General features: G+C 60.2%; 7 protein-coding genes across 12 annotated transcripts; 4 read left to right on the top strand and 3 right to left on the bottom strand.

Annotated features, from left to right (window-relative positions):
* Positions 1 to 21,043: 21,043 nt before the first annotated feature.
* Positions 21,044 to 36,768, bottom strand: RBM5 (RNA binding motif protein 5). Its single transcript, XM_076346221.1, has 24 exons — positions 36,617 to 36,768; positions 36,012 to 36,474; positions 35,469 to 35,624; positions 33,386 to 33,455; positions 32,831 to 32,904; positions 30,400 to 30,483; positions 29,627 to 29,687; positions 29,427 to 29,492; positions 29,117 to 29,277; positions 27,845 to 27,942; positions 27,298 to 27,385; positions 27,008 to 27,085; positions 26,850 to 26,922; positions 26,249 to 26,334; positions 25,830 to 25,908; positions 25,471 to 25,562; positions 24,754 to 24,918; positions 24,134 to 24,280; positions 23,982 to 24,053; positions 23,358 to 23,537; positions 23,076 to 23,150; positions 22,491 to 22,588; positions 22,283 to 22,412; positions 21,044 to 21,703 (listed from the first exon to the last, which is right to left on the bottom strand). Exons 1-24 carry the CDS (start codon positions 36,631 to 36,633, stop codon positions 21,578 to 21,580), a joined length of 2,739 nt encoding a protein of 912 aa, XP_076202336.1. The 5' UTR covers positions 36,634 to 36,768; the 3' UTR covers positions 21,044 to 21,577.
* A 1,702-nt stretch (positions 36,769 to 38,470) lies between these two features.
* PARP3 (poly(ADP-ribose) polymerase family member 3) lies at positions 38,471 to 43,077 on the top strand. Of its 4 annotated transcripts, none has more exons than XM_076346218.1 (11): positions 38,471 to 38,586; positions 39,142 to 39,336; positions 39,552 to 39,677; positions 40,141 to 40,332; positions 40,704 to 40,839; positions 41,093 to 41,319; positions 41,476 to 41,622; positions 41,773 to 41,850; positions 42,104 to 42,281; positions 42,474 to 42,620; positions 42,739 to 43,077. In XM_076346218.1, the coding sequence occupies exons 2-11, from the start codon at positions 39,154 to 39,156 to the stop codon at positions 42,906 to 42,908; spliced, it is 1,584 nt and encodes a 527-aa protein (XP_076202333.1). In that variant the 5' UTR covers positions 38,471 to 38,586; positions 39,142 to 39,153; the 3' UTR covers positions 42,909 to 43,077. The 4 variants fall into 4 exon arrangements, with proteins under 4 accessions (XP_076202333.1, XP_076202331.1, XP_076202332.1 ...); XM_076346216.1 differs by having other exon boundaries at positions 39,103 to 39,336; XM_076346217.1 differs by having other exon boundaries at positions 39,004 to 39,336.
* Positions 43,078 to 43,973: 896 nt separating this feature from the next.
* On the top strand, positions 43,974 to 45,958 carry LOC143163927 (putative G-protein coupled receptor). The gene is given in 3 exon segments (XM_076345857.1): positions 43,974 to 44,000; positions 44,327 to 44,422; positions 44,424 to 45,958. Coding segments are annotated over 2 exon segments (1,290 nt in total). The 5' UTR covers positions 43,974 to 44,000; positions 44,327 to 44,375; the 3' UTR covers positions 45,667 to 45,958.
* A 988-nt stretch (positions 45,959 to 46,946) lies between these two features.
* On the bottom strand, positions 46,947 to 53,435 carry PCBP4 (poly(rC) binding protein 4). Its single transcript, XM_076345855.1, has 13 exons — positions 53,286 to 53,435; positions 51,573 to 51,688; positions 51,216 to 51,239; positions 51,105 to 51,137; positions 50,719 to 50,835; positions 50,479 to 50,607; positions 50,110 to 50,238; positions 49,774 to 49,848; positions 49,559 to 49,603; positions 49,290 to 49,365; positions 48,846 to 48,898; positions 48,231 to 48,400; positions 46,947 to 47,888 (listed from the first exon to the last, which is right to left on the bottom strand). Exons 2-13 carry the CDS (start codon positions 51,666 to 51,668, stop codon positions 47,573 to 47,575), a joined length of 1,263 nt encoding a protein of 420 aa, XP_076201970.1. The 5' UTR covers positions 51,669 to 51,688; positions 53,286 to 53,435; the 3' UTR covers positions 46,947 to 47,572.
* A 1,230-nt stretch (positions 53,436 to 54,665) lies between these two features.
* On the bottom strand, positions 54,666 to 56,603 carry LOC143164090 (putative protein-lysine deacylase ABHD14B). Of its 2 annotated transcripts, none has more exons than XM_076346215.1 (4): positions 56,547 to 56,603; positions 55,769 to 55,978; positions 55,354 to 55,595; positions 54,666 to 55,009 (listed from the first exon to the last, which is right to left on the bottom strand). In XM_076346215.1, exons 2-4 carry the CDS (start codon positions 55,974 to 55,976, stop codon positions 54,827 to 54,829), a joined length of 633 nt encoding a protein of 210 aa, XP_076202330.1. In that variant the 5' UTR covers positions 55,977 to 55,978; positions 56,547 to 56,603; the 3' UTR covers positions 54,666 to 54,826. The 2 variants fall into 2 exon arrangements, with proteins under 2 accessions (XP_076202330.1, XP_076202329.1); XM_076346214.1 differs by lacking the exon at positions 56,547 to 56,603 and adding an exon at positions 56,310 to 56,438.
* A 325-nt stretch (positions 56,604 to 56,928) lies between these two features.
* ABHD14A (abhydrolase domain containing 14A) lies at positions 56,929 to 58,822 on the top strand. Its single transcript, XM_076346213.1, has 4 exons — positions 56,929 to 57,349; positions 57,497 to 57,612; positions 57,958 to 58,193; positions 58,443 to 58,822. Exons 1-4 carry the CDS (start codon positions 57,102 to 57,104, stop codon positions 58,623 to 58,625), a joined length of 783 nt encoding a protein of 260 aa, XP_076202328.1. The 5' UTR covers positions 56,929 to 57,101; the 3' UTR covers positions 58,626 to 58,822.
* A 284-nt stretch (positions 58,823 to 59,106) lies between these two features.
* ACY1 (aminoacylase 1) lies at positions 59,107 to 64,959 on the top strand. 2 transcript variants are annotated; one of them, XM_076346211.1, is made up of 15 exons: positions 59,107 to 59,156; positions 60,182 to 60,319; positions 60,958 to 61,022; positions 61,618 to 61,722; positions 61,839 to 61,933; positions 62,129 to 62,205; positions 62,472 to 62,561; positions 62,794 to 62,850; positions 62,960 to 63,033; positions 63,136 to 63,185; positions 63,381 to 63,525; positions 63,608 to 63,676; positions 63,771 to 63,850; positions 64,123 to 64,183; positions 64,324 to 64,959. In XM_076346211.1, exons 2-15 carry the CDS (start codon positions 60,211 to 60,213, stop codon positions 64,486 to 64,488), a joined length of 1,242 nt encoding a protein of 413 aa, XP_076202326.1. In that variant the 5' UTR covers positions 59,107 to 59,156; positions 60,182 to 60,210; the 3' UTR covers positions 64,489 to 64,959. The 2 variants fall into 2 exon arrangements, with proteins under 2 accessions (XP_076202326.1, XP_076202327.1); XM_076346212.1 differs by lacking the exon at positions 59,107 to 59,156 and adding an exon at positions 59,217 to 59,291.
* The last annotated feature ends 341 nt before the right edge of the window (positions 64,960 to 65,300 follow it).

Raw genomic sequence — 65,300 nt, 5'->3', positions numbered from 1 at the left:
TTCCTGGGATAAAAGAATTTCTAAGGAGAGGTTTTATTTTCCCCTCAGAGCCCCAGTCTCTCGTGGTCTGGTCCAAACACAAAGGCTGTCCTGAATTTCCCGTCTCACTTTCTCTCCTCGCAGCTGGCGAGTTGGGCGATGCTTTGGGGCACCCTCTCCCCTGCGCCGGCGCCTCAGCACACTGGGCTGCGGCAGTGCCAGGTCACCTGGCCTCCCCAGGCTCACAGCATCCCTGGGCCACCAGGCTCTGGCGCAGCCTCCCGGCCCCCGGTTGCAATTCTGGGGGTGGTGACACACATTTGGCAGCAAATTAAACTGGGGCAGCTGCAGCCGTAGGCTGCTCTCAGCCCCCCCCCCCCCCCCCCCCCCGCTACCTGCCTGGTGCTGAGGGGGCTGCAGGTGCTTCCTCGAGCTGTGGTGGGGTGACACCAGGCAGGAGAGGGGGTGCCCAGCCCTGCCCCAGGCCACCCTCCTCTGGGACCTGCATCCCGGAACGGGTGCAAGGGTCCCGGAGACCTGCATAGGAGCCAGGGCTGTGCAGCTGGGTCCCCCCCACCCCCTCCCTGTCCCCACGAACCCTGGCTCGCCCACATGGAAAGGGTCCTGGCCCCACCCGGTGTATCATTAACCCAGAACTGAGCCATTAACTGCCCGACTCTCCCAAGTCCCCGTCGTTATAAATCAGCCTTCCCTGTAACTTCCTTCTTCCCTGCTACAGTTTAAGCCTGTGGCTTCCTGTCCTAATTAACCAGTAAGGTTAATTGGTCCCCAGCCTCTTTACACCTCTGAGGCTCTCTGAGGTCACTGCATCCCCGTTCATGCACTGACCCTCGGACCCTTCCTCTTGCCACGAGCTCTCCCTAGAGCACCAGGGATGGGAAGCTCTGATGCAGCCCTGCTCACACCACTGCTGAGGGCAGCTGCCTGCCTGTCCCAGCTTCTGTGAACTGTGTTTTTCCTCCCTGACCCTTGCCTGCAGGCCTGGGGTGGGCACCCGCCACCCATCTGGTACCCTATCCCTGTCCCCATCCCCGTTCCTGTGCCCATCCCCATCCTTATCCCCATGCCCGCCCCCATTCTCATCCCTATCCTTGTCCCCATCTCTGTTCCCATCCCCATTCCCATCCCTATTCCTGCCCCCACCCCCATTCCTATCCCTATACCTGTTCCTGTCCCCATTCCCACCCCTATACCCATTCCCATCCCTTTTCCTGTCTCAATTCCCATCCCTATACCCATTCCCATCCCTTTTCCTGTCTCAATTCCCATTCCCATCCTACCCTTGTCCTTATTCCTGTTCCTGTCCCCATTCCCATCCCTATCCCCATCTCCATTCCTGTCCCCATTCCCCCCTTCCCTCCCCATCCCCTCTCCTCCCTGGCCCTGCTGAACGCTGGTGCCAGAGGCCCCAGGCTGCTCCCGGATGCCTTGGCGCAGCCGGTGCCAGCTTGGCACTCTGGCCATCTGTCCCCCACCCGCCTGCCGTCTCACGCCTCCTCCTCGGGGCCTGGGGTCCCCGTCTTGCCTGCCCCAGGCAGTAGATGCCAGTGGGTGCCAGGGTGGGTGTCTCCAGGGAGGACGAGGCAGTGGGTGGGTGTCCCCAGCAAGGAGGATGATGCCAGGAGGGAGCCGAGCGATGCTGGCAGCCAAGCGGTGGGGAGATGCCTGGATAGGGTTTGGTGGCCCCTCTGTGCCAGCCCAGGGACCGACCCGTTGCCACCCACCCCAGGGACTCCGCAGGGACCCTAGGACCTGCTCAGCCCTTTGGGTTGTACCCTGGTGCCAGAGCGTCCCCGGCACCCCGGGTTGGGGGCTTGGGTACTAGTAGTCCTCCGTGCCAGCTCCCCGCTGCCAGCCGGCCGGGAAGTGCTGCCTTCCCTGCCGGGCTGGCAGGCGTTGCCTTCGATGTCCTGCTGCTGGGGGAAGCATTCCTGCTTTTTATAACCCTGCTGATGCTCCCCAGCTGCCAGCCCCGTGCCAGCCAGCCTGCCCTGCCTGCCCAGCCCTGCCTGCCCACCCTGGGGCAGCCCAGGGGGCCGTGCCCGGGCAGGGCGGGGTGGGGGTGGGGGGGCAGGGGTCCGGGGGCTGCAGGGCCCGTCCGACCTGCACAGCTGCATAACTTGTCTCCAGCTATTAAACAAACTCGCTCCATCTCCCCCCCTCCTCTCGGTCCCCTTCCCGCCTGCCAGACGGCTGCTTAACCCTCTGCTGCCCTGCTCCTCGCCGGGCAACCTCTGGGAAGCGGCATCTGCCCCTCGCTGCGCCCGGGGACAGGGAGATTTGACTCACAGGAGTGACCATCCCGTACTGCCAGTGCCCCCCAACCCGGCTGGTCAGTGGGGGGTGGTCCTCCAAGTCCCCAGGGTGCCCGCAGCCTGGCACCGTCCTGCGGAGAGCCAGGCAGGAGCGGGCAGCTGGCAGCAATGGCCGAGCCAGGGCTTCGCTGGGACATGGTGGCCAGTGGCGGGCACTCGCACTGCGGGCAGGGCTGGGCAGGGCTGGGAGACGCTGCGGCTGGGGGCTGGGAAGGGGGGCACGGGGCTGGCAGGGCAGGGGGATGCAAGGTAGAGGGTTGCAGGGCAGGGGAATGCAGGGATGGGGGGGATGCAGGGACTGGGGGGATGCAGGGCAGGGGGATGCAGGGCAAGGGGATGCAGGCAGGGGGATGCAGGGCAGGGGGATGCAGGACTGGGGGATGCAGGGCAGGGGGATGCAGGACTGGGGGATGCAGGACTGGGGGATGCAGGGACTGGGGGAGGGAGGAACTGCAGCGCAGGGCAGGGGGATGCAAGGGCTGGAGGGGAGGCAGAGGGGTGCGGGGTGAGGGGCTGGGCCTCCTCTGACCCATCCCAGCACCCTGCTCTTCCCACCCCCCTGTGGGAAGTGGTGCTGGGGGGGGCCCCAGCCCCTGGGAGAGATCCAGCTGCAGGTGTTCACTGCAGATGGGTAAAGGAGGCAGGTGGGAGCCGTGGCCATGGGATTTCCCCCAGGGCGGCTACTCCCTTTCCTCGCTGCTGAGAACAGCACACCTTGGTGCATGGAGGCAGCAGTGCCACAGCCGTGCACTTCCAGCCCAGCTCAGCCTGGCACTGCCGTGGGAGCAGCCTCCAACCCCCAGTCCCCCCAAGCTGCCCGCACGCCGCAGCTCTCAGAGATGTCAGCTTCATACGCAACCCCGAGCAGCACCCAGCCCATGAACCGCTGCAGGGGATGCGAGGAAGGAGCAGGATTTGCCCCTCCAGGCTGAATCTAGCCCTCCGGAAGGGCTGACCTGGCGATGCCACGCTCTGCTGCCACTGTCCTAGGACACTGTGGAGAGGACAGATCCTGCCCGGCCCCCCCAGGACCTCCCCGATTGCCCTCTGCCTCCCATGCTCCCTCCCACAGATGTTTGGGATATCTGGGCCCTTGCTGCTCTGGCCCCGGTGACAAATGCTTGCCTGAGCAGGGTTTATTATTGTAAGAGCCTGGAGGTGTCTCTGGCCAACTTTCCGCCTGGGGCCAAGCCAGCAGCTGCAGGGCACCCTTCGGCACAGCCACCCCAGGGACGAGCTGTCCCCACCCTGGGCACCCTCTGCGTGCCAAGGGGTTGGGGACCGATGCTGACTGGCATCGGTCAGCACCCTGTGGCAGCAGTGGGTGGGCGCCAGGAGCCCAGGGCAAGTCCCCAGTCCCAGGCGGGGGATGAAGCCGGGCACTCCCATCCTTCAGCCAGCAGCACCGGGCGAGGGGATGGGGGGGTGGAGTTTGTCGAGCGCCCCCCCGACCCCCCACCCCCCCCCCCACCCCCACCCCCCCCCCGGCTTCTTCCCTGCTCCGCTCCCTGCCTGGGCTGTTGTGGGCTGGAGCGCAGCGGGCTCGGTGATCGATGGCCGAGGCGCGGGCTTGCCAAGCCCTGCGTGTTTGGAAGGCGCCGTGTTTGTCTTGGCAGGAGCGGGGATGTCATCTCCTCTGCCTTGCACCGTGACGAGCTGGGAAAGCCAACGGGGGGTTGTGCCGGAGCGGGTGCCCGAGTGGGTCCCCTGGCAGCAGCAGCAGCAGAGGGGTCTGCCCCAGATGGGCAGAGTGAGGTCCTGGTGAGGTGAGAGGACAAGCAGAGGGACCCAGTGGGTGCAGCGAGGGTGACGTGGGGATAAGCAGAGCCTGTTGTCCCCTGGCAGAGCAAGTCTGGCCGCCCAGATGTGCCCTGCACCCGGAGATGCCATCAGGCAGAGCTGCCCCCAGCCCAGCCCCTGTGCCGGCGCTGCCCCAGGGGTCACCGAGCCCTGTGCTTTGCAGGTGGGGAAACTGAGGCAGGAGGGCAGCACCACCTGGCAGCAGGTGCCATGCGGCAGAGGGCTGGGGGGCCGGGAGCAAGACGGGCACTGGACAAAGCGGAGTCTCTTGGGCAGAGGACAGCCCGGCTGCAGCATTTCCAGGAAGGGGATGCGGCGAGGACATGAAAGGTGGCGCCGGATCGATGCCCAGCCCAGCACCGACAGTGAAGGCGTTTGAAGAGTGGCTCTTGCCGATGATGGCAAGGCTCTCAGCCGATCGATAGCCGCCTGCAAAGGTAGGGGCAGATCCTGCTGGGGGGTCCCCAGGCAAAGCGGGAGCTTGTGAAGGAGGGCAGAGGGGTGCCCTGGTAATGTCTGCAGCATGATGTGCTGGAGGGCATGGGGCTGGGGAGAGGTCGAGCCTCTTGAAACGGGAATTACCGAAGTCAGCACTGCCCCTGGGACTGGGGTGTTTCACTCCCCAGCTGCACCCCAGGAGGCTTGGGATGACAGTCACAGCGCACAAAGCCCTGGGGCTGTGGGCAGGGGATGTCCGGTGCTGCCCACACCAAGCCCGATCATGGGGACCGATCCTGCTCTGCCCCCGTGCCGGTTTCTGAGCCGGGGGGGACGAGCAGGACGTCCGCTCCCAGCTGTGGTTTGGATGGCAGCGCCGAGGTCATCCGTCCTTGCAGATCTCTGTGCTCCGGGAAAGGAGCCATCACCCACCCTTCCGGGGGGGGCAGCCCCATTTCATCCATCTCTTCCCCCTGGCCCCACAAGCACATCCCCAGGCTCTGCAGCAGCAGGAGCATCACGGTGCGCCCGACCGGGATCAAGCATCCCCAGTGCCCTCCGGCCCACATGGACGTGGGGGACCATGGCATGGTGTGGAACTGCATCTGTGTCACCCCACACGTTGCCATGGAAATGGGCAGGAGCTGCACTAATGGAAACCAGACCTGCGATGATGGCCCTGGCTCCCAGTGAGGTGAGTCCTGGCCCCCCACTTTGCCACGGGGTGCTCTGGGCAACCTGTGTAGCTCCCTGTGCCCGGGGGACTGGTGGAGAGTGATGCCAGGGCACAGGGATGTGCATGGAGCGGCAGGGATGTGTCACAGTGTGCAGTTGTGCCACAGGGCTTGGCCACGTCCTCTCTGACACATCTCCATGCATGCCAAATTTAGGTGATTTTTGGAGCAATACAAGATCCTTTCCAAGCTCCGGAGGAAAGCTGGGGACGTGGCTGGGACCGCCTGCCCCATGGCTGGTCCCTGCCCCATGGCAGTGCTGCACTTGCCACACAGGAGGTGGCAACGAGGACCATCGCAGGTCACTGCACTGGGAGCCAAGCCCCTCGGACAGGAAAGGCATCATCTTCAGGGAAAGGGCAGCACTGGTTGAGGTGCAGAGCCTCTGGCCTCCCCTTCGCTGCTGCCTGGAGCTATTTTCCAGCCCCCAAAATGCAGGGAGATGCTCGATGTCATCTGCGGGAGAGGGAGAATCGGATAACTCAACAGTTTTAAGATAACCTCCCAATTTTCTGGGGCTACCAAGGGCTTTCAAGAGCCTGGGAAGGCAACGTGGGCAGAGGGTGGGAGCCAGCAGCTCTGCAGCACGGCCCCAATGTGCCGGCAGGCCACGTAAGTGGGTCAGTGGTACAGCCATGGGCATCAGCGGGCACGGAGGAGCTGGAGAGGACAGGGCGGTGGCAGCCGGAATGGCTCAAGGGCTGGAAGAAACTGGGACACCTCCATGCACGTGTGTCTTCCCAGGGAAGTTGGCCCGGGAGCTGGATCAGTGTGCAGGGAGAAAATAGCACCAGGAAACTGGAGAGGATTTTTGGCTGTGGGACTTGGCGATTGCTCAGCTCCAAGACCCCTCACTGGGATGCATCCAGGGATGGCTGCCTTCATCCTGGCAAGGACGGAAGGATGCTGGCCACAGCCCCGTGCCCAGCACGGCCCAGCCACCCCCAGCATCCCTCTGGGGTGGAGAAAGGACGTTCATCCCAGCATGAATCCGGAGCCCAGATTGGGTCTGCGGTGGGAATACTGGTGGAAGGGTTCTCCATGGAGACTGGGGGAACTGGGAGAGCCCCCTCCTGACCCTGCGGTCGTGCTGCCCTTGGATCCCCCCCTCCCTCCTCCCAGAAGCACAACCTGCCTCTCCCCTTCCTGGCAAAAATCTGTCGAAATGATGCTCCTGCTCCCAGGTCGCCGTGGCAACCGGCAGGCGCGACAAGGGGGGGTGCAGGATCCGACCCCCATCACTCCCCCCACTCCGGATCACTTCCCGGCACCTCCGCAGCCCCATGGCCCCAGGGCTGGCTCCTTGCTGGGGGGCTGCCCCCTCCCCGAGGCCGGGCTCCAGCCGAGGGGTAAGTGAGGCTCAGGCAGCCGATGCCGGCACGTGCCTCGCCGGGAAGCTGCCTCCCTGCCTTGCCCTTCACCACCGTCCCTCCCCGGCTGCTGCCTGAACTTCAAAGCCACCAAAGGCCACATGGCCTGGAGCATCTTCTCCGCATCCCTTCCAGGGTGGAGAAGATGCTTTGAAAGCCCCTGTCCCTCCTCCCCTCCTCCGCAGGGTAATTTCCATTTTTTTCAAAACCCCACAAAAAGGAGCCTTTTTCTTCTTTGTTTCTCTTCTCTCTTTTTTTTTTTTTTCCCCTTGTCTTTGTCAGCTAAAAATATGCAACCCACCAGGGAGGGCTGGCGGGGGGAGCTGCTGCCGCGCCAAAGGTTAGCGCCAGTCCCGGGCTGGAAAAACCACCAGAGGGGGATGCAGATGCTCCCCACTGCCTTTCAGGGGGGTGTCCTGCCCCAGGAGACCTCCCTTTGCCCGGGCTGGGGGTCAGGGCTTTGCCTGCACCGTGCTGAGGTCGTGTGTGGGGCTGAGAGAGGCAGCGAGGTCTGGAGACAGAGCCCACTCGGGACGTGGCGTGACACCCAGCGGAGGGGCCTGATCTGGATCCATCTGTCCTGGTTGTTTCCCAGGGGGTCGGGAGATGCCCAGGGATGCCCAGCAGCCAGGGGCAGGATCTCCAGGCACCCTGGGGAGGGGACGACCCCGTAGGGCAGGGATCAAAGTGGCCGAGGCTGGGGGCAGGCAGGCAGGCAGGCAGGCAGGCAGGCAGCCCCAGGCTGGAGCGTGGGAGGGAGGTGGGCGGCCACGGTGGAGGAAGGATGTGATTTACCTAATATCCCGCTCCGCCACAGAACGGATGGAGGAGAAAAACAACCCGGGGGCTTGTCATCTTGGGGAGACGCTGTCAGGGGCCGAGAGGCACCAAGCGGTGCCAAAGCAAGCGGGGAAATTAAATTGGGATGAATCACCAGGAGCAGGCAACTGTCACCTGAGCCACAAACCTGCTGCAAACCAAGAGAAAACATGTTTCCTGGCTCCCAGGTTGCAATTTTAAGCCTTGGCCAGCTTTTCAGGAAGGGCACGGGCCTCAAAACTGGCTTATTATTTTTTTTCACCCAACCAAGGATGGGAACGTTGCAGCACAATGTCTCGGCGCAGGGGTAATGACCAGCCACGGGCTTCCCAGCAGAGACGGTGACCCAGCAGCGGGATGCAGGAGCCAGGACTCCCGGGCAGGACTGATCCTTGGGCATCCCGCAGGGCTGAGAGCAGGTGCTGGGTGGGAGGAGGCAGGCGGGAGACAGCCTGGGATGCTGCAGCGTCGACGGGATGGCGTGTCGAGAGCGGGGGAAACCCATGGCAGAGTCAAACCTGGTTGGGAGGTGGAAGGCAAATAGTAGGAACAAATTCCTCACGTAGCCCCAGGGCAGCTGTGGGTCAGGGCATTTACTGGCGCCCTGGGATGGAGGTGACGAGCAGCGGGGAGGTGACGGCGCTGCTGATGACATGCAGCTATTTCACTCCTTCCAGGCTAAAGCAGGCAGACGCCAACGCAGGGGGCGCTGGGCAGCACTGCTTAAACTGGGGGGGCTGGCCACGTCCCCATGGTGGCCTGCATGGCTAGGAGGCTGGGAGGGATGGGGACAACTCATCCAGGTGATGTGTTGGCCACCTGAGTCATCTGAGCTGCCGTGGCTGTGTCACCGAGCCCTTCTCCTCCTCAGGGGGCTGAGCACTCCCGCGCCAGGTGCTGGTGCCAGCGCTGTGAAGCCAGGCTGGCTGCCCCTTGCCGGGTGCTGGCTGCCCCTTGCCGGGTGCTGGCTGCCCCCAGCCCCGCAGGGCAGCCCAAGGCACGGGGGTGGGATCTGCGGAGTGAGGGATTAGCCAGGAGGGGGAGGCGGCACCGGGGCGCACATGGCAGGCGCTGACGGAGGGGAAAGGGCTGCCAGAGCAGGACGGGGGTGAGTCCCAGGTGGCTGGGCTAGAAATTCCTCAGCCTGCCCCGGAGCTCGGGTTTACTCCCACAGTGATGGAGATGGCCCCAGCAGGCAGGATAGGAGCTTGGGACATGTCTGTCCTCAGGAAAGCATCCTGGCGCTCAGCTGGAGGAGGCAGTAGGGTATGTTCCGGCCAGGGGGCTGGCTGGACAGACCTCCCCAACTCCCACGGCCCCATCTCCCAGGCATCCACCTCTCCTCCCCAGCAGAGAATTCTGGGAAGAGAGGCATTTGGCAGAGGGTAAACTGAGGCACGGTGGGGCTGCCTCTCCCCGTTGCAGGGGGGTTCAGCCAAGGTGGGGACTCAGCAGCTCTGCGATTCCCAGCCACAGCTCATCCCGGGAAGCTCACCCAAGGGCTGGTGGGACCATGGGGTTCCCTCCTCTGCTGCCTGACGGGCAGGGAGCTCCTGGCAGGGCGCTGCCTGCACTTGGCGTTTGGAGAGCCTGCACCGCCTCCGTTGGATGGGGATCTGCCCACGGGAGCAAGGACGTCCCAGCTCCCGCCTGCGCACCCCGGGCAGGTGGCGTCGGGTGTCCGCAGCTGCGAGCCGCCTTTCATCTCCTTCCAGGCAGGGACTCGCTTTCCGTCACCTGCTGCCCTCCAGGCCGGAGGCCAAGAGAGCTGCAGGCAGGGCTGATGTGTGGGACGTGGCTGCTCTGCCCGCATGTCCTCTGGCTGGAGTGGGGGTGGCGAGACGCCCGAGATGGGCCGTGGGTGCCGAAGCAGGATCCCACCCCACGCATCCCACCCCACACACCCCACGCACCCCACTCCCAGCTCCTCGGCTCAGGGTGGGCTTAGCTGGGATGGAGTCTGGCAAAGCCCCGGTCCAGAGACGGGGGCTCCATGCACCTTCCCTGCAAAACTTTCCATTGCCTTTATCTCCTGCAATTAGTGGGAAGAGCAGGAGCTGGGGTGCAGGCGGGGGGTGTGTGTGTGGGCTGGCAGGGAGGGGGTGTTGCTGGGACACGTGTGGTCAGCAGCAAGTGCGTGTCCAGGCACGCGTGTAGCGTGTGTCAGCACACGTGTGTGTGCTCAGGAGCATGTGCATCTGTGTGCATCTATAGGCGCATATATATACATATATATAAAAATGCATTTCTGAGCCGGTGTTGCACGCCTGTGAGACTGCAGCATCCCTTTGCTGCAGCGTTTCTCAGCGTGTGCAGCCTAATGAGCCGGCACAGCAGAGTTAATTGAGGGGACAGACAAGCAGAGCTTGTCATTAAGGAAAGCGCTGTGGCAGGTACCGGTGACAAGATGCTGCCTGTCCCCCCGGGGCTGATGGCAGCCCCCGCAGGGGACAGTGACAGCCTGAGTCCCTGGGGAAGACGGCTGAAGACGAGCGTTCCACATGCTGCAACCTTTGCCCAGGGCCGGCTTCATTAGCAAAAGCAGCCAGGGAGCGGGAATTGCTGCCGCCTGCATGGAGGAATAAACCTGCCAGCCCCGGCAGGATGGGGCTGGCAGGGGGATGCCAAGCCCTGGACCTGGTGGCTTGCCTACAGCCCCGCCTGCACCCTCCACCCGCAACGTGTCCCTGCTGGTGCATACTTGCACAGCGTGATGATGCCCTGCCCGCCAAAGCTGCCCCCTCAGCTCCCACCATTAGGTTCCAGAGTGAACACACAGCAGAGGGGACAGAACAGCCAGCTCCCAGCGGTGTGGTAAGCCTGTGCCAACAGCCCACGAGGACAGGGAGCCTTGCTCAGGGCTGTCAGATTCTCACTAGAGAGGCTCACAGAGCTGGAAAGGAGCCTTCACTGCCTCCATAGCCAGGAGCTCCCACTCCGCCTCCCTCTTCTGCTCTGTTCCTGGCCATGCCTCTCCCTGGGGGGCCGTGTCCCCACAAGATATGTCTGCAGGCTCCCCTCAGGAAACCGGCCATTGGTACCGGACATCATCTCGAGGGCTGGGAATGCATTGTTCTGCCCCTTCCAGTAAGCGTTCACTCTGAAACCTAATGGTGGGGCAAGGGCCTGTCCTGAAGGGAGGAAGGCATCCTGCTGGAGCAGAGTCCCCCCCTCTGCCTCCTCCATGACTGCAGCCCCCCCCCCAGCCCTGCACCCCCTGCCCTGGCCACCAGCACTGCAGGCAGAATGAAACCCTCCTGGAGCGTGTGTCTTCCCAGCTGGATTCGCGGGAGACGAGCTCATTCAGTGGCTGCTGTCAGGGGGGACCAGAGTGTTTATGAGTTGATAACCTTATCACAGACACTTCCCTAATTAAGCTCATTAGTTCTTTATGATAAACAACATTTGGGCTGGGGCCAGGGACCTCGGCAGGGCCATGTGCTCTCCAGCAGCCGTGCAGCCTGTGGGGCGGTGCAGACAGGAGAACAGGCAGCCCTGTGTTTGCACCCGGCTCTCCCTCCCCTTCCCAAAAGGGACCTTCAACCCTGTGGCTTCCCTGACCCTCCAAACCCTAATATTAGTCTTGCGTTTCTCCTCTGGATTGGAGGTGGGGTGGGCAGGAGGGGGGTTGGATTGCACAAGGCTGCCAATGCTTTGCTGGTGCTATGGGAATCTCTTCCTCCTCCCACGGGGAAGGCCACAGGGCAGCGCGAGAGGACCTGCTAAGTGTCTCTTGAGGGCCTGGAGATGAAGGGATGGTGGAGAACAGCAGCTCTGTACTCTGCATGGGGAGAAATGAGGGGACTGCAGCTCAACCTGCTGTTGAGTGGGTGGCCCTCAGGGTTTACATAGGGCTTGCCACCCACCCCAGGATGGTTTCTTCGCCCATCATCTGGCTGGTAGTCGGGGATATCCATACATCCACCCATGCACCCACCCACCGACTCACCCAGGTATCCACCCCACCATCCAACCTTGTCTTCACCCCTCTTTCTGCCCACCTATCTGCTCTCCCCAAGCTCGGGGTGCTCATGATCTGCCCCTCCTGATGCTCATTAGGTACCAGCCCACATCTCCGGGGCCAGGCCTGCTAACAGGGTGCAGTGAGGGCACCCGCTCGCTCCCCCTCCTCGCAGCCCAAGCCAGCCCCGGCGCTTCTTATCTCTGAGATCCCACCTTGCTGGCGGAAAAGCAAGGCAGGACGCCGCATCTCTGGGGAACAGCAAGCCGAGCGATAACGAAATCACAGTGGCGAGGAGAAATTACCTTGCCTGAATTTTAAAAACTTCTCGCTGAGGTTGCCGTGGTAACTGAAAGGTGCATCACGTTGCTCTGACAACCCTGAAACAGCCGGGTTTTTGCCTGGCGGGCTCTGAAGCAGCCCGGTTTTGGGGAGGGGGAGCCCGGTGCTGTGGGGAGCAGGTGGCCCATGGGATGCTCAGCCCTAAGCACCCCCCGAGATGGAGGTGTCCCCCTCCCCACAGCTGCCAGCTGCACCACCACCCCACCCCACCACCATTTCCAACCTCTCCCTCTCCATCTCTCCTGGGAAGTGCTGGAGGAAGACGACCAAGAGGCTCCAAGCCCAACTGTGCGGTTCCCTAAGAAGGTGACAGGGAGGTGGGACGGGCTCCAGGTTGGTCCACCCTGCTGTGGGCATCCCTGGCACCGCATGGGAGTTGCTGGGAGCCCCAGCCTGGGCACCCTCCCTGCATCCTGCTCGGGGGGGGGGGGGTTGTGCAACCAGCACGGCTTTGGGCTCCAAGCCCCCAGGCGAACTGCAGCAGCATTGTCCCAGCCCGCGTAAATCACTCTGCCACGGAAATAGCCCCAGCGGGGTCGAAAAATAGCAGGTGACTCACGCAGAGCAAAGGGTCCAAAATAGCCCCTCCGGAGCGCTCCTAAAATTAGTCTCCCTCCCGGGAGGTCCTGGCCACTGTGTCCTTGCCAGGGCACAGCCGCAGCATTGAGCCTGCCTGGCTGCTGCCACCGCGGCTGCTTCCCTCCAGGGAAGCGGGGTTGGGGGTGCGGGTCCCCCCTCGCTGCTGCCACCCCTCCGGGATCTCCCAAAACCCCACCCTCTGGTGTGGCTGAGCTGTGGATCTCCAAGTCTCTAGGCAGATCTGGGCAGCTCCTGCGACCAAAGGCTGCTCTTTGCAGGATGCCCCACGCAACGCTCGCAGCCCCAAGTGAGACCCGGGCACCATAAAACACAGCCTAGGAACCCACGAGCTAGTGGGGTGCCGAGGTGCCCCCGGACCTCAGACCCAGGTGGGGTGCCCCTCATCCTGCTCCCTTTGCCTGGATTTCGGCGGGGGGATGGCGAGGCGGTGGATCAGGTGTTTTCCAGCGATAGCAAGTCCCCCAGGGACACAGGTTTTCCGATACCAGCTTGCCTGTCTCGCCGTTCCCCCGCGGCAGGGCAGCACCAGCTTGCCTGCTCCCACCCGCTGCTGGTGCTGGCAGGTGTGCGGGTCTGGGAGGGGGAACATGGGGGGACCCCAGGAGCAGCATCCGCTCCGCTGACATTGCTGGGAGCGCTCCCCGTGCCGGGCCATCCCTCCTGCACAGGAGAGCAGTACCCAGTTAATTAGAGGAAGGGATGAATAATTCCTTTTTATAATGCAATGTCGCGCGGCAGATGCCGTCTGCCTCGTCTCGGCGCGCCGCGCGCGGGAGCCCGCGTTATTCTGCTCTCAGCAGAGTTATTTATACACTGGGACATTTTTCAAAGCGCCGCTTTGATGGTCTTCCACCAGCTCGGAAAAAAAAGTAGTCCATCCCAAAATAACCCGAGTGAAAGTCACAGCTCTTCATTACGCACATCTTCAACTGGGGGGCTCAGAGAACAAAAACCCGTCACATTCCTCCCATCAAATTCGCCCTTTTCAAGTGCATTTCAAATAGGTTCAAACCGCCACCGCGGTGGCTAGATGAGTGCTAATGATGCTGCGGGCGCATCCCACCCTGATTCAGGCCAGGGAGAGGGATGGAGGTGGGGGCGGGAGGGTTTAAGCAGCCTCCAGAACCCACAGATGTTTTGGGGTGCCCAGGACAGGGTCGACCCTGTGGGGACCACGGTGGGATATGCTGGGGGAAATGCGGTCCTTCTCTTGCCCAGCTTTTCCTGCTGCAGGAAGCAGTTTCTCCCCCAAAACCAGGCTTTGGAGGAGGGGAATGAGCACCAGATAATTTTTTCCAAGGAATTAGAGCAAAAAAATCCCAGCCCCCATTTCCCCACTGCACCCGCACGCACGCACCCCTCGGGTCTGGTTGCTGTTAAAGGGAAAAAAAAAGGGGGGAAAAAAAAGAGATATTTGTAGGTGGTGACAAATTCCTGCGAAAACGTTTCTGACATGAAGTCGTCTCCCATCCAAGTTCCCTCCTCCTGGCAGAGATGGCGAGCGGCTCCCCCTGCTCCCATGCCTGGCAAAGGGCCCAAGCTGCTCACCCCCCCTTTGCCCGCTGGGGGCTGCGGGGCTGGAGCCAGCGGGTGTCCCCCAGAGCAGCATGGGGGGCTCGGAGTTCCCCCCATTGCCCGGGCTCCGGTGTGCACCGTGCTGCCTCCACAGCCAGCCCGGTTCTTCAGCCCCCTGAGCTGGAAGACAGGGACGGTGAGCAGGATGAACCCCCCATAATCCAAGAAGAAGCAGTCAATGACCTGCTACGCCACCTGGACGCTCACAAGTCTATGGGGCCGGATGGGATCCACCCGAGAGTGCTGAGGGAGCTGGCGGAGGAGCTCGCCAAGCCGCTCTCCATCATTTATCAGCAGTCCTGGTTAACGGGGGAGGTCCCGGACGACTGGAGGCTTGCCAATGTGACGCCCATCCACAAGAAGGGCCGGAAGGAGGATCCGGGGAACTACAGGCCTGTCAGCCTGACCTCGGTGCCGGGGAAGATTATGGAGCGGTTCATCTTGAGGGCGCTCACAAGGCATGAGCGGGACAACCAGGGGATCAGGCCCAGCCAGAACGGGTTCATGAAAGGCAGGTCCTGCCTGACCAACCTGATCTCCTTCTATGACCAGGTGACCCGCCTAGTGGATGAGGGAAAGGCTGTGGAGGTGGTCTACCTGGACTTCAGTAAGGCCTTTGACACCGTCTCCCACAGCATTCTCCTAGAGAAGCTGGCAGCTCACGGCTTAGACAGGTGGACTCTGCGCTGGGTCAAGAACTGGCTGGACGGCCGGGCCCAGAGAGTTGTGGTGAATGGAGTTACATCCAGTTGGCAGCCGGTCACGAGCGGTGTTCCCCAGGGCTCAGTTTTGGGGCCGGTCTTGTTCAATATCTTTATCGATGATCTGGATGAGGGGATTGAGTGCACCCTCAGTCAGTTTGCAGACGACACCAAGCTGGGTGGGAGTGTTGATCTGCTCGAGGGTAGGAAGGCTCTGCAGAGGGACCTGGACAGGCTGGATCGATGGGCCCAGGCCAACTGTAGGAGGTTCAACAAGGCCAAGTGCCGGGTCCTGCACTTCGGCCACAACAACCCCATGCAGCGCTACAGGCTTGGGGAAGAGGGGCTGGAAAGCTGCCCGGTGGAAAAGGACCTGGGGGTGTTGGTCGACAGCCGGCTGAACATGAGCCAGCAGTGTGCCCAGGCGGCCAAGAAGGCCAATGGCATCCTGGCCTGTATCAGAAATAGTGTGGCCAGCAGGAGTAGGGAAGTGATCGTGCCCCTGTACTCGGCCCTGGTGAGGCCGCACCTCGAATACTGTGTTCAGTTTTGGGCCCCTCACTACAAGAAGGACGTTGAGGTGCTGGAGCGTGTCCAGAGAAGGGCAACGAGGCTGGTGAGGGGTCTGGAGAACAAGTCTGATGAGGAGCGGCTGAGGGAACTGGGGTTGTTTAGCCTGGAGAAAAGGAGGCTGAGGGGAGACCTCAACGCTCTCTACAACTACCTGAAAGGAGGTTGTAGCGAGGTGGGTGTCGGTCTCTTCTCCCAAGTAACAAGCGATAGGACGAGAGGAAATGGCCTCAAGTTGCGCCAGGGGAGGTTTAGATTGGACATGAGGAAAAATTTCTTTCCTGAAAGAGTGGTGAAACATTGGAACAGGCTGCCCAGGGAAGTGGTTGAGTCCCCATCCCTGGAGGTATTTAAAAGATGTGTAGATGCGGCGCTTAGGGACATGGTTTAGTGGGCATGGTGGTGTTGGGTTGACGGTTGGACTCGATGATCTTAGAGGTCTTTTCCAACCTTAATGATTCTATGATTCTATGAAACCCTCTCCCCTTCGCTGGGTGAGGGGTCCCGGGTGTTTTGGTGGGGGCTGCTTGGTGACACCACCCCCTTCCGTGGGATGCCCTGAGCCGGACCAGGCACCACCTGCACCCACCACCACCTGCTGCCAGCGCCACAGGACCCCCGGCACCACACGGCATCCCATGGCAGCTTGCCACCCGCTGTCAATCATGCCCTGCCTGTCAACCACACACCCCGATTCCCCTCACCAGCCCCTGCAAGAAGAGGAATAAGGGGCGTGGGGACCCCTTGGAGCACAAGGTGTGCACTGCACCCTGGGAAAGAGGGAAACTGAAGCAGCCCGAGACACATGCCAACCTCCCCAGGCGTAAAATGCCCTTGGGGGCTTGGCTCGCCCTCTGGTTCCCCGGAGCCCTGCCTGTATCAAGTCCGGTGCTGGCTTGCCCAGCTGCCCACAGCCCGCTGGCCCCACCAGCCAGCCCCCTTGCCCTCTCTCCCAGGGGCTCGGCTCCACCGCGTGCGGCTCTGCGCGGCAGCCATCACCAGACAGCATGCTGTGGCTCCAGGGCTGCCGGCGCTGCCTGGCAGGTGATCGACAGCTCGCTGCCAGCGGCAGGAAATATTCTCCACTGGGAAAACCACTTCTTTACCCTCCAAATCCTCCTGTTTCAGCATTTCTGCAAGGCTGGAGCATCTCCCCTGGGAGAGCCTGGCACTGGAAGATGCCCAAGTGCCTAGGACGGGGTGAGCTGCCCGTGCCTGGTGCTCAGCACAGCAGAGCCCCAGAGGCCGGCACGCAGCCTGGCACCCAGCCGGCTGCCTGGCAGGGGGATAACTGTGCTGGGTGCGTCTGCAGGTCCCAGGCCCCGGGATCCCAGCCCCCATCTGCTTTTGGTTTCTTCCAACAGCACCAGAGCCCCCCGCTCCGCCCCCCGGGACTGCAAATTGGGTCCACGTTGCTGCAGATGGTGAGTCAATTAAAACCATCTTTTTTTCCGCCCCAGCAGGGAAACCCGGACCATGCGGTTCCCCAGCCAGAAACGGGTTCTCGGTCAAAACAGTACCTGGGTGGAGCGGCCGAGGGATAAGGGACACATCTCCCCTTCCTCACCCACGCTGGTCCCACGGGGCTGGGTGGGGAGAGTGGCCAGGGTGACACGGCCACCCGTCCAGGGCCACAGGAGCTCCATGCCATGGGGCAGGAGGGGATGCTGGCACTGCCCGGCGTGGGATGCCATCAGCCCCCTGGGGAAGGGGCCACCCTTTGCGTGTGCACCCCCCCACCTCAGCTGCCCTCCTCCTGCCCCTGGAGCATCCATCCCCCCAGCAAACAGCAGGCTGCCGGGGGGGCTGCAGCGGTACCCGCTACACTCCGGCAGGATGCTGCAGCATGGCCCTGCCCATCTTCCCCACCACAGCCCCACGGCTGAGGCCGGAGCTGAGTGGCTGTGGGGCATTTGGGTGAAATCATTTACGTGTGGAAGGGAAAACTATTCCAGGACAATTCCGAAGTATTTCAGACACATTTAGTAGCTCAGGAGAGGATGGACCGACACGGCGGGGAGGAGAAGGGGAAGCAGCCGTGTTAACTCCCCTGCAGCAGAGTGGGGAAAGGTGATGAGAGGAGCATAAGCACACGCGTGCACACGTGCTCACACATACAGGTGCACAAGTGCACACGTAGGTGCATAAGCACACACATGCATGCATGGACATGCAGGCAGCTGCACAAGCACATATGCACCTGCGCACACACGTGTGTGTGTGCCTGCGCCCCCCGCCACACGCTCTCCCGCTGCAGCAGCAAACACCACCTCCCATTTCAGGCCAGCTTTTGGCACCCGGGATATAAACCCCGGAGAGCTGCGGGTGCCTGGCTTTGGCCACCACTTGGCACACTCATAGCCAAGGTGGCCCCGGGCCACGGCTCTCCCCAGAGCCCGTCCTGCTGGGCACAGCAGGCTTTTTGGCAGGGGGGATCGCGGGAGGGTCAGCCCAATCCACACCAAGCCCTGGGGCCAAGCCGAGCTCCTGCGAGCACTCCAAGCACATGTTGCTGCATTGAGAGCTCCAGACCGGTCCCCCTGCACCCCGGGTCTCCGGCAGCCCCAACTGGCAGCGCAGGGATGTTTTCCTGCCTGCAGGCAGCGTTTCGGCAACAGTGCAAGCTGCCAAGCGGAAAAGCAAGGCACGCCTGAGGCTGGCCACGCAAAGTGCTGAGCTCCGCCATGGGTTGGTAACTCCAGCGATTAACAAACACCGGGGAGAGAGGCTGTTCGCGCTAACGACTTGGCCAGTTTCCTCGCCTCAATTAGCGCGCAGGAGCTCACGATGCTCGGAGGGCCTCCTGGAAAGCCAGGGCATAGCAGGCTTGGGAGTTTTAATATCAATAACACTGAAAGCTAGCCAGAAAAATCCCAAACCTTAAAACCAGACTGACAGTGATCTTTAATTCTGCATATTATAGGTGCTGGAAGGAGCCACAGCTTGGTCGGTGCTGAGGCCCTGGAGGTCACCCTGCAGCCAGCCACATGCCTGGGAGGAACCCCGGGCTGCAGCCCTCCCCTCACCCTGCTGTCCCCAGGAAGGGCACAGGGTCCATTTGGGTGTCCCACTCACCCCCCAGCCTGGGGTGTCCACATGCTCTGGGGCTTGGAGACCTTACTCTTCCCCTATCATCCACGGAAGAGAGACCCTGTTGCTGCTTAGCAATTGGGAAACTGAGGCACAGAAGGACTGCAGTGCAGCTCTGCCTGTCCAGGGACTGCTCCACATCTCCTGCCAGTGCCCTGCTCCAAAAACCTCTCTCTGGGGCCCTGCTTCCCTCTGCATCCCTGCTGGGACCCGTATCAGCCCACATGTGGCATTTCAGCCGTGGGCCAGCACCCTCCTGGGGCAACCTGCATCAGGATCAGGCTACCAGGAGAGGCAGCGCCCCTGGCCCCAGGGGAGCTTGGCTGCTCAGCCCCAGGGGGACAGGTGCCCAAGGGAGCTCCCCTCTGCTCAATGGTGGTCCTGCCTCATCACCATGCACTTCTGGGGCTGGCCCCATCCCATGGCTTCTCCCCCCTCCCCGCCCCCAGAGGTCAGTCCCTGGGGAGGCAGGGACACCATGTCCCTCTGAAGGCAGTGGGCCACGGTGCATTCAGTCACAAACAGCCGCGTTGCACTGCCTAAATTGGAGGCGCGGGTGCTGGCAGGTGCCTCCATGCCCTGCTGCAGTGCCTGGCGTGGGGGCTGGAGGGCATGCCTGGCAGTGGGGGGGCTGCATGTGTGTCGTGTCCCCCCCCCCCCGCTTCTCCTTTTCCCTGGGCGTCCAGCGGCAGTGCCTTCCCCCAGGAAGGGGGGCTTTGACCTATCCACCATGTGGGGTGGGGTGGGCTGCGACCCCAGGACTCCCATTAAAGTCTTGCCCCAGGAGGGGGCCCTGCTTTGGGCACACCCCTCCAGCAGTTGTCCCTGCAAGCAGGCAGTGAGGGACCCTGTGCCCCCACAGCACGCTCCTGGCTCCACACCGCAGCCGTTCTGCCAGACGTACCGGCTGGGGCTGGCTCAGCTCCTGGCACTGGGGCAGCACTTTGCCGCAGCAAAGAGGGAGCGAGCCTGGCAGGAGCCAGGAGAAGGCCGTGCTGTGCCCACCGCAGGCGGGGCCCTCCCCTCTCGCCCGGGGCATCGCCCCTCGTCAGGAGGATGCGCCGCAAAGGGGATCGATGGGCTGGGAAGAAGCTGAGCTGCACAAATGCACTTTATCGACCCATCGAGCCCACCTGCTGGGAAACAACCCCCCCCCTTTTACAGCCCAGAGCAGCAAAGCACTTTGCGGCATCAGCAGCCGGGACATACAGGGAGGTGGGGGAGGCTGCCGCAGGGCACAGGGGTCCCCGCCACAGTGCAACCAGGCCTGTCTCCCCCCACCGTCATCCTGAGGGGGAAACCAAGGCAGAGAGCTGGCACTCTCAGGTTGTTTCAACCCACCCGGCTTCCTCTGCGGAACCAAAGAGGGGATGCTGCACCCTGAGACCCAGCCCTGCGCCCACTCTCCCCCCCAGCCTGGCACAGCGACTTCGGCTCCTGGCTCCAGCTGCTCACAACGAGTCCGGGGGGCTGCACCCATCTTGCCTTAGACCCCCTGCTGCACCCACTTCTGGGGCCGGGCCTGCAGCGATGCTGGGGGAGCCTCACACGGAGGCAACGCGCCTGTGAAGGGTGTGCGACAGCTGGGCCACGCCTGCCACCTGGTGGCACGGCCCCGGCGGCACAGGCGGCCCCGGCCCGGGGACACAGCAGCTCCCGCCTGCCAGGACACGAGAAGACCCCGTCCCCTTTCCCGTCCCCCCAGCACCGGTCCTCAGCCCGCAGCAGTCTCGCATGCGAGGCTGCGGCGCCCGAGGCAGAGGTGAAGGGTTTGGGGTGCAGGGTTTCCCAACCTCGGCTCGCCCCGAGCCAGGCATCCCTCAAAAATTAGGCAACAGCCAGCCCGTGCGACAAGGCCAGATTTGGCAGCAAAGCGGGATTCACCCCACCCCCGGAACGGCAGCCACAAGGAGCTGGCCTCAACCCACAGAAGGGCCTTGCGCAAGAAGGGGTGGTGGAGCTGCTCTTGCTCCATCCTAAACCATTCCTATGCTCACCTGGACAGTGCTGGCCTGGCTACTCCATGAGGAAAGACTAGCCCTAGCTCGGCTTCCCTGTGGAGGGCTGAGCAAGCCCCACAGCCAACGGCATCAGCAAAGGCAGAGGTCAGGGCTGAGCCCTTCTCTGCTCATCTTGGCTCTTGGGAAGAGGACGCAAGGGTGATACCCAAAACACGAGCACAGGCAGAGGAGAAACACGAAGACAGTAACCGAACAGCTACAGCTGCAGAAGGAAACCTCTGGGAGAGGAGGTGGTTCGCCATGACCCAGACTCCAGCAGCACTGTGCCCGAGCCGGCCCAAGGCAAGCCGAGGTGGAGCACAGAAACCCTGTGCCAGGCTCAGACCTCCCCCCAGAGGTGCCACACAGGCTGGCCACCCTCCCCTTCAGCCCACCACCCACCAGAGGACCAGCTGGTAACACCCAGGGGCTCCTGAGCAGGACCTGCAAGCTGCAGAAGACGCTTCTGCTGGTCCTCTCCTGCTCCTGCAGCTATGGCAGGAAAGGATCCAAGGAGATCTGGCCCCCCACCAGCCAGCGTCCATGCTGAAGCTGCGAGAAAGACAGTCAGGACAAGGCACAGCACAGCCTAGGGAGGAAAGGAAGCAGGCGAGCGGAGTGCTGCGTTGGAGGAGAGAGACTCCCGGATGAACAGAGCGCTGCGTGGAGGAGAGAGACTCCAGGATGAAGTCTCATCAAGGAAGAAGCAGAACCACAGAGAGGACAAGTAGCATTGGCAACTTATTCTTCATTCACCCACCGAGAAACAGAAATAGGATCATTTCTGGATGTATTTCTTTTGGAAATGAGCCAAACTGGCAACTAGAATCAAAGTCTTCAAAAAGTCTATACAAAGATGTATCATACAAAATGTACAGGAAAGTTCTCCAAAAAAAACCAGACAGACAATACAACAAAAGGAGAGCAGAGACGGTGTGAAACCACAGCTAACGGGTCCTGCCCCTGCTCTGGAGGGCAGGAGCAGCATCTGGACAACACGCTCCAAACACAAAATACATTACACTATATACAGGACCGTATAAAGATCAGCATCCCCTTTGGTCTAACCAGGAGCTCTCCAGCATGAAGTTGGGGCAGTTCCAACAATCTGCTCATGGAAGTGTTACATGCCGAGAGGGGAAAAAAGTCCAAGGGAATGAAATGGTCAACTCTAAACCATAACCAGAATACAGCCAGGCCACCAAGGCTACAGAGTTTAACAGTCAGTTCTGGCTAACAAGTGCTTTGTGGGCCAGAGCGCGTTACTCCATCTCCGTGAAGCGAGCGAACATGGCTTTCCGCACCGCGTCTTTGTACGAATCTGCAGTGGAGACACCGTAGGAGCTGCCCTTGGCTCCCAAGCCAGCTCCTCTCATTCGTACTTGGGCCTGCAAGGGAAGAGAGACACGCTTCAGCTCTGCAGCGAGAGGCCACGCCACCACGCAGGACACCACAGAAAAACCCACCAGTCCAGCCAGCTTCTCAAGCTCCCCTGGGGATCCCATGCAGCCGTAAATGCTGACACCAAGACATCAGACTGCACACAGAACCCCATACTTGCTGGCTTCACACCGCTCCGACCCCACCCCAACAGCAGCCAAAATGAAACCACACGGAACACAGTTCCTAACAGCATAACCCAGAGCACAGACAAACCCAGGAAAGCCAACAGCTGGAAGGAGGGCAGCCCACCCTAAGCAGCACCGGGGTACGCAGCAAGAGTGCAGGCCCGCTGCCACAGCGCCTCAGGAGAAGACTTCAGACAGAAGCACAACCCTGCCTGTCCGAGTCCCAGCCTCTGCCCCAGCTTTAGCATCCAACAGGACACAGGAGCGGGAGCTAATGTGAACAGAGGCAGCTTTGCTGCAGATGGCACAGCTTCTTCCACAAGACATCTTCAGCAGCAAGTGCTTCTGGATAAAAAAAAGGCACCAAACCTCATCAAGGAAGCATCCATCTCTACTCACCTCAATGGGTGCTGTGATGCCCTGACATTTTCTTCCCAAGCCGGAGCCTTCCCTCCAGCCCATGGCCTGCAGCATCTTGTTGCCTATATTACTGTTGTCAAGGCCATCTTTGGTGGGCTGCTCGTAATTACTGCAGGAAGAAGAGACAAGTTAAACGAACTGCTCATAGTTTATTGAAGCAATCGCTGAGGAGCTTTCAGATACATACACTGTGCCAGCGTCATAGACCTTCTTGCGCTTCGGCTCAGGGGGCTCTGGGATGCCGTACTTCTCCCGCCTCTCAGCTGCTCTGTCTCTGTATTTCATCTGCAACGAGGGAACCAGATTTAGTACTGATTTAAAGACACTTTTGTTCGTCTTTGAACTACGGAAGTAAGCTAAATGCCCACTCTTACAGAAAGCTGTCCGCTGCAGTCAAGCCATGTTTTAGCAGGCTAACACCACAAAAAGAACCACCTCAAACGCAAGTCCCTGGAGCACATCAGAACCTGCACTGGGGTAGGAAGAGCCCGGTCCCAACACCTGCTGAATTAGCTGTTGATTGCCACTCAAAGGTTTCTGGTCCCAGTCTGGCAGCCCTGAGCTAGAGGTGGAAGGACCCTTCCCTGCTAGGCAGTAGCTGCGGGATATGGGACACTTCTCTCCATGTAACAGGACAGCTCTGAACCTTGACCCAAGAAGGGGTTGGCTTACAAGGATTATCTCGAGTGACGTGTGTCAGGATAAGGAGAGCTCAATGTATCATCTGTGCAGGTTTTCCATTAGCTACTCATCTGCTCATCTCAACACTGACCTCTCTCTCACGCAGCTCCAAGGCTTCAAGTTCCTGCTCCGAAAGCTTTGATCTCCTATAGATATCCATGTTTTGCTGAAACAAGAAGAGATTCACATTAACATGAAATGCACAACAGCTCTTTTTATTTAAGTAGCTGACTTCTGGGAGAGCAACAATCCACCTGCAACTTGTTTTTGCTGTAAGAGGAACAGTTGTCCAAACAGCAACATGCATCATGGCTTTGGTTTACACACTGAATTATGGCAACCAAGTACCTTCCTGACAGCACAGTGCAACTACCTTGTGCAAGTCGGACAGCTGCTGGTGCCGAATCAGAGCGTCTTTGTTTGGGAACTGCCTTCTACACAGCAGACAAGCCATCTTCTTCCAGTCAGTCAGCTTCTCTTCCTCATTCTCCATTCTTTCCAGTAAGTCCTCATCATTATCGCTATCACCACTGTAGGCAGCCACGAGGCCACGCTAGAAAGGAAGGACAGTGTTAAGGGGAGTGGAGTGTCACCACAGTTCAGAGGAGAGCCCAGAAAGGGAACACAGAGGCTGTAGATGCGTTTGCTGCACAGGAGAGGCATCACTCTCTCATTACCAAGAATGAAATGCAACTCAGAAGAACCACTGCAGTGGCTGCAAGACTAAGTTCCCACTAGCCAAACAACAATTTGAGTAGTGTTTTTAGCAACCTCAAAACCTCAACTGAGCTCTTGAGGCTAGAAGAAGTCACAGCTTTTCTCAGCGTACCTCAGTCACCCAGCCTACTGCACTGGCACCGGACCACTGTAACCACCACAACCTTTTACAGATGAGGCCATGGAAATCCAGGTTGGAAAGCAAGTATCCGCTAGGCCTCCTCTAAAGTGCCTTACCAGTAACCTCTGGGAATACCTCTGTCAGGTATCTCATACTCACCTTCAGCGGATTTTCATCGTCCCCATTTTTCATCACCTCTGGCAAGATCTGTTGTCTCTCAGACAGAGCTCCCTGGATGAGACAAGAATGCCATGAGTACCGAGCCCTCTGCCATGCCACACCCCGCTGCACACTATTGCCAGAACCTTCACCTTTTTCTCAAAGAGGGCAAAGCCTGCATCTGCAGCCGCCGACTCTTTCCGCTCCTCCTCCCTGGTGCTCAGCGGCTGGAAGCTATTCTTGAAGTTCTCTTTCTGCTTGTTCAAACTCTTTGCCCAGCGCTCCATGTCTTTAGCAATCTGAAATGCAGAGTGGTTTGCTCAGACAGCTCCCCCCACAGCTATCAATCTCCTATGACACAGATTCAATCTTGCATACAGTTTCCAGAACAAGTCAACCCACTACCTTTTATTTTTAAATCACAGGACACTGGATGTAGTGCAGCTGTTTCCCTGTATACAGCGTTCAAAGATACCGCAGCTTGCTTGTTTTACTGTATGAACCCTTCTTACCAATCTAATCCTCTAAGTGACAGCTCAGTTATACTCCCACTGGTCCTGGCATGATTCCGTATGTGTTCCTCCTATGCAGAGCTTATTTCTGCACTGAAGCCTTGCCAACTCCACCTCTCCTCAGCCCTCTACAATGCCTGCACATTGCACGCATGCATCCCACCGAATAACCTAGGATTTCCTTTGTCATGAAAAAAGAGAACTATTATCCCATTCCACAGAAGACTTTAGCCCGGTTACGATCCCATTTTGTCTTTTACCTGTTGAGCTGTTTTACTTTTAGGCTTCTCTTTCTTCTCCTTCACTTCTTTGGTGGTGGTTGTGGTAGCTGTTTGTTGGTATGCGATACCTTCCGCAGCAGGCATGTAGGTCTCCTTTTCGCCATCCCAGTAAAGGTACTGCTGGGTTAAGGCATTGTAGTAATACTGCCGGACAGAGGAGAAGAGAGTCAGTTAGTTAAACGCCTCATACAAGCTAAGCGTCCAAGGGAGAACCCAAGCAAGCTGTCTGATTCAGACTACCGCATCAAATGGGAAGGCGTTTTGCAGAGTCCAAACAAGTTTTGCAGATGCCACAAAGGAGTCAAAAGGCATGAAGCGGCTGAAGCCTCTGTCCCCAAACACAGCCATGCTGCCCAATGGCACTATGGAGAACCTTTTGCCTCTCCCAAGAGATGAGCCACCAAAGCCCAGAGCTGGGTGCACTTTGCTGGGCACTCTGCAATGAAATAGCTCAGCTACAGTGTCTGTGACAAGTGCTAATCCTATATGGGCCAAACCGGGAGGAAAATTAAGGAGAGAAAAAATGAAGGACTATACCAGAGGGAAGTCAAGTCCCAGCCCTACACGCATTGCTGAGAGTTATCTGCTACATTTGGCAATTTGCGCACCTCAGAAAGTTAACTGCACTCATATGATGAGAGACAGGGAACTAACGGACCTTAACAGTTAAGACAGGTGGGAAGAACTTGTGTTTACCTGGGAATTAGGATCATAGTAGAGCCCTGTTATAGGATCATAATAATATCCTGAAGATTCATCATATTGGTAGGTGGAAGTGTCAGGGACAGCTGTAAAAAAATTAAAGTGCAGGACATGGTCGTTCCAGTTGAATTCAGACAGGTATCTTTCTACATTTCAGGTAAAATTCTGAGATTATTAGCAGCCACGACAGCAGACATGTCTGTAAAGGGCTCTTAATCACCCGTGCAGAATACACTCTCCAGGGACAGCTTCAACACTGACGTATGGCGATAGAGCACTTGGCCAAAGCCAAGTCTCTCTCTTGCTATACAGTGACAGATACCTGTCCCCAAGAGCAACGCCCAATTGCTTACCGTACTTGGTTCCAGGGACTACACCAGTCGGGGGAGCTGTTTGTGCCTGAGTGCTAGTGGTAGGTGGTGCTGATTGTGTCTGAAAAAAAAAAACCAAACCCCAAACCAGGAACCTCAGTTAGAAAAGTCTGTCACCAAGGCGCAAGAAAACAAGGACAGAGAGCAAAGGCATGAGCAGCCCACACCACACATACAAGAGCTAGCTCCTCTTCACCAGTACACTTAGCACTTTAACAAAGAACAAAACTACCACAGAAAAGAGATGGCGGATGACTTATGACCACAAGCACTGTGACTAACCCATGGACACTCAGCAGCTTTGTTGTACCACCCACTTCAAAGAGCAAAGGCCACAGCTAAGGCAGATATCCCACATAACCCTGGCACTGAAAGCAAGGAGTAGTTAGTGCTGTAATTACCGGAGAGTCAGGTGAGTTTGTCTGTTGATTATATAACTGAGGACTCTGGGACACAACTGCAGCTGTGGTGGTAGTGACCGGAGCTCCTGCCAACAGAGAGCAACAATGGATAAGCCAACTAATTTGTAAAACAGTACTTCATCCTAGGGCTAAAATTACTTTGCTTACAGTTTCAGCTCCAGCAGCCAAACAAGGCAATAAACGTTCAAAAGGAGACAGATACACAGTGGTTATTTTCTACCCAGACAAGGAATAGTTTCCTTTTCAGGAGGAAATATTCTGCTCCCAGTCAGTGATTCCTGGCCGCTGACAGCTGCTAGCACTGAAGATTTGTCTAGAGCTGCTTACAGACTTCTCATGAGTTCAAGGCTTTTATCAATAGTCTGAAACAGACGCTGCTCTCTCATCTCACAGACTAGAGGTCCCACTTGAACGGATTTGTTATGGTTCTCTACTAACACATACTCATTCAGACATCCTGAGAGCAAAATGAGCCAAGCCTCCCTTCACCCAGCAAACTAACATAAAGGCTAAGGTAAAATACCACTATTGCAAAATTATCCTTATGAACAACAGCATCTCCACAGGTCAGAAGTACTACCTGATATGGTAGCTGCATCTGTGTCCAACACTCCTCCTTGATTTTGGTAGTACTGCTGATAATCCTGGGAGTACTGCAAAGGGAAATGAGTGACAATGCAAGATGAGCAGATGCCCAAATTACAACCCACCGGTTAGAGCACAACTGCCAGTACTAACCTGAGCATACTGTGTGTAGCCATCCTGTCCTGACTGGAGGTAGCTGTAGTCAAGGGTGCTGCCTTCTCCAGTCTGTGGCTGAAATTCGAGCAGGTAGTTTTTGTGAGGGACAGACGAGTTACTGCATTTAAGATTTCAATACTGCTTAGGCTCCAGCCTAACTGTCAGAGCAGATCTGTCATAGCAGCTTTGGTCAGTTCAACCAAGCAAGTGGCCAGCAGTGAAATTATATGCTCTACGTTTTCATTTTCAGGAAAGCAGGACTATGAGCAACAGCCTCCAAATCATACCTGAGTGGATGACCACTGAGCTGCAGCAATGGCTGTACTTGCCACAGAGAAGGCGCTGACTCTGTTACCGTCTGGGAGAAGCAAGTCTCTGTAACCACAAAAATCACGCATCTGAGTAAATACTGCTTTTTTCTGAAGTGTCTCCCTATGCAATGAGGTAGAGTCTGCCCTTACGCGTGGATTTCTTAGCAGTTATAAACATTCTGATTGTAATGAATGAGCCAAAGCATTGCTTGGCAAGTAAAGGAACTTTCGATTCATTGTTGTACAGTCAAGAACAAGTCACTAGGTCTCCAAGGACACAAGCGTGCTGTGTACACAAGCAGTTATGATGTTATCTTCAGAGGACTAGAAACGGGTGGTAGGAAACAGTTTTCACTCTCCTCACACACAATGAAGAGCAAGATGCATGCAACACAAGACACTTAAGAGAAACAAAACTTTGGAATGACAGTGAACTTAAAAGCCTGGGTGACAACTACAAATCTTTAATGCACACGGGGGGGGGGGGAGAGGGGGGAAATAATCAACTGCTATCAGAACTCACTTTCTGGCACTCTTTGCAAAGTCAACACCAATTGTTTTGCCATCAATTTTTAATGGTGGCTGAAGACTTTGTAAAATCTGCAGCAGTTGAGAAGCATCCTACAACAAGAAATACTCATTATTACGAAAGGCAGGTTACTGAGGAGGATTGAGAAACTCCCAAAGCCCCACCTTTTCCCATACGTGCCTCTGAAAGCAGCTAAAGCTGTAAGAACACCTCCATCTCCTCACACTGTACACACTTAGAAGAGCACAATGGGACCAATCACAGCCCATGTGCAAATAGTGCGGGTTTCCCTGGGCCACCAAGTATTAAACATGTTCTAAAATCTTAGCTTTATAAAGCAGATGTTTGCCCCAAATTACTCCAAAAGGGAGGCCAGCAGAGACTGAGATCAGGCACCCGTTTTCATCCAACAATCATAGAATAGTTTGGGTTGGAAGGGACCTCTAAAGGTCAGCTAGTCCAACCCCCCTGCCGTGGGCAGGGACATCTTCAACTAGATCAGGTTGCTCAGAGCCCCGTCCAACCTGACCTTGAATGTTTCCAGGGATGGGGCATCCACCACCTCTCTGGGCAACCTGTGCCAGTGTTTCACCACTCTCAGCGTAAAAAAATTTCTTCCAATAAACAATGAACTGTTCCACTCTGCCTAAAGCAGGTCCAAACAGATCCCATTGCTGACTGAATTTCGTATATGCAGGAACAGAGATTCTACCACCCTTCAGGGACCCTGTCCCAATATTTGACCTCCCTCACAGTTAAGAGGTTTTCCTTGTACCTCACTGCGATTTCCCATGTTTCAAGTGTTCATGGCTGTTGCCTACATTCCTATCCCTGCATACCCTCGAGAAGAATGTGTCTCTGCTGTCCCTACACCCTCCCACTGGATGCTGCAGAGAGCAGCAAGATCCCCCTCCTCCCCCTTCTCAAGGTGAAAGAAGCCCAATTCTGTGCACCTCCTCCCACATTCTATGCCCCAGCCCTTAATTTTTGTGATCAAAACACGATCCCAGACCATTATTTTTGTGATCCAAGTGTGAAGCTAGCCTTCAATCCAGAACAGCACTCTGCTACAAAAATAGCTTTCCAATGTGCTCACAACATCCTACCACGTTCTTTCCAAACTGCAGCTAATGATGAAAGGCTTTGACACACTGAGTGTCAATTAACCCTCGGTGAACTGGGGCAGTCCTTCAGACAGCTCAAAGGCTTTAAATGCGAAGCACGTTAAAAAGCTGTTTCTCTCCAACACATCAGTAAGGCCCTCACCATGGCAGAAGACAGCTGCACAAACGCAAAGCCTCTATTTTGCTGAGTCTGCTTGTCTTTGATAAGACGAATATTATTGACTGCCAGAGATGCATACGGAGACAAGGCAGTCATGATGGATTCCACTACTGTGTGAGGAGCAATGTTTCGGAGAATGATGGCTAAGGAGAAAAGAAAGTATGACATTAGCTGTGCACATAATGGCTTTCCAGAGCACTTTAAGTTCTTCAGTGGGCAGTCTGAGGTACAGGAAGGATTTTAGTACCTGTGTTTACATTTAGCATTAAACAATAAGTCAAAGATAACTTACTATCACAGTAATAATCCACAGACTGAACGGCTTCTGCTGCTCCAGGTGGCACCTCCTGTTCTGAATCTTCATAGGAAGAGGGAAATACTGTAGTCACAATATGGCTCGCTCACTCAAACCCCATTTCACAAGCCAGCCTAGGACCCACAGCGAACTTTGTTTCCTACATAGTCTCCCACAAAGAGATCAATGCAACGTACCGAATTTGTCTGCTCCACAGCGGAAGCATTTTAGCCTCCTTCTGAAGTTGTAAAGGCAGCACTGTGAGGAACAAGAGAGGCCTAGTTAAGAACTCAGGTAATTAGCAACCATTCTGGCATTTGCTGTACAACAATGAAAATTAGACATTCATACAAAGTACCACAACAAAGCTAAACGCACCAGAGTAATCGAGAACAGCAAAAGCCACCCTTGTCCCTATCACAGCTGCTTTTCAGAACATCCCAGCTACCTCTTTCCTAGTCTTCCTGAATTATTTAGTTATTTTAACTGTGTGGTCTCCGATTTACAATCCCAGGCACTGTTAACTACTTTAAAAAGCACAATGTTAAAATGAAACACAGGCTGGAAAACAAGTTATCTTTGGGGGGGGAAAGCGTGGTTAAAGCCTGACAAAACAGCCTGGTCTTCATCTGACTAAATCATCTCCACTTAGGGGGGCTCAAACAAGGAGCGCACAACAGTATGCAGCAGACCAGCAGCAATCTGACACTAGTCATCACCTAACGACTTCGTATTCTAGTACAGCTCACTGCCCAATCTTTGTCTTCTGGGGCAACACCTCTATCACTCCATCTACTTTGTCACCAGAGCTACAAAACCTTTTCATTCCTGCGTCTTACTATTCCTATGATGTCATATGGACCAGCAGTACGAGCGGGTCTGAATCATGCATCACTTGGTACAAACCACTGAGCTGGTGAAGAGCACTGAGGCTAAGACAAACTCCCTCCAGTAAAAACATGCACTGTACCTTGTTGCAAAGCCAGTCCTCAAATTTAGGCCTGGGGTTGCTGTAGTGCATCGCAATCTGCTTCCCTTGAATCACCAGCTTTTTCTGCAAAAAAAGTAGTTTCAATTATTCCTGTATCGAGGCACACATGTCCATTTTCCCATGGCAGAGCACCCTTCGGAGGAATCAGTGCTCCTGAATTAAATGGACAACATATGGGGAGGATGTGGAGGACAACCACCGCCACCTACACCCTGCCCATCCAATCCTGCAGAGAGGAGGACGAGGGCAGTAAGAGAATGGGATGTGGAGCAAAGATAAACGGAATCAGGGAGTGTTGAAAAAGCTGCCAAACACTAAGCGCTGACATGGAACCAGGAAGTGTCTCGAAGGAGACAAAGTCCTAACCTGCTGCATTCAGGATTAACACATTTTTAGGAGTCTCTTTGCCCCCACATTTCTATTCACTTCTGGTATAGCACTGAGCGACTTTTTAAACATGTCCTTAGGTGACTGCTTCACTTCTTCCCCTACTCCAAATACCCCAGACCTTTTAACAACCACATTTGGATTACTTTTCCAAGCATTCTTCAGAAGTGTCCCTTTGAAAATACAGTAATTCCTCCCAAAGGGACCCTGCTTAGACTTCTTGGAGGCTGGATTACAAGTGCCATCAACTGAAACGTAACTCAGAGTGGTTTCCTTTGACTAATGCATCAGTTCAATTGGAAGCCTGCACGATAGGTTTGTGTTCTTCATTCAGGCAGGAGCTCTCCAAAATGAGTAACTAGACTGCAAGTGAAGCTTCTCCAGGGGTAGGAAAAGTTCATGCTGCTTTCAGCATGTCCCCTCACTCTGACTTTAGAGGAGTTAGGAATTTATATCTATTTAAGAAGCCTTGATTCTCAGCCTCACACTTTGCCAAGCGTGGGTATGCAGAATGCCCTTTCAAAATATGGCCATCCACGTATTTTAGTCAGACAGGTGAAGTACGTCTGAGGAAGCATGTATTAGAGGCCAAACCCCAGACATTTTAATAGAAGAACTAGTTTTATAGCAGGTTGGCTTACTGCAGAGGTACCACAGAAGTGTCAGGACCAGTGGCTTTTCTGATAACAGGGTCTGACAGGGTCTGACATAGATCTAGCATGTAGCATGAATAAGGCTCTCACATTCTGCACAACTAAATAGGGCAAAGCCATTTCTCCTACCGGCAGGAGGGAGGGTTGGAGGGCCCAGCACTCACTGGATATGCACACATAGAAAAGCTGCTGGCATAGTTGCAATACATCATTCTTTCATCTAACAGTCAGCAACCGGGCTGCTGGGGAGATTCTACGTTTTCCCTGCTACTAGGGTGGCTGGTTACTGGAGTGAATTTGAGTATGTTTCAATAAATTATGCATCAGTACAGCTTTGTATATATTAAAATTATCTCGTTTCTGAAAACATGCTCAGCATTAATTTCTTGATATAAATCTTCCCGCTGCATCCACCAACCCTACTGAACAGCACGTCAGGAAAACAGAATTTGAACGCTGCTCTCTGGTTGGGGAAATCACCCATGGTATGAGACACGTGAAACCCTACTCCAGCACAGGGCACAAGACAACTTCCATCTGCTGGAACTAACTGCCTATGAATCCCATTACGGTGCCATTTATTTATGCGTAACACCAACAGAGCAGAATACAGTTCCTCATGCTGCCCAGGGACCTTCACATCAAACTCGCTTGTAAAAAAAACAATGGCTTGATACACTTTGCTCACTTTGAGAGTATTTTTAAGTTCTGTTGTTAAAACAGATTATGAATATTCAAAAAGGAGCAAAAGCCAGTGAAACTGTCTGCAGTGCAACAGGAAAATCTCATTGGAAAAGAAACTAGAGGACTTACTGCATTTTGGCTCCTCCTCAAGTCATACTCCAAAAAAGCCAAAATACATAGCAGAATGTACGCAAGAACTCACTCTCCACCAAATTTAGTTGGAATAAACATGCTTTTCCTCTACAAGAGCCAGTTCTCCCTCTTTCACTGGGGGAACACACTATTGCCATGAACTGGCACTTCTCTTTCAGGGTTAATACCACTGTAACGCAAAGATCTGGTGCTTTCTCTGGCAAGAGAGAAGGAAACATCAGGTGGAAGTAAGTTAGGATTTTTTTAAGGACTACTTGCTAAACCTTCGTGAGCCAATTAAATCAAAATGAAGTAATTTAAAACAATGACACATTTTACCAGGGATTGCTCAAAATAGCCATTTTTTTTCTCCTAATGTTACCTGGTATTTTGTCCTCCTGTTACAAATTTTAATATATACAAAGCTTTTATTCTTTTAAATCACTGTTATGGAACAAACCACTCCTTCCACCTTTATTTTTTCCTTTTTTTTTTTTAAACTGTACAGACTTGTTCCATTTTCAGGAATATCTAGACTTGGTGAGTGAAGCAACCTGATTGGCTTCCATCCAGCTGGTAGCATCTTGAAAGTGATAAAACTCCACGAAGGCGAAACCACGGCTTACACCTAGAGACAGCATTCAGATATAGACGGGATACTTGTGTTAGTCAGTTCCTTTAAAACAGGTGAATCTCTCTCCAACTGCTTCATTACTTCATGACAAAGCAGCTTTACAAATGCGACGTCAACTGCTGGGATCTGCTCGTTTTTTTGCCATGGCAAGGAACCAAGCTCCCTTAACTGGCTACATTTCACTCGATTTGAATCCATGTTTAAAGGTAACCATGCAACAGACTACATACTATTAAAAGGGTTTATACTAGTATTACTTACCAATACCTGTTAACAAAACCCCCTGTAGACAGACTTCTTTTAACATGTTGACCAGCTATCTAAAAGTCTTCCAAAAAGCCACATTCCTTAGCCATGGCAAACCTTTTATTTTTTTTTTTTATTGCATGTGCTTGCAGTTTGGGGACAATTCTGGATACTCTTTTGGGCTGGGGAAGAGGAAGATGATGTCAAAAACTGGATTAAGAGCTCTCACCTGTCTTTCTTTTCATCAGCCTCACGTCTGCAGGCTGAGGACCTTCAAAGGACTCAATAAGCTCCCGAATCTGTGTGAGATTTTAATCAGACAGTTAAATTTTCACATCTTGGCAGACAGACAGGACAGTCACAGAAGCAACCTACCTTACAGTACACACAAGAGGTACATAGAAACATAAAATCCTCAACACTACGTCAGAGAAAAAGAAAACCTTTGGGAGAACCTAACAGGAGAACCCATTTGCCCTTTGCTACACTATAACAACCGTCATCTTCACTTAGACCACAGAATCTTCCAGAATCTGAATCACTACGATCTTGTGTTCCAAGGTTATTTGTGCAAGATTTGGCAAATACTGTGCTTGCTCCGAAGTCTTTATGAAGAACACTGCTAGCATCCCTCTCACTGCATATCTAAATACCCCTGGCTCCTAGCAAAGAAAAACAAGAACGCTATACTGCAAGGCTCCATGATGTATGTATTCCTAAGCTTCACACTACAGTTCTCTAACAGTTCCCCTTCCGTTTTTCAGGGGATAAAGTAGACTTGTAAAGAATGTATTGTCAAAGAACAAGCTGAAGAGACATCAGTTCTTCAGCCATAACAAAGCTGCTTAAGTTGTGGCACAGGCTACATAAATTACCATGGAGAGGCATACAGGAAAAAGAAACGTTAACTAATTTTTTAATATCAGAGCAGAAGACAAAAGGAGGTTTTTAGCTGCTCTTACAGAACTCAAACTACGTTACATACAACAGGGCTGCTCGGCAGACTCAAAACTGATCTAAAGCTGCCTGTTTACATGCTGACTGGAACCGACCTCTTCAGTACAAGTAGCTTTTTTTTCATGAAAAGTGGAAAAAGCTGAAAAAATACGTACACAATCAGAAGTGTCAAGTAATGTTAACTTAAGAAAACAACTAGTAGTTCCAAGATGCATTACGTACACTCTAAAGATGAGCCCAGAATTAAACTTTCCCATAAATTATGCTACGGTTATTTGCACAACTGTAGAGCTACAGCATTAATACCTCAGAAACAAAAACTGTTCTCAAGTGTTCTGTGTAATGTCTGACTGGGTTGTCTCATTTGGATGCAGGAGCCTACACTTTATCAAGCACTTACGAAAGTATTAGACCAGCACACAATGATTAAAAAGAATGCTCAGTATTAGGAGGATAGTAAATAATCAAGAAAAACAAAGCAACAAAAAAAATTCCATTGCAGAAATGGTGCAAAAGGATTCTCTGTGTTAATAATCGATGCATAAAGAGGCAGAGGTCGAGTCTGTCTGAAAACAAACTGGAATAGCTCGGCTTTTACAGGATTCCCACCTACCCCTCAAATAACAGTTGTAGGCTTGTACCTTGGCAATCAAAATAATCCAGCAAGGAAGAAAAAAAATTAGAAAACAGTAATAAGAAAGCTCAAAGCTGATCACCTTCAATATCTATCAAAAAAAGTTAGATAAACCATGTACCAAGCTCATTTGTACTTGCTCCGTCAGCTCCACAGCAGCCATTTTATGACTCCCACAGCTGTACCCACACAAAGCAGCTTTGTGCAGGGCCGTACTCAGCTGAGGAGCTTGGTGTCTGTGTGTAACCCCACCAGTCAGAACTTCTGGCCCCAATGAAGACCCGGAAAAATTCAAGTAAGTACCTCCTCTCTGTCTCTCTCTCCCTCCCTCGCTCTCCCAGAGGTTGGGGGCAGGGGGGAGGGGAGAAGAAGAAGAAAAAAAAATCTGCCTCTACCCTGCTATACAGAAAAGCAGAAAAGAGCAGGTACTTTAAAATCCACTCTTAGGGAAAGCATCCAAACCTGCATGAAAAAAGACTATTCACAGATTGCTCCATTTGAAAGAAGCTGCTTAACATTCAACTGACCTCTGTTACTTAACAGTGACAGTTTAAATCCTTTTAGGATTCAAAATGGCAGTGCGACCAACACATTGGAGAGGGGGCCACCATGATGCAGCTTTCAACAAAATGGCAGCAGCGACTACCACACAGACCTGCTGACACAAAGCTGCACATTTCCCAGGGCACAAGAAAAGCAAAGCCCCTTCCTGGCTACTTACATCGTTCTCTGTAACCGTGATGGGAAGGCCACGTAACATGATGGTTTTGCTTTCTTTTTCATCATTAATGTCGTTCCTGTAGTCGTGCTCTCCGTAGTCGCCATCAGAATGGTATCCATCTTCTGATTTGTCACTGTTCCTGCGCTCCCGCTCCCTCTGAGAAGGCAGTGCTCAGAATTAACCACCGCCAATTTTTAGCGGCGTGCCCCCACAATGCCATAAAAACATAGCAAAACAAAAACACAACTCCCCATACGAGCATCTTTCTCAGGTTTGGTCCTGACGGCCTCAGGTAGAACACCGAGCTCAACACCCCCCCCCCCCCCCCCCCCCCCCCACCTTCGCCCTAACAAACCCCCGGGATGCCAACCCTGGCACTGGGGACTGGGCTCCCCCGGCCCCAGAAGGGCTCGCACCGGGACCCTGGGCTGAGGCGAGGCCACCGGCGCCTGCTCCGGCCCCTTCCCTCCCCCCCCGGGGCGGCCAGAGCTGCCCCACGCTGCAGCGCCCCCCGCTCCGGCCAGGCTCGCCCGCCCCACTCACCTCAGGGCTATCATAGTCGCGACTATCATAGTCTCTGTCATAGTCTCGGCTATCGTAGTCTCGGCTGTCACGACTGTCGTAGTCTCGGCAATCCCGGCTGTCGTAGTCCCGGCAATCGTAGTCCCGGCTGTCTCGGCTGTCGTAGTCCCGGCAATCACGGCTATCGTAGTCCCGGCAGTCCCGGCTGTCGCGACTATCGTAGTCCCGACAGTCCCGGCTGTCGCGACTATCGTAGTCCCGGCTGTCGTAGTCCCGGCAGTCTCGGCTATCGCGGCTATCATAGTCTCGGCTGTCGTAGTCCCGGCTATCGTAGTCGCGGTAGTCATCGTAGCGGTCACCGCGGCGCTCCTCACTGGACCTCTTATAGTCAGAGTCCCTGCGCCGGCTCCGGGACTCCCGCTCATCACGGTCCTCCCTCTCCACGATGGAGCCGTAGCGGCCGCTCCGCTCCGTCCTGCTCACGCTGCGGGGCACACAGGGCCGAGCTCAGAACAAGAGCCCGAAGCGACCCCCACCATCGCCCACCCCGCGGGGCCGGCCGGCCGGCCGCCCGCCCCCTCCCCTCTCTCCATCCCCTCTCTGCTCGCCCTCCCACCCACGCTCACCGCTTGTCCGAGCCCATGCCGCTGTCCACGATCCGCAAGCACACAGCGCAGCGCTAAACCGCCACCACAGGGCGCCGAACACACGCGCGCAACCCCTCACTCCCTCGCCACAAAATGGCGCCGAGGTGACTGCCCGTCTTCTACCCAGGAGGCACCGCGCCCGCCGCCTGGAAGTTTCCAAGCGGTGCGCAGGCGCAGCGGTGGCCGCCCGCCGCGGGGCACGCCGGGAGTTGTAGTGCGGGGCGGGGCGCGGCCCCTCAGCCGCCTTGGGTGGGAGGGAGCCTCCTGGCTGGGTTTCTCCCGCCTTCCTGTGGACCATAGGGTCACAGGATAGTTTGGGTTGGAAGGGACCTTCACAGATCACCCAGCCCAACCCCCCTGCCATGAGCAGGGAGATCTTTCACTACATCAGGTTGCTCAAAGCCCCGTCCAACCTGACCTTGAACACTTCCAGGGATGGGGCATCCACAGCTTCTCTGGGCAACCTGGTCCAGTGCCTCACCACCCTCATCACAAGACATTTCTTCTTATGTCCAATCTAAACCTGCTCTCTTTCTGTTTAAAACTGTTGCCCCTTGTCCTGTCATTACAGGGCCTGGTAAAAAGTCTCCATCTTTCTTTACATATTGAAAGGCCATAGTAAGGACTCCCCAGAGCCTTCTCTTCTCTAGGCTGAACAATCCCAACTCCTCCAGTTTGTCAAGGTCCCTCTGGATGGCATCCCCTCCCTCAAGTGAATCAACCGCAGCACTCAGCTTGGTGTCACCCGCAAACTTGCTGAGGAGACACTCAATCCTACTGTCTATGTTGTTGAAGATATTAAATAGTACTGGTCCCAGTACGGACTCTTGAGGGACACCACTCCTTACTGGTTTCCACCTGGACATTGAGTCATTGACTATAGAAGTGGGAAGTGGGGAACCTCTAGAGAGGGTGGTGGGCCCATGGAAGGGCCCTTTTACCTATGGATCCAGGCATGGAGAAGCAAAGAAGACATAAAGAAAAGGAATCCTCAGGGGAGCACTTTTCCTTCCCCAGGCTTGATGCCAGACACCACCTCCCCCTCCCGCTCGTGGTCTCCACCCCCCGTGTTCTCGCCACCCTACATTCAGTCCTTCCCCGTCCCTTTGGTGAGGCAGCGGGTGGCATGCGGGGTGGGAGCCTCTGGTCTCCTCCTGCCAATCCTTGCTTCTCACTCACCTTGCCCACCCCGGCACGGGCTCCTCTGTGGGCTGCAGTCCCTTTGGGGAAGTACCTGCCTTGGCAAAACCAAATCACTTTTTCTGCACCCAAGGGAGGACACGGGGCTCTCCCCTCACCTGCGCTGCCTCAGGCTGACGTGGCTGAGTGCGAGAGCTACACAGCCACCGATGCTCTGGCTCCAGCAGCATCGTCCCCTCCATGTGTCCAGCAGGAAGGGCAGCTCTGCCCCCTGCCCGCGCCACCCATCCCCACCGGCTGCGCAGCTGCTCCGGCCCGGGGATGTGCACCTCTTATAACAAGGCAGTTTGCAGGCAGGAGAAGGCAGCGATTGCTGCGAACCTTTCAAAACATGTTAAAATCCAATGTCCAGTCCTCCTCCCTGCCTGGTCCTCAGCCCTGCCTGTTTGGCAGGGACCCAAGAAAAGAGGTTTAACAGCAAAATGATGCAGGCTTTGACCCTTTCAAGACTGTTTTCTCTGTCCCAGAGCATGGCAGAGGGGGGCTGGCTGGAGGGGCAGCCGACGGCAGGGTCTCCCCTCCCCTGGGGACCGCCTGGCAGGCAGGCGGGCAGGCAGGCGCTGCCGCAGGGTGCATGTCCTACCCGGGGGCGTGACAGCTGTTTCCTCCGTCATCGCTGGCTGCTGCCTGCTGTTGCCTAGGGGAAAAAGTTTCGTTTCCACGCAGGCTACCTGCCTTGTCTGAAGGTTCCTCGGCAGGGAGTGGCCGTGCCTGGTGCTGGGCTCGTCTGCCTCAGGCAGCAGGAGCAGGTAGGACATGGCCGCTCCCTGCTCTGCTGCCCCCTTTGCTGCCCCCAGCGCCCCCTGCTCTGCTGAGACCAGGGTGGCACGGGAGATGAGGGGCTGCCCGAGCCCCCCACCCTGTGCCCAAATCAAAGCACCACGCCCTCTACCTGCGGGGTGCTGCACCCCTTCACTGGGCTTGGGGGGAATTTTTTCGGGGGGGGGGGGCATTGCATGTTGGGGGGGGGGGCATTGCATGCTTTCCTCTCCTGCATGCCCCTGGGGGCACAGGGCTAGGGGAGCCTTGGGGACACACTCTTGCGGGTTGGGGGTCCCTGGTGAGGGTTGGTGGGGGCCAGGCAGGGCTCTCCAGGCTTCCCCCTCCCCTCCGGCGGACCCTTATCCTCTTCCAGCTCTTCTGACCTGAGTTTGTTGCACAAGCAGCTGTGGGCTGGAGGCGTAGGGAAAGCGAGGCACAGCCCAGATGGACTTTCCTGGAAGGGCAGCTCGGCATCTCTCGCCTCCTGCTCTGCTCTCCCTGAGGATTTTGCTGGGAGATTAAGGCTACGCTGGCCCCACAAGGGTGGCTCAGCCATGGCTTCCAAGCGCCACGCATCCCCCCTGAAGCAGCCAGATGGCAGGGGCAAGAAAGCAAAGGAGGGAGAGGAGGATGACGCCTGGAGCTCCACCTTGGCAGCCCTGAAAACTGCCCCCAAGGAGAAGCCCCCTGCCACCATCGATGCGCTGTGCCCCCTGAGCACAACACCGGGCGCCCGGGTAAGAGCAGGGCTGGGGTACACAGAGTGACTGGGACGGGAAGACATGGGCAGGATGGACGGGGGGAGTCCCAGGGCAGCCCCCGCCCTGCTGACACAGGGGCAGCCCCAATTTTCCTTGCAAACCCTCCTGTGTCCCCGCTGGGACAGCTCTGCACTGCCCCCCATCCCCAAACGCTGCCCAGGTGCCAGGCTGGGCCATGCTGCTCACTGTAGGTCTACGAGGACTATGACTGTACCCTGAACCAGACCAACATCGGCGCCAACAACAACAAGTTCTACATCATCCAGCTCCTCGAGCATGACGGTGCCTACAGCGTCTGGAGCCACTGGGGCCGTGTGGTGAGTCCACCCTGGCATCGCTTGGGGTGGACATCCCCTCCCTCACGGCTGTCCCCACCCTGCCTTGGGACCCCCAAGGGTTGGGGATGAACCTGGTGGTCCCCATCCCTTGTTCCCAGTCCCAAAGCGAGCAACCGAGTGGCCCTGCTATAGCCCCTTGTTGGGGGGGCTTCAAGGACTTGCCCACACACAATGGGGTCAGCCTGGCCGGGGAACATGGCACCTCGTCACTGCAATGACAGTGAACATGACACGCCAGCAAGGAGTCCCAGGGTGTCTCCTTGAGCTGGAGGGACCCCCAGACCCGGTGCTAGTGGCCTGGCACATTCCTGCTTGGTGCCTCGCAGCCCCCCCATCGCAGCCTCCCTATTGCACCCCCCCTGCTCCCAGGCTGCTCCCACCGGCATGGGGCTGGTAGAGCAGGGATGCAGGGGGCGTCTTGACCACTGCCATCTGTTGCCAGGGGGAGGTGGGCCAGTCCAAGCTCATGTCCTCCGCCTCCCTGGAGGCTGCCAAGAAGGACTTTGAGAAGAAATTTTGGGAGAAGACCAAGAACAGCTGGGCGGCGAGGGAGAACTTCGTTGCCCAGCCGGGGAAGTACACGCTCATTGAGGTGCAGCCGGGGGCCGGGCAGGAGGTGGAGGTTGCCCTCAGGGTGAGTGTGCTGGGCAGCCGAGGTTTCACTGCAGTGGAGTGGTCCTCACATCCCACCCTGGCCCACTGGGCAGCAGGACATCCAAGTGGGTCAGCAGGATGGGGTGGGTTTTGGGAAGGGTCTGGGTGCGAGCTGATACAGCCTGTGGGCAGCGGTTTGGGGCTAATGGGTTGAGATGGAGAGGGAGGGCATCCCAAGCGAGAACCACGGGCATCTGGGTAGCATCGGTCATGGAAAGCGGAGGCAGCACCTGCCCGTTGCTCTGCTGCCCGGGGGCGAGGCTCTCACCACCGAGACAGGCAGCCCTGGTGCCGTGCCCCCGCAGCCTCCTGTGGGCTCACAGGCGGTGCGGTGATGTTGGGGGTCTGCAGGTGGATGGCGTGGATGGGGACAAGGTCCGCAAGCAGCGGGTGCTGCCCTGCACCTTGGACAAAGCCACGCAGGACCTGATGTCCCTCATCTTCAGCAGCGACATGTTCCGGGATGCCATGCAGACCATGAATATCGGTAGGAGGTGATGGGTGGCATGGGGTGAGTCTGGGGGCTGTGGCCGGGGGATGCAGGTGGGGAGGTGAATGGGGCAGAGGTGCCAGTGGATTTTAGAGCATCCCCACTGACAGCCCGACACCTGGTGGGACTGTGGACCCCTCATGCAGGGTGCCCGCGTGTGCCTGTGGTGATGCTGGAGGTTATTGGAAGTAGCTGTGGGGCAAGTGGGGCAGATGGGCTCACCCGCGCCCTCCCCTGTTCCCCCGGCCAGATGTGAAGAAGATGCCACTGGGGAAGCTGAGCAAGCAGCAGATTGCGAGGGGCTTTGAGGCGCTGGAGGAGCTGGAGGCGGCGCTGCAGGAGCAGCCTCCCCAGGCTGCCCGCCTGGAGGACCTCTCCTCCCGCTTCTACACCATCATCCCACATAACTTTGGGCGGGCACGGCCACCCCCCATCAACTCCCCTGACCTGCTGCGTGCCAAGAAAGACATGCTGTTGGTGAGATGCCGGGGCACCCAGTGGGTGGCATCCTTCCCCAAGGAGGGCTCCTGCCTGTGGGACAGGGAGGTGCTGGCAGGAGGCTGGGCTTGCCCTGGTCACCCGGCATGGTGCCCAGCACCAGCGGTGAGGATGTCCCCGGTCTGTGCCTGCCAGGTGCTGGCCGACATCGAGGTGGCACAGAGCCTGCAGGCGCAGAAGGTGAAGGAGGAGGAGGAGGAAGTCACCCATCCGCTGGATCAGGATTACGCCCTGCTCTGCTGCCAGCTCTCCCTGCTGGACCCGGCTTCCCGGGAATACCAGGTGCTGCTTGTGCCACGGTGCCCCATGATGGGGAGCAACCATGCCAGGCCTACGGGCACCCCAAAGGTCCCCACTGTCCCAGGGGGAGTGTGGGCATTGTTGGGATGGCTGCCTGCGGTGACACTGCTTTCCTGCCTCCCTCCCTGGCAGCTGATCCAAAACTACGTGACACAGACTGGGCGCAAACTCCACATCCTCAACATCTGGCAGGTGGCCCGAGATGGTGAGGTGAGAAGAAGGAGATGATTATCCCCATCCCGCAGTGGGGAAGCCCCGGTTGCACCCCAGGACTGCATTAGGGCTCTGGGCTTCTCCACCCAGGGGGGGCTTCAGCCCAGCTGGCCAGGGGCAAACAGGCACCCGCTCCCCTGCCCCTCCAGCCTGGCACTGGGGTTGGGCTGGGGGGTTTGGGTGGCAGTCCCCCTGCCCTGGGCTTCCATGTCTCCCTCCGTGGACAGCCTTTAGCTCTGCATCTCTCCAGGATGAGCGCTTCAAAGCCCATGACCTCCTGGAGCACCGGCGCCTGCTTTGGCACGGCACCAACGTGGCAGTGATTGCGGCCATCCTGAAGAGCGGGCTGCGCATCATGCCCCACTCAGGCGGGCGCGTGGGCAAGGGCATCTACTTCGCCTCCGAGAACAGCAAGTCAGCCGGCTACGGTGAGGGTCCTGGGCCCACAGAGTTTGTGGGAGCCCAGCTGCCTTTGCATACCCCCTGCCAGGCAGCTGCTGGGAATGCCAAGACCCTTCCCTGCCATGGTAGCCAATCCCTGCATGCCGGGGTGGCCTGGGCACAACCAGATGGGAACACTAGGGTTGGTGCCATCATCCTATCCCCTTCTCCCACGGCAGTGCGCTGCACATCCAAGAAGGTTGGCATCATGTTCCTGACGGAGGTGGCCCTGGGCAAGCCCTACCGCATCACCTGCGATGACCCCATGCTGCGTCAGCCACCCACCGGCTACGACAGCGTCCTGGCCTGCGGCCAGACGGAGCCGGGTGAGCCTGGGGCAGGAGGGGATATGGGGTCTGTGGGCCTGGGGTGGGCACGGGGCAGTGGGGGAGAGAGGCCAGATCTCGGGCTTGACATGATGGTGGGGGGTGTCTTCTTGCCCAGACCCTGCGCAGGATGAGGAGATGCTGCTGGATGGCAAGAAGGTGCTGGTGTGCCAGGGCAAGCCCATCCCCATGCCCGCCTACAAGAACTCCTCCTTCAGCCAGAGCGAGTACCTCATCTACCAGGAAAGCCAGTGCCGGATCCGCTACCTTGTCCAGCTCCACTTCTGAGGGTGCCCGGGCACCCCGCAGCCCCATCCCAGCACCAGCTGGTGATGCCCACCAGCCCGGAGCATAGTGGTCTGGACTCTCTGGCCACCCCACCTGGGGCTTGGCAAGGGACAGGCCGGTGTGGGGACAGAGCCTGCTTTGACCGTGAATAAAAACACCATGCCTTGTACTGAGCGGTGCCAGTGATTTCCTGCCCGGCAAGGCGGGTGTGGAGCAGGGAAGGGTGGTGGTGTGTCCCTGCAGGGATGGTGGCGGGTGGCTCTGGAGGGGCTGCAGCCTGTTGCAGCCATCCGGTGCCAGCAGCCTTCAGGTGAAAGCTGGTGGCTTTGCAAGCCAGGTGCCCTCGTCACCTTGGCAAGGCATGTGGCTCATGCCTGTCACCGTGGCGTCAGAGCTACAGAGGATGAGCAAGATGTGCCGCCCTGCCTGAGTGTGAAGGAGCTCATCCATCCGTCCGGAGGGCGAGCGCCTGCCCTTTCTCTGGTGCCATGCTTGGTGCTGTGCCTGCTGCCCTGCCCCAGCCTGGCGCCCATGCCAAGCTCCTCTCCGCGCTCACATGTGCCCCTCAAGCGCGTGTCTGGGTCCCCGGGGTGCCGGGGAAGGGCAACTCCCAGCTGTGTTACCCTGATGCCCCATGGATGCTCCAGAGCATCTGTGCGCTGGTGGGGAGGAGACGCCGCAGACCTACCTGTAGGTCTGGCCCCCGAGCCCCGGGGACCTCGGGGCTGAGCTGTCCTTGCAGAAGGACCAGGCCTGGTGCAGCGGGTGGCCATGCTGGGGGGGGGGGGCACAGGGCTCGGGGACCCCGGTCCCCCCTTCCTGAGCCCCTGCCGGCTGCTAGGACCCAGCAGCTGTCCCCGTGGGACCGCCACGAGTGCAGGCAGCGCAGGCAGCGCCCGGGAGTGACAGCTGGTGCCATCCGCAGCTGGCGGGCTGCAGGCAAACAGGATGACGAGCGGGTGACGGGGCGCGGGAAAGGGGGAGCGTGGCCTTGCGCGGGGGCCGGCAGCCCCTGTTCTGCTGCGGAAGCGACGCTGGCAAGAAGGACCCCCGGCGAGGAGGGGAGCATCACCCACCTCCCCAGGAGCAAAGGTGCGCTGGGTCCCCCCCACCCACCCAGGTGGAGCAAGGAGCATGGATGGGGCAGGCAGGTTCATGCTGTGCCTCCTCGGGGCGAGGTGGTGTGGCTGGGGCAGGGGGACAGGGTGTCAGCCTGGCCCGGGTGATGCAGGTCCTGGCAGTGCCATCCCTGGCCAGGTTGGGGACGCCAGCCCTGGGCTAGGCAGGGTGCCGTGACCTCGCCAGGCATGTCTCCCTGCTCCAGCATCTCGGGGGGGTTCAGGTCGTCTCCGGGTTTCTCTGTGGCTCTTCCTCATTTTTGGTCCTTCTCCTTCACACCCCGCTCCCCTCCCCAACAGGCAAGGAGAAGACAGTGGCCGTGGTTGTGATGGGCTTTCTCTCTAAGGGATGCAGGAGCAGAGCCCTTGCTGCCCAGGCACCGGAGCTTCTGGCTTAGCCCTTGGGAGGGATGGCGAGCCGAACGGGGCTGAACACCACGGACAGCCTAGAGCCACTCTCCGTCTCCGAGCAGTCCATTGCCCAGGAGGTGGTGGGCCTCCTCTGCATGGTCCTCCTCACCCTCACCGCCTTGGTGGCCAACACTGTGGTGATGGTCGTCATTCTCAAAACCCCCCTTCTCAGGAAGTTCATCTTCGTCTGCCATCTCTGTGTGGTCGACCTCCTCTCTGCCATTTTCCTCATGCCCCTGGGGATCATCTCCAGCTCCTCCTGCTTCAACAGGGTGATCTACAGCATTGCTGAGTGCCAGGCCTTGATATTCCTGAATGTCTGCTTCATCAGTGCCTCCATCCTCACTATCTCTATCATCAGTGTGGAGCGGTACTACTACATCGTCCACCCCATGAGGTATGAGGTCAAGATGACCATCAGGCTGGCAGTGGCCGGAGTGATCTTCATTTGGGTCAAGTCTGTTCTCATCACTGTCTTGGCACTAGTGGGCTGGCCTCAAGGCAATGGGGCCACCAGTGCCAGCCGCTGCACAGTCTACTGGAGCCCTGGGGCCCACAAGAAGATTTTTGTGATCATCTTCAGCATCGTCTGCTTTGTCCTGCCCACCATCATCATCTTCGCTGTCTACTGCAGTGTCTACCGTGTGGCCCGGATGGCATCCCTGCAGCACGTGCCCGTGCCAGCACAGGTAGCTGCGCCGAGACACCGATCCGACTCCATTGCCAGCCAAGTGACCATCATCACCACCAGGAACCTGCCGCTGCCCAGGCTGACGCCAGAGCGCTTTTTGGGAAGCTACAAGGCCATCCTCACCTTGGTCCTTATTGTGGGACAGTTCTTGTGCTGCTGGCTGCCCTTCTTTGCTTTCCACTTGCACTCCTCTGTCACCGCTGGCACGGTGGGCGGCGGGCACGGGGAGATGGTGGTCACCTGGATTGCCTACTCTTCCTTCGCCATCAATCCCTTCTTCTACGGGCTGCTGAACCGCCAGATCCGGGAGGAGCTGGCCCGGCTCCGGCGCAGCTGCCTCAACCGGCCGCTGGGCCAGGAGCTCTGTCTTTCTGTCTCGGAGGCCTCTGTCCCGGAAAACTTCTTGCAGTTCCTCCAGAGAGCGACTTGCACGCTGGAGACCCACGCCAGCTGCATCAGCCCCAGCCCCAGGAACAGGCTGGACCAGACTAAGATGGGCTTCCCCATCCCAGGTCAAGTTCCTGAAGAGAGCAGCTGAAAAACAGGGGGCCCTGTCCCACCGTGCTGGGCAGGAGGGTGAGCAGGGGACCTGCCAGGGACCCATCGGACCTGCTTGGACCCAGCCTTTTGGATTTGGAGGGGTCCTTGTTCAGGTTTTGCCTCTTCTCTGAGCTTGTGGTGGAAGATGGTTTCTCTGCCTGGAGAAGACAGCAGATCTGGGGAAGCCTCATCTCCCTTCTGCAGGCTGGGATCGTCTCTGGCTCCACCAGCACAGCCCAGTTGCATGGACGGGCTCTCCTTGGGACATGGGAAGCCAAGGGGCTCCTACGCGGGGGCAGAGGAGGGGGCACCTCCATCTCTGTCACCCTGCTGGGACCGCTCATGGCCAGCGGGGAAGAGCAGAGGTCCCTTGCACCCTACCCAGGAGCAATGGCCCAGCTAACACCACTAACACCAGTAACACCAGGGCCCCAGGCACCCCGCTGAGCCTGGACAGCCGACACGGAGCCCTCCACCCTTGGCTGTTTAACCCAAAACTAACGTCTGGGTGGAGGAGCTCCCGTCACCCGCGGTACTTATCAGGGGGATGGCACCCGTGGGGCTGGCTCTGGCTGCGTCTGTTTTTCCTGCTGGCATGGCAGCATGCAATGCCCATGGCCATGCCCAGCCGTGCCCTCTGTCCCCCCCAGCTGGCAGGGGCTGCCCCTCCAGGGCGGGATGTTGGCTGGCCGGGGCTCCATGCTGGGCTGTTTATGGACACAGCTGCCCAGCTGAAGCCCAGCCAGTGCTGCCATGTGCCAGCCAAACCAGGCTGCTGGCCAGGGGTGCGCTGGGGTGGACGCAGCAGCACAGGGTGGTGGCAGGGGGGGCTGTGCGGGGTGTCCCTGGGCAGCAGCAGCCGAAGGGGACCGGGAGCCACCGTTCCCCTTCGGTCTCGTTGCTTCTGCAGGGCCTGGGGACCCTCCCATGCAGCCCCCAGTGCAAGCAAGGGGACTGGACCCTGCTGAGGGGACACTGGAGGGGTACATCACCCCCAGCCCCCCCCCCCCCCCCCCCCGCAAAGGTCCCAGGGATGGTGCTGGCACAGTGGGTTGGAGACCCCCCTGCCCCAGTAATAACTTGGGGGGCTGGGGGAGAACTGCCCCATGGCAGGGAGTGGGCTCCGGGAAGACCCCCAGAGATACTGGGGCTGAGGGCCAGCACCCCCCTGGCCACAGGGACGCCTCTCCAGCCACCACCCCGTGTCCCCAGGAGCTGGGGCTGCCCCTGGTGTGAGGGGGTGTCTCCACCCAGGGTAGGGGATATTATTATTATTTTTTTCTTGTAAATTTTATCTTTTTATTAAACCATTGATAAGTTACAAAGGAGGAAAAAATATAGACTTATATATACAGCATTTCCAAGCCAGCAGGGACTGGCTCTTGGATGGGGTTGCTGGGAGGCGATTGCCCCGAGGTGGCCCGGTGAGGGCCCCCCACCAGAGCCAGGAGACGGGGGACCCCCGGAGAGGCCAGGCAGCCCCTCGTCTGGCAGGACCCTCCTTTTGGGTGCCAGCCGGAGGGTGGGCAGGAGCGGGACAGCAGGGTGGGCAGGGCAAGGGGCAGGAGGCGGAGGTCCCACCCCGGCACAGGGCACTGGAAGAAGGGACCCCGGGCCGGCAGGGACAGCCCCCCTGCCCCATACCAGGGCACACGGTCCCCGTGCAGGAAAATTGGAGAGGGGGGCACAGCGCTGCCAGGACGGGCAGCAGGCAGCGGAGCAGCCCTTTCCTCCAACGGACATTGCCACTGGGAAGACCCTTCCCTTCTCTGGGGTGGGGGCAAGGGGGGTCCTCCCCAGGCACGGGGCGCCTGGCAGGGGCTGGGGGACAGGGTGGGTTGACAGGGATGTGTCCCCGGCACCAAGTGGCACCCCAGATCCCCTCACCCACCCGCCGGCAGGGCTCAGTAGGGTGAGAACTTCTGCCGGTCGGCTTTCTTGGTGCCGTTGGCTGCCGAGATCTTGGTCGTGTAGGTGGCAGTGCCGCCGTTGGGACCCGCCACGGAGGACGGGGACAGCGCCAGGAAGGACACCGGCTTCAGACCAATGAAGTTGGAGAGGGAGATGGTGTAGGGGGTGCCCAGCAGGGCCGGAGGGGCTGGGGCGACGGCGGGCAGTGCCGCGCCGGAGCCCGGGGTGAGGGGCTGGGAGAAGCCCACGCCGAGGTCCACGGAGCCAGGGCCCGGCGGCACCTGGGAGGTAGATTTGGCCGTCTCTAAGCTGGGGAAGTGAGTGAGAAAGGTGGGGTGGTGAGTACCACGGTGACAGAGCAGGTCCCCCACCCCGACCTGCCTGTCTTAGGGTGCAGGGACTGCGTGCCACATCCCTTGAGGCACAGGTCTCCATGGCACATCCTGGGCATCCCACTGGGCTTTTTAGCTGGGGCTCAATCCCAGTGGGGTCCCGGGTCCCGCACCCACCATCTCAGGACCTCAAAGCACCACCCATCTCATCCTTCCTGAGGATGCTGGGGGTGGTGTCCCCCACAAGCTGTGTTGAGGTGCTGGGGAGTTGCCACCCCTCACTAGCAGCCAGCATGTCCCCCCCCAGGCTGGCACCTACCAGGCTGTCATGAGGTACTGAGCCAGGGTGATGCTGACGGGGGACCCTGTGATGGTCACGTGCCGCTCACTGGAGCCCTCAGTCTGGTTCCCGATCTTGATGTGGGCGCCTGACATCTGCCGGATCTCGCTGATCTTGCTGCCGTGCCGGCCGATGATGCAGCCGATGAGCTGGAGGGGCGGGGACTGGGGTGAGCTGGGAGCAGCCGGAGGAGCCATGCCAAGCAGGGAGCTCCCAAAGGCTCACCCAGCCATACCCTACGCCTAGGAGGAGTGGGGAAACTGAGGCAGGCACCGGGAGGGCAGGGCACTGCTTTCCTTGAGCAGACCCTGCTTTTTGGTCTCACTCAAGCCCCCCCCTCCGGCTGGCATCGCTGGGCTGCCACATCCCAAGGCTCTTCCTTGGCGTTGGCCAAGCCCTTTCTCCCTCCTGTGCCTTTTCTTCCAGCTGCTTCTACCCCAGCAGCCCCTCCTGCTCCTGAGCTCTGGGGGCTGAGGCAGAGCCTCCAACTGTGTGGGGCGGTGGGTGCTGGCCCCTGCAAAGCGGCTACAGGGTGGGACACATGGGTGGGGGCAAGCTGTGGTCTCCCTTGCCATCCCCGGGACCCACACATACATCGTTGGGCACCAGGAACTCCTGGGAGCTGCTCTGGGAGCTTGTGTCCAGGCCTGGAGGGAGAGACAGGGATGTTAGTGGTGGGGGGGCGGGTCTCCAGCAGCACCATGCCCCCACCCCAGCCCCGTGCTGGGACAGTCAGTGGCCCTGGGGACAAACCTGAAGGATCCCTGGGGAGAGGCAAGGAGGACAGGACACGGGCACCAGTTGTAATCTGGTGCCGGTGCTCCCCCACTGCAGGGTTGGGGGGCTCTGGTGGGTGCAGGGACCCCAGAAAATGTAGGACAGGGTTGTTCTGGGGGGCAGGTAGCCACGCTGGGTGGGCCAGGACCAGAGAGGGTGCAGGGGATGGGGACCCCCTCATCAGGGCCAGGTGGCTGGGTGGGTCAGGAGGGGCACCCCACACGCCCAGCCCTGGGGGGGGGGCGCACAGGAGATGCTCACCTGGCACCATGGAGGGTGCGTGGCCCAGGGAGGCGAAGGGGAGCGTGTGCCCTGACAGCTGCTGCAGCTTCGTCACCTGCCCGGGCAGCGGGAGGAGGAGGAGGAAGGAGGTGTTAGGTGTGACGGCAGAGGGTCCCCTGTCCCCTCCTGGGGCTGGATGCTGGCACCCAGCAACTCCCAGGACAGGCATCCCCGGCAGCGCCCGTCCCGGCGGGCACAGACCCGGTGCCCATGGGAGCAGGGGTTGGCTGCCACGGGGACAGACTCACCTCCGCGGGAGACACCCCGCTGTACTGGCCCTGCATGGAGAAGCCCTGGGGAGGAAGGAAGGGGCATCAGTGGGGGGCCAGGTGGGGACACCTGCCTCAGGCCACCCCCCCCCCCCGGGGCAGGGAGGCCACCCCTCGCCCACCAGTCACCCCTCGCCAGCAGAGGCTGGGCCCCCCAGGCACCCCATGCCCCCGAGGGGGCTGTGGCCCCTTACCTGGTTGGCAGAGAGCAGGATGGTGCCCAGGGAGAGGCCAGGGTGGTAGGGGATGGTGGCCCCCTTCGGAGGCGACTGGAGAGGGAGGGAAGGAGGTGGAGGGGATGAGAGATGAGGTTGAATGCCCCTGCAGCCCCTTGGACCCACTTTGCCCCCCTCCGCCCCCAACAAGCTGGGCATGGCTCCCAGCACTGCCGAGGCAGGGTGCTCTTATGGGCTTCAGCACAGGGGGACCCCAGTGCCTGGGTCCACGTGGGCACAGGGAGCCCTGGGGAGGGGGGACAGGCAGTGCGCAGTGCGTGCCCCCCCGGGCTGGGCACGGGGGTCAGCGGGTACCTCCAGGATGACGGCGCAGATCTGCCTCACGCACTGGATGATGGTGTCTGGCACCCCCGAGACAGTGACGGCCCGTTCGGTGGAGTTGGGCAGCAGGTCGCCGGCCACCTGCACCTGCGCCCCCGTGCTCTGTGGGGAGCAAAGGGAGATGCTGGGGTGCCTCAGCCATACCCACCCCGGGGCTCAGTACCTCACACCTCCCCTATTCCCTCCTTGGCCCCTGGGGACCTTTGCAGGACGCACAGGGTGATGTTCCACTCCTGCGTCACCTGCATCACCTCCCACAGCTCCCACAGGACCATGGCAGCCCCCACGCCGAGGGCTCCGTGTCCCCCAGGGGAAAAGGGGAACCCATACCCTCAGCCTCACCTCCCGAATCTCCCGGATCTTAGCTCCTGCCTTGCCGATGAGCGAGCCACACTGGCTGGCTGGGATGACGAGGCGCAGCGTCACCGGCGCTCTGCCCATTGCTGCCCCATCGCTCCCTGCTCCCAGGTCCTGCGAGGCGGGTGGGGAGTTGTGGCGTTGGACCCCCATGAGGCCACCAGCATGGAGCGAGCGCTCCCGGCTCAGGGGGCACCTGGCAGGGGTGGGGGTGGGGCTGCCTACCTCCTCCAGCTTGAAGGCAATCATGGAGACGGCGCGGAAAACGGCGTCAGTGGAGCCGGTGATGGTGGTGATGCGCTCGGGGCAGGACCCCTCCGAGATGGTGATGCGCGCGCTGCTCTGGGGATGGTGTCACACCCCGTTAGGGACATCGTGGGCCCTGAGCTCGATGTCCCCCCGCCCAGGGAATGGCTCACTGTGAGTGGCCCCGATGCCTGTGGACCTGGGCTTTCCCCCTCCCACCTGCCCCAGGCAGCCTTCCCTGGGGTGCAGCCCTGTCTCCCCTGGGTCCACCTGGGAATGGGGGTGGCCAGGGCTCGGCATGTGGGAGCGACCAGGTGCAGGCAGGACAGGCAGCAGGACTTGGCAGCCCCCCAGCACGCCCTTACCTGCTCTCGTATCCTCTTAACAGTCTCTCCTTTCTGCGGGGAGAGGAACAGGGCAGGTGGTCAGGTCCAGGGGAGCCTGGGGCTGGCGGTGCCCCGGACCCCAAATCTTACCTTGCCGATGATGCTGCCGATCTCCTGCAAAGGCAGAGATGAGAGTGGCCCCGTCAGCAAGCAGCTCCCTGCCTGCCACATCCCTCCTCTGCCCACAGCCTGGCCAACGGGCAATACAGGCAGGCCCTGCCCCGTGGCCACTGGGACACTGGGTGGCTTGCTGGTGACACTAGGGCATGGGAATGGGCCCCTCCCTGGCTTAGGATGGGGGAAGAAATCCTTCTGGGAATGCTGTTCCTGGTGGGATTGCGAGCAGGGGAGGAAAACAGGGCACGGCGAGGAGATGGTGCTCCAGTATGGCCCCCACCCCGGGCATTGCTGACCCCCCCGAGCAGCGCCAAGCCCCCGCACCATTACCTTGCCGTGCATGAGCATGCGGAGGGTCAGGGTGATGCTGAGCTCTGTCTCCTCGGGGCTGCCGCCCATGCCACTGGCTCCATCCGGTGATGCCATGGCGGGAGGGCAAGCTGAGCCTGCAGGACACAGTGGTCTCCAGAAAGGGGGGAGGCCCCAACTAACCCCCTCCCCCGAAATCTGCAGCCCAAAAAGCACCATGGCTGGGAAGAGGGGATACTGAGGCAGGGGCAGCACTATGCCCTCCTGCAGTGGAGGAGGCTTGCACGGCCCCATGGTACCCAGGGCCCCACCAGCATCCTGCACCCCTTCCAGGAGCTCCCCAAAGGGACCTGCCACCACATGTCTGCCTGAGCCTGCAGGCAGCTGCCTTCAACCTGGCCTGCGTGTGGCCCTTGGCTGGAGCCGGCACCGCACCTTCACAAAGCCAGGAGCTGGATGGATATCAGGGGGAAGTGGAAAAGTGTGGGGAGCGTGGCTGTGGGATGGGGTTCAGTTTGCAGGTGCTTGCTGGGGTGGTAGCACACAGGGTGGGGGGGCAGAGGTGGCCTGAGTGGTCTCGCAGGCTGTGCGAGCCTTCCTCTTCCTCCTCCTCCCTTCCCCCTGCCCGTGCACAAAGCCCCAGGGGAAACTGAGGCAGCCTCCCTGATGGGGACCACCAGCCTGATGCGAACCACGGCGTGATGCCCAATGCACGATGCCGTTGCACCCTGTCCCCCCTGAGCACCCCAGGGCTCCCCATGGACCCTGTGCCTGGGGGACGGGGGTGGCTGGGACCCCGCGGTGCCAGCGCGGTGCGGGGAGGAGGACAATCGCCGTGTGTCTGGGCACGGGTGGGCGGCTGCGGCACCGCTGGCTCCCGGCAAGCTGGGCGATGCCAAGCGGCTTTGAAACAAAGCACCCGTGTTGGGGCTGGGGCCCATGTCCGCGGGCATGGCAGAGGGGGGCAGTTATTTTAGGTGCTGGCAGGACTCGCCACTGCTACAGCACATCTCCTGCATCAGGGTAATGGGGGGGGGGGGGCACAAGCCGGTCGCTCCTGTACCCCCTAAGTGCTATGGCTTGCACCCCCGGGGTGGTTTGGACCCTCCATCTTCTCCACCCTGTTACTGGGGGCTGGAGAAAGGGGGAAAGGCTGGGGAAGGGGGAATATTCCCCTTCCCGATGGAGGGGAGCCTGAAATGGGGGGGGGGGGAGGGGGGTACCCCCTCGTAGCCCCCCTCCTCGCAGCGTCTGGAGCCGTGCGTGGTGCCGGCAGGGGCGGGCAGCCTGCCCGGGTCCCCCGTCCCCCCGGGGATGAACGGCAGCAGGGACCCGCTGGGGACAAAAGATCCTGCCGGGGAGAGAAGGACGAAGCTGGCGGTGGGGCAGGGGGCAGGCGGCAGGGCCACGGGTGTCCCCCCCACTGCCACAGGCAATGTGGGGGGTCGGCGGGCAGGGGGGTGTTCTCCCCCAGGTGAGCCTGGCTGGCAGGGACGCCAAAGGCCCCGGCGCTGGGCACTGGCCACCTGCCCCCTCCCCGTCCCACGGCTGGCGTCGGGACAGCCACGAAGCTGGACACCGCCCGTCCTTCGGGGCACCTTCGGGTGGCAAAGGGAGGTGACGGGGGGGGGGACAGGAGGAAGCCCCCACCCCGTCCCAGGGGGAACCTCTCTCCGCTCGCCCTCCCGGCCGCCCCAAACCCCCGGCCCCCACGGGAAGGGGCCTGGCGGGTACCTTTCCGTGCGCCTCGTCCCTCCGCCGCCGGCCACCCCGCTCAGTGCCACATTGTCCCCGGCGGCGCCCAGTGACACCCGGGGCAGGAACAATGAGCCGCTTGACAGGCCAGGGCCAGGCTGGCAGCCCCGGCCCCCACCCCGGTCCACGCCGGGGCCCCCCTCGCTCTTCCCCTCTCCCACATCCCTCCCTCCGGGATCCTATTACAGCGGATAAGAGACACTAAAAGGAACAATGCACCCTGGGTAAGGCCATCTGCCACCGCTGGGGACATTCCTGTCCCCCCCCGCCCCCCCCTTGGCTCACACATCGCCCCTCTTTGTAATTGCAGGTTTTTTTTCCTGGAAGCCGATCAGCTGGCAGGGCTCGAGGGCTCAAGGACACCGGAGCGGGCAGGGACAGGGCAGCTGGCACCCCAGGGCCCGCCGGCACCCAGGGGTGCTGCTAGGGGGGAGTGCCTGGAGGGCTGGGGGGGCAGGTGGCACCTCTGTATGGTGGGGCCGGGAGTGCAACAGGGGAGCTAAACTGGGTGGGGGGCAAGGGGTGCTCCTGCCTTACTGCCAGGGCAGGGACCGGCTCCTGCACCCCTGGCACGGCCCCATGCCCCCTGCACGGGTGCCCTGCGCTCACAGAAAAGTGCCCCCCCCCCCCCCCCCCCCCCCGCTACCTCCCCCACTAAATCCTCCTGGGCCCTGGCGTAAGCAGCTAAAGCCAAGCAGGCTTGGGGAAGGGAGGGCGTTGGGGGGGGGACCCCGCTGCCGGCTCCATCTGTGCCCCCGAGTGCCCGGCAGCACTGAGGAGGGAGAGAAGGCAGGTGGCGGGCAGGGGGCTTGTCCCTCTGTCTGTCCAGCCAGACGTCTGTCAGGCCTCCCTGCCCGCCCCCCCATCTGTTCATGGCAGCCACTCGTTCGGAAAATCCCCCCCCTGCCTCCCCGGGACGCTGGGCTGCTGCCGCCATAGGCAGGAGCCTGCTGGGGCTGGCGGCTCCCTTTTAAGCCCCTGCGGATTACCCTGGGCTTGGATGCCTGCCAGGAGGGGTGGGAGGAGGAAGAGGAGGATGAAGAGGAGGCCAGCAGGCCGGGGACACAGGTGCCACCACCCTGGGGGACCTACCTGTGCCGGAACACAGCCCTGGGCCTCCCCGGGCACCCTCCGAGGCTCCTGGGGGTCCTGCCAGAGGTGACGGGTGGGCTCCAGCAGCCTGGCAGCTGGCACTCGCCCACCCACAGGGCAAACGCTCCCCAAATGTCCTGTCCCTTGGTGGCTGCACCTCCCCTGCTGTCACCCCCCAAATGGGCATGGGATGGTGGCCACGGAGGAGGTGGAGATTGGGGAAGGAGGTGGGAAGGGTGGAAAGAAGCAGGAGGAAGGTGGCAGGAAAGCGATGGCAAAGCTTGGGCTTTTATTTGGTCCCAAGGGAGGCTGGGTGGGGATGCCAGGCGAGCAGCTGGGTTGGCGCAAGGGTGTGTGAGCAGGTGGAGGGGTGGGTGGGCTGGCCACGTCCCTCAGCCCCGTGGGCCCCTCCACGCAGCCTGTCCTGCTCACTCCAACTGCTGCAGGAAGGCCAGGAGCCCGCGGTGCCACTCGTCGGGCTTGTCCAGGTAGCAGGCGTGTCCGGCACCCTGCAGCACCAGCACCTGGTGCTCGGGGATGTGCCGCAGGTTGTTCAGGCTGGCCTGCCCCAGCTCCACGTCCTGGTCCCCATACACGATCAGCGTGGGCGTCTGCAGAGGGGGAATGCACCCTGAGCCTGCCAACGGCACCCAGGCACCCGCTCCTCCTGGCCGGGGACACCCTGGGACCAGGATACGGAGGGGAGATACTTACCCTTCTCCCCTGCCCACCACAAGGGGAAACTGAGGCTCAAACTCCTGGGTCTCCTAATGTCCCCTCTTTCCCTCCTGCTACCCTATGGTCACGTTCCTTCACCATCATGTTCCCCTTTTCCAGCGACAATGGGGTTTCTGGCCTGTTTGGTCTTTCCCCTGCCCAACCCTGGTGCCAGGGTCCCCTCCTCACCATCCCCTCCCAGTCCCTCGACCTCCCTCAATCTCCCTCCAGGCCATACTTTGATCTGGGTGTACTGCTCCGCCGTGAATTTCTCGGTGCAGATGGGTGCCACGGGCACGTACGCCTTGAGCAGGTGGTTGTACTGGAAGAGGAAGGGCAGGGAGTACATGCCGCTGAGGGATGGGCTGATCACCACGGCCGGACCCAGGCACAGAGCCTCCGAAACTGCTTTCAGGAAAGCCCCTGGTGCTGGCTGGCCCACGTGCGCTGGGGCCACAGCATCCTTTGAGCGCCCCAGCCCTGAGCCATGGGAGACAGAAGTTGCTGTCACACTCTCTGCTGCTTTGAGACGGGGAGAAGCTGGCACAGCAGGACACCAGGGTTGCCATCCCAGCACCACGAATGTGAGCAGCTGTATTGGCTGCCCCCGGCCCCCACCTTGCTCCAGGGCCGTGCTCTCCACCATGCCTTACCCGGCAGGTCGATAGCCACAGCTCGGTAGCCGTTTTCAGCCAGCGTGGCAAGCGTCCGCAGCTGAAGCCAGGTGTCAGAGGAGAAGCGAATGCCGTGCAGCAGCAGCACCGTCAGCTTCGGTGCCCGCTGGGCCGGCTCAGCTTGGCGGTAGAAGAGGGTTTGGCCTTCCACCAGGACAGTGCTCTCAGTGGGCTGTGGGGCGGCCATGCCTGGGGGGGTTGGGAGAGCTGTTAGGGGGGGCTGAGAGGTGGAAACGGGCCCGGTGCACGCAGCCGGCTCTGTGCGGCCTAGCGGAAAGGTCAGCCCCGGTGGGACGCCGGTGTCCTGGCGCCGAGGCCCGGCGGTGGCGGGAAGGCAGGCGGGCTGTGGCGCTAGCACCAGGAATGGGGGGGTTACACTGGCATCACCCTCTTTTGGGGGGACACCGGCGGGGGGCCGGCCCCGGGAAGGGTGCGCGGGGCCGCTCGCTCGTGCCAGGCGGGCTCACGGGCCCGCCCCTGCCTCAGTTTCCCCGCCCGGCGCTGGGCCGGCGGCCCTTACCTGCCCCTCCGCCCCCAGTGCCGGCCGCCGCTCGCCTGCCGCTCCCCGCCGCGCCACGGGGCTGGGCGTGCCGCGCCCCGGGTCCAAAGGCCGGCGCGGGGGGGGGAGCGGCGACACCGCCTCAAGGAGCGCAGGGCCCGGGGCTGCCCTGGGAACCGCCGCCGCCCCGCCGAGCCGAGCTCCGCCGAGACCCACCGAGCCCTAGCCGAGCCGAGCCGAGCCCCGCCGAGCTCCTACCGAGCCGAGCCGAGCCCTAGCCGAGCTCTGCCGAGCCCTAGCCGAGCCAGCCGAGCTCTGCCGAGCGCCGCCGAGCCCTTGCCGAACCGAGCCGAGTCCGAGCCGAGCTCCGCCGAGCCCCGCCAAACCCCCGCCGAGCCCCGCCAAGCCGGGGCTCCTCTCCCGGCACCGGCCGTTCTCTCCCGAGACCTCGGCCCCGGCTCGGTGGGGCCCTGCCGGGGGGCTGCGGCGGGCAGGCCCTCGGCTGACAGCCCTCGCAGCGCTGCGGCCTCCCGCCAGGCGGAGCCTGGGGCCGCGGGCGCGGCGCCTTGAGGGCTGGGGCCGGGGGGGGCCGCATGTCCGGACTGGAGCTGAGGGGCGGCGGAGCCGGCGGCCGGAGCCAGCGGGAGCCCGGGAGGCCGGGGCCGAGCGGGGCTGCCAGCGCCGGGCGCGGGGGGCACAGGCCGGGCCGGAGCTGAGGAGAGCACCGTGGTCTGGGGCCTACCCCCCTCGCAGCGGTGGGGTTTGGGGCTTCCAGCCCCTTGCTGCCATTTTCCTTCTCCAGGGGGAGCGGAGATGCCGCTCGCCCGCGGCCGCCTGGGGCTCCTGCTCCTTGGGGCACTCCTCGCCCTTGTCCTCTACCTCCTGCTCCCCGCCGCCCAGCACGAGCAGCGCTTGGCGGGCACCTGGCCTGGCGAGGGGAATCAGGGCCAGCGGGCGGCCAACGCCACCACCCGAACGGGGATGGCTGCGGGAGAGCCCCCCGTCTTCTACAGGGAGGTTTCTGCAGGGCCCCAGGCCAGTGGCACTGCCAGCCCCGGGAGGTGGGTCAGCCTGCCGGCTCCTGTGGCGGAGGAAGGTGGGGGGTGACAGACCCTGGGGATTGGTCTCCACCAGCCCTCATGGCTGCTGGATGCCCGCGAGTACGGCATCTTCCCTGAATCCCTTCCCGCCTGTCTTCCCCACCGCAGGCCCGATGTCCTGTTCCTGCACGGCCAGGCGTTCACCTCCAAGACGTGGGAGGCCTTGGGCACACTGGCACAGCTCGCCGGAGAAGGCTACCGTGCAGTTGCAATAGATCTGCCTGGTAGGACCATGGCACTGCGCTTAAGTTGATCCCTCTGGGCAGCTCCTGTTCCTCACCTCAGCCACCGCTGGGCTCTGGACCTCTTCAGGCAGCTAGCGGTGGTCCCTGGGACAGTGTGCCTGGGATCTGGCTTTGCCCCGGGGCATTGACCTCCGTGGTCACCCAAACCTGGGTTGGGGTTGGCTTGGTCCGGCTGGCGCGTGGCTGTGGCTGAACAACTGCTGGGGGTTGATTGGGTGCCCATTTTTTGCCAAGCCAGCTGAGCCTTGGGGGGGAGAGATACCGTTGCAGGCTGCACAATCCCCCCTGCCCCACGCCCACCCCATGCCCTCTGCCCCATGCCAGGCTATGGGGATTCGCCCCCGGCGGAGATGGTGACCACAGCACAGGGCCGGGTGGCTTTCCTGGACCATGTCCTCCAGGAGCTGGGCATGTGGAGGCCCGTTCTCGTCAGCCCCTCCATGAGCGGCCGCTTTGCCCTGCCCTTCCTCCTGGCGCGGGGGGACCGGCTGGCCGGCTTCGTGCCCGTTGCGCCTGTGGGCACCAAGGACTACGCTGCTGAGCAGTACCGGCAGGTCCAGGTGAGGTGGGTTGTTGGGCTCCTGGAGGGTCTCTGGGTGCTGGTGTATGGTGGCAGGGAGGGTGGCCCTATTTTGGGGTGAGTGAGGGGGACCTGTGCCCCCCCCAGCTCATGGGGGGGCTGGCACCTACCTTCCCTCAGCTTTGCAGCCCCCCGTGGTGACGGCTGGAGGTGGGCACAGCCCAGGGGAAGTGTGGTGGCCATTTCCCCCTCTGACAACCCCCCTTGTTTTCTCTCTCCCCTTACCAAGACGCCCACCCTGATCCTGTACGGTGACCGTGACACAAGCCTGGGTCTCCAGGCCCTGCAGAGCCTCCAGCACCTCCCCAGGCACCGTGTGGCTGTGGTGCCTGACGCCGGCCATGCCTGCTACCTGGACAAGCCGGAGGACTTCCACCGGGCCCTGCTGGGCTTCCTGCGCCAGCTGAAGTGAGCGCCGCCTCATCCCCTGCAGAGCGGAGGACGGGGGGCCGGGGCGTCCCAGGGGACTGGGAGGCACAGGTGGCTGGTGTGAGGGGTGCTCTTCTCTTCGGGGGTGTCCCTAGGGTAGGGGGGGGGGATTGAGGGTGTCTCTTGCTGGCAGGACAGGGTGTCGTCTGTCACAAGGCCAATAAACTGATGCTGCTCTGGTTTCTGCGTGTGTCCCCAAGCACCGCGGGGCTCCCCGGGCTCCAGCCCCACCTCTCTGCCTCTGGTGTGGGGCAGGAGGGTGCCCGGCCCGCCCCCTTGCCCGGCCCCTGCCCACCTCCCGACCCTGGCCCACCCTGGGCCCTCTGCCTGCCTCATGCCCACCTTTCCCCCGCCCGCCCCTGCCTGCAGCCCATCCTGTGCCCCCCGCTCCTCCCCTGCCCGCCCCCTGCCCGCCTCCTGCCCGCTGCCGGCTGCGGGGCGGGCCGGGGCGGAGCGGAGCGGGGCCGAGCGGGCGGAGCGGGGCCGGGCAGGCGCCGGCGGCAGCAGCGCGGAGGTAGGGCCGGGGCGGGCGGGGGTCCGGGGAGCGGGGTCGGGCCAGCAGCGCCCGGCAGCCCGCGGGGGGCTGCCCCGGTGACTTCGCCCCCCCCCAAGCCACGGTAGCCTGCACCCCTCTGCACCGCCAACCACGGTACCCTGCACCCCTCTGCCCTCCTGCTCGTGCTACCCTTGCACCCCAATAATGCGACTGCTGCACACCAACCCATGCAGCCCCCTGCACCCCCCTGCAGCCCTAACCACGGTATCCTGCCCCCCCCTTCCTCCCCCTGCACCCCTAACCACGGTACCCCTGCACCTCCCCTGCATGCCTACCCATGGTACCCTGCACTCCCCACAGCCCTAACCATGGTGCCCCTGCGCCCCCTCTGCACCCTAACTGCGGTACCCCTGCACCCCCCTGCACCCTTAACTACAGTCCCCTCGCACCTCTGTCGTAGCCCCTCTGCCCCCTCTACTCCCATACCCCCCCCAGTGTACCCCCTCACCCCTCCTGCTGCACCCCCATATGCCCCTAAGCATCCCGCATCATCCTGCTTCCCCTGGCTGGCCCCCCTTTCCTTACCTGCACCCCCTTACGCCAGCATCCTGCCTTCCCTGCCTGCACTCCCCCACAGCCCCCTGGACCCCCAACCACTGGCTAACCCTGACCACCGCATGCCTCTGCCCCATACACCCTTCTTCCCCCCATAACCCCCTTCCTCACCTTGTTGCCCCCCTTTCCTCCCTACTAGCCTGCTACTCCCCAGCTAGCCCTACCCTACGGCTCGCCCCGGTGCCCTGGCACCGTATTTGGGGCAGGAACATGCGCTTTGGGGGGATGATGAAAGGATGGCAAGGGGGGCACACACCACCCTGCCCCCATACCCAAGTGGGGGGACTTCTCCTGTGGTGGCAGCGTCCCAGGACTCGCACCAGGGAGACCTTTGCCCTGTCCCGCTTCGGTTTCTGTGACGACCGAGCTCGCCGGCGGACTTTGGAGGGGCCGGTGGGTGATTAACCATCTCCCCACTCTTCCCCCAGAGCTTTGCAGCCCCGGTCCCAGGCCTGACATGGCACCCGGGAAGCCTGGGAAGAGCACGGGGGCCTCAGAGGACCCCTCAGTTACGCTTTTCCGGGAGTACCTGAGGATTGACACCGTTCACCCCAAACCTGACTATGGTGAGGATGGGGGGGACGGGACAGGGAGCTGTGCAACACGGCTCCTTCTCCTCTACCTTGCAGCTCTGGTCTTTGGACCCGGGTGCCTGAGTCCTTGACCAGGGTTGTTTTGGTCGTGGTGTTAAAGAGCGGACACCTTTGTGCCTTATCTCTGCCGGCGCCTTTGGTTGGGGCAGGGACATCTCGAGTGCACCCAGAGTTGCCATTTGCTTCCTCCAGCCCGGTGCCCCAGGGCCCCCCCCTTTGCACGCTGCCCTGGCTCTGGGATGGATGCTTGTGATAACCCCATTTAGATCTCCTTCCGTTAATGTTTCCATCTTCCCACTAAAGTACATCAAGATTTTTTTTGTTGTTGAGGAGCTCCCAAAACTCCTACGGAGGACCATCCCCCCTGAACTTGCTCCTTTCAATTTTTATTTTTTCATGTTCCCCTAGTCCTCGCCCCAAAGGGACGGTGACGAGCCGCTCCTGTCCCCACTCCCAGCCACCTCTTGTGCTCAGGACCTCCATCACCTGACCTCTCTGGTCACCTCTTTCCTTGGCTTGGGAACCCCAGAGAGCCTTGGGGTCCCCAGGGGGTTGCAGTGAGAGGGGAGGGAGATCCTGACATAACTCCGGGCATCCCCGCTCCTCCCCAGATGCGGCTGTCCGGTTTCTGGAGCGTGTTGGCACCGACCTGGGCTTGGCCTGCCAGAAAGTGGAGGTGAGTGTGGCGAGGAGCAGCCCCCACTCCATCTGTCCATCCGTCCGTCCATCCATCCATCCATCCATCCATCCATCCATCCATCCATCTGCGCCTGGGTCCTTAGTGACCAGGCTTTCCCCTGCCACTGCCCTGGAGCTGGGCAGGAGTGAATCCCCTCTGCCTGTAATCCTCTGCTGACCTGAGCCCTTCCTTAAGCGTATATTCAGGCTGGTCCTCACTGACCTTTGCGGCCGCCGGTGCTATGATTAGCTGGGGATCTGGCAGGGTCAAGTTGCCTGGGGACGTCCTTCCTGCTGGGCACTGGCTGTCCCAGGGGACTCCCGGGCACCGGGGGAAGACGCTGGGTTCGTCTCCCCTCCTCCATCTGAATTGCAGCCAGGAGCTCGCACCCGTGGCCGGGCTCCGTCTGGCTGCGGGGGGGTGCAGGCTTGCCTGCACCTGCTGCCTGCCCTCTCCCAGCGGAGGAAGGGGTGACCTGCCACGTGGCATCAAGAAACTTTTCCCAGACTGATGCTTTTCGGCTCCAGCCTGCCGGTCCCAGCCCCTCTGTCCCCAGCCGGGACCCCAGTGACATCCTGCCCTCGCCCCACAGGTGTGCCAGGGCCGCGTGGTGCTGATCCTGACCTGGCAGGGCACGAAACCCCGCCTGCGCTCCGTCCTCCTCAACTCCCACACCGACGTCGTGCCCGTCTTTGAGGTGCCGGGACAGGGCGAGGGGTGGGACGGGCGTGGCGGGGAGGACTGGGGGTGGCAGGCAAACAGGAGCTGGTGCCTGCCGTGCCCCTCTGCTGTCACGGCCGCTCTTCCCCACAGGAACACTGGACCTACCCACCCTTTGAGGCCGTTAAGGACTCGCAAGGCAACATCTATGCCCGGGGTTCCCAGGACATGAAGTGTGTCTCTGTCCAGTGAGTGGAGGGCTCTGCACCTGCCGGGGGGAGCGGGCACAGCATGAGGGTGCCTCTGAGTGATGCAGCACGGGATGCCACCGTCCCCAGGGTCCCTGGGGGCTGTGGGTGCCACTGCTTGACCCCCCCCAGGGTGGCTCAGGGCACACCAGCCCCTTTCCTCTGTGATGCCCAGGCACTGCCTTCTCCCCACAGGTACCTCGAGGCCATCCGGAGGCTGAAGGCAGAGGGAAAGTGTTTTGCCCGCACCATCCACCTCACCTTTGTGCCTGGTGAGTCCCCAGGGTGTTCCCTCTTGGGGGGACAGGAGGGGCTGGCAGCTGGGTGATGCTCTGGAGTTCCCTGTGGCCTGGCAGCCGGGCACCCCCCTGCCAGCCTCTCCAGATTTTGAGCTCCCCTAGATTGGGGATGGAAGGGTTTCCAGGTCCAAGGACATCGTGTGCGCCGGTGGCACCCAGGCTGGCGTGGAAGGAGGACCAGGCGGTGGTGGGCCGGGGGACACCCCGTTCCTCCCTCCACGCCAAGCCTTCCCCCACAGATGAGGAGGTGGGCGGACACAAAGGCATGGAGATGTTCGTGCAGCGCCCCGAGTTCAGAGCGCTCAACGTGGGCTTTGCCCTGGACGAGGGTGAGTGGTGGCAGGGCTGGCACGGGGATGTGTCTCCTCTTGGCACGCACCCCTCTGCCTGTTGGCATCACCCCCCGAGCACTGGCACCCAACACGGCTTCCGGGGACCCCTTCGGGGGCTCCTTCCCCCGGCCAGTGATCCACACGGTGCCAGCCTGGAGAGGAAATGCTGCCAGGGCAGAACAGAGAGGGGCTGACCTGCCCCGCTGACCCCCATCTGTGCCCACCGCAGGCCTGGCCAGCCCGTCCGACACCTTCAGCGTCTTTTACGGCGAGAAGAGCCCGTGGTGTGAGTAACTGCATGCCCACTGCCCCATCCCTGGCTCTGCTGGGCGCTGGGGCACTGGTGCCACCCTGGGTTTTCTGTTCAACGCTTCCCTCTCCCCCGGCTGCCGCAGGGATAAAGGTGAAGTGCGTGGGCAGCCCCGGGCATGGGTCCCGCTTCATCAGCAACACGGCGGCCGAGAAGATGGTAAGAGAGGGGGTACGCTCTGCACACACCCCCTGCCTGCCCTGGGGCTGCCAGGTGCCTGCCACAGGGCTGGTCCTCACCCCCCTGCCCTTCCCTCCCTAGCACAAAGTCATCAACTCCTTCCTGGCCTTCAGGGAGAGCGAGAAGCAGAGGTAGGAGACGGGCAGCGGGATGGCGGTGGCTTCAGTTTGGTCTGTGGAGGGGGTCCTTGGGATCCCAAGCCAGGATCTAATCCGGCGCTGCCACCCCATGCCTCAGTTTCCCCTTTTGGGGGTGGCGGCGGGGTGGGGGAGCGCTTCCCTTCCTCCCCGAGTGGTGGAGGGTGACTCTCCCTTGTGTCCCCCGAGGCTCAAGTCCGACTCAAGCCTGACCCTAGGGGACGTCACCTCGCTCAACCTGACCATGCTGGAGGGGGGTGTCTCCTTCAACGTGGTGCCTTCTGAGATGGCGGCCAGCTTCGATGTCCGCATCCCACCCACTGTGGACTTGAAGGTGGGCGTCATGCTGTCCCCACCCAGGAAGGGAGCGGGTTGGGGGTACCCCAATCACACCCCTCCTCTGGTCTCTGCCTCAGGCCTTCGAGGAGCAGGTGGCCGCATGGTGCCGGGGTGCTGGGGATGGCGTCACCTATGAGTTTCACCAGGTGAGGGGTCTCGGCTACCCGAGCGCATCGTGCCCGTCCCTCCCCTGCCACATGCCCACCCCCCTGCTCTTCACCTGCCCTCTCCCTCCATCAGAAATGTATGGACCAACACATCACCTCCACCGAGGAGTCGGACCCGTGGTGGAAAGCCTTCAGCGGGGTCTGCAGGGACATGTGAGTAGTGTCCCCAGGAAGGGCAGGACCCTGGCGGGGACACGGTGGGATCCAGGAGGTCCCTGGGGGTCTCTGGGGTCATGGCAGGGGTTGGGAGGAGATGCTCCATGCCATGCCAGGGCATCTCCCCGTGCCCCCCAAAAGGGATGGGATTGAGTGTTCTGCAGGGCTCAGGGACCTTCCTGGCATGGTCTCTTTGCCCGCGGAGTGGCAGGGGGACAGGGGACCCAGCTGTCCCCATGCCCATGCTGACACAGGGTCTTGCTTGTCAGGAAGCTGCAGCTCAAGCTCGAGATCTTCCCGGCCGCCACTGATAGCCGCTACATCCGAGCGGTGAGTACGATGCCAGCCCACCTGTGGGTTCCCCACCTGGGGTGAGACCTGCAGCCCCAAGCAGGAGCCGTGCCTGGGCGGAGGGGGGCACATGGTGCCTGTCCCAGCCCCGGCCTCACCCCGTACCCCCCCATCCCCAGGCAGGACACCCCGCTATCGGCTTCTCGCCCATGAACCGCACCCCGGTGCTGCTCCATGACCACAACGAGTTCCTCAACGAGCAAGTTTTCCTGCGGGGCATCGACATCTATGCCCGCCTCCTACCTGCCCTGGCATCGGTGCCCCCTCTACCCGCCGAGGGCTGAGCGTCCCGGCGAGGGGCAGGACGGGGGGGTGCCAGGCAGCAGGACACAAGGCTTTAAAAACAGGGCAAGGGGTGGGCACAGCAAATGCCTGCATGCCAGGGGCCCAGGTGGCATCATGCCATGTTGGCTGTGCTCAGGGCTGGCCCGATGGTGATGCCTGTGCTGAGTGTCCTGGCTGTGCCCTCAAAATCTGGGTCCCAGCCACCCCCCTTGGGGTTGTGTCCCCCTTGCCTGGGTGCCACCAGAGCCCTGTGCCCGGGTGCCTCCTGCCTTTCCCGGTGTCAGCAATGCCTCCTCCTGTCCCCGTGCCACCTCCGGCTGTGCTGGCTGTGGGGTAAGGGGCTGGCTGGTGCCCGACTCTGCCTGCCCACGCCTCATCCTGCCTCCCTGCTCGCTTGCCGGGAGAGCTGGGGCCAGTGCCCCCCATCCTCCACGTGCAAGTCAATAAATCTTGGTAAGCACGGCCAGGAGCGGGGGTGTCTGTCTGTCTGTCTGTCCGTGGCGCTGCCCGTGGGGTCTCGGGGAGCCCAGGCACCACAGATTTCCTCGGCGCAGTGGGATCTGCTGGAGCACTCCCTCCTCCCCTGGGTTCGTCGGGCTGGGGGACGGCGCTGCAGACAGGATCCTGCCTGGGCAGGCTGTGGGGCTGCCCCTTGGGAGCCTCCACTCCAGATCAGCCTCGGGGTGCCGGGGAGAGCAGGAGCGGCCAGTGATGCTGGGGTTCATCCTGTTCCCTCTCTCCCATCAGCTCCTGCGGTGGTGCCGCTCCTCCAAACCCTCGGGTCCAGGCAGGCAGCGTGCGGGTCCGGGCA

Source organism: Aptenodytes patagonicus, chromosome 8 (genome assembly GCF_965638725.1).
Source record: "Aptenodytes patagonicus chromosome 8, bAptPat1.pri.cur, whole genome shotgun sequence".
NCBI lineage: Eukaryota > Metazoa > Chordata > Aves > Sphenisciformes > Spheniscidae > Aptenodytes > Aptenodytes patagonicus.
This window is presented reverse-complemented; position numbering and strand designations above follow the sequence as displayed.

Excerpts from the sequence above, each read along its gene's own strand:
- RBM5 (XM_076346221.1), bottom strand. Across the intron at positions 26,923-27,007 it reads GCTACACACAGTATGCTCAG|TACTCCCAGGATTATCAGCA; the intron begins GTTAGTACTGGC and ends TTCCCTTTGCAG. Across the intron at positions 23,151-23,357 it reads AGCTGTCCGACTTGCACAAG|CAAAACATGGATATCTATAG; the intron begins GTAGTTGCACTG and ends TTCTTGTTTCAG.
- PARP3 (XM_076346218.1), top strand. The coding sequence starts at position 39,154 with ATGGCTTCCAAGCGCCACGCATCCCCCCTGAAGCAGCCAGATGGCAGG. Across the intron at positions 39,678-40,140 it reads GGAGCCACTGGGGCCGTGTG|GGGGAGGTGGGCCAGTCCAA; the intron begins GTGAGTCCACCC and ends ATCTGTTGCCAG. Across the intron at positions 42,282-42,473 it reads CAGCAAGTCAGCCGGCTACG|TGCGCTGCACATCCAAGAAG; the intron begins GTGAGGGTCCTG and ends CTCCCACGGCAG.
- PCBP4 (XM_076345855.1), bottom strand. The coding sequence starts at position 51,668 with ATGGCATCACCGGATGGAGCCAGTGGCATGGGCGGCAGCCCCGAGGAG. Across the intron at positions 50,608-50,718 it reads TTGCCTTCAAGCTGGAGGAG|GACCTGGGAGCAGGGAGCGA; the intron begins GTAGGCAGCCCC and ends CCCGCCTCGCAG. Across the intron at positions 49,849-50,109 it reads TCTGCGCCGTCATCCTGGAG|TCGCCTCCGAAGGGGGCCAC; the intron begins GTACCCGCTGAC and ends CTCCCTCTCCAG.
- LOC143164090 (XM_076346215.1), bottom strand. The coding sequence starts at position 55,976 with ATGGCCGCCCCACAGCCCACTGAGAGCACTGTCCTGGTGGAAGGCCAA. Across the intron at positions 55,596-55,768 it reads TGTGGCTATCGACCTGCCGG|GGCTGGGGCGCTCAAAGGAT; the intron begins GTAAGGCATGGT and ends CCCATGGCTCAG. Across the intron at positions 55,010-55,353 it reads AGCAGTACACCCAGATCAAA|ACGCCCACGCTGATCGTGTA; the intron begins GTATGGCCTGGA and ends CCCCCTCTGCAG.
- ABHD14A (XM_076346213.1), top strand. The coding sequence starts at position 57,102 with ATGCCGCTCGCCCGCGGCCGCCTGGGGCTCCTGCTCCTTGGGGCACTC. Across the intron at positions 57,613-57,957 it reads AGTTGCAATAGATCTGCCTG|GCTATGGGGATTCGCCCCCG; the intron begins GTAGGACCATGG and ends GCCCCATGCCAG. Across the intron at positions 58,194-58,442 it reads AGCAGTACCGGCAGGTCCAG|ACGCCCACCCTGATCCTGTA; the intron begins GTGAGGTGGGTT and ends CCCCTTACCAAG.
- ACY1 (XM_076346211.1), top strand. The coding sequence starts at position 60,211 with ATGGCACCCGGGAAGCCTGGGAAGAGCACGGGGGCCTCAGAGGACCCC. Across the intron at positions 63,034-63,135 it reads ACACGGCGGCCGAGAAGATG|CACAAAGTCATCAACTCCTT; the intron begins GTAAGAGAGGGG and ends TTCCCTCCCTAG. Across the intron at positions 63,526-63,607 it reads CACCCACTGTGGACTTGAAG|GCCTTCGAGGAGCAGGTGGC; the intron begins GTGGGCGTCATG and ends TCTCTGCCTCAG.